Here is a 69,212-nt window from a genome sequence, read left to right as displayed (position 1 = left end):
GGACTGTGGGGACGGCACGCAGTCCGATCTGCACGTCCAAATTGGTGCTTATGCCAATTTCCATGGGGCGAATGCTGGGTCATTAGTGGAGGAGAGAGTATCACCCACAAAGGCACCTAGAAGGATCTTAGACGGGGAGGTGGAGTAGCTGCCATCTTTGACTCGGGGCTGTTAATGGGTCCTAAACCTAGATTAAATTACAATTCATTTGTTCTTCGTCTCTCACATCCAACCTGGAAAACACTGCAGCCGATTCTGTTTGTTGTAGTGTAGCGGGCGCCAGGTCCGTAGACTGAATTTATATCTGAATCTGTGAGTTCTTATCAAGTTTAGTCCTTAAGACTGGTAAGGTTATTATTGTAGGTGATTTTAATATTCATGTGGATGGTAACACTAGTTTATTTGAGAGGTTTCAGTCAGGATTTAGAAAGCACCGCAGCACAGAGACGGCACTCGTGACCGTTACTGATGACCTTGGAGTTGCATGAGATAGAGGACTTGTCTCTGTTCTTGTCCTGTTAGACCTTAGTGCTGCATTTGACACCATTGATCGTGACATTTTACGACAGAGACTAGAATGAGACTACCAGTTGATTGGTATTAGAGGTACAGCATTAAGCGGGTTTAATTTGATTTACCTTATATATGTTTCCCTTTGGGAATTTTATTAGAAAACATTCAATACATTTTAGTGCTGTAATATTAACGCGTTATTAACGGCGTTAACGCAAATCAAATTTAACGCATTTTCATTTTTCTTATTTTTTCTCGCGAGTACCACGTCGGATGTAGCTCAACCGGAAAGCAAAGCGATACAGCAAAATGAATGATAAGAGCTAATGAATGGAAAGTTTACTTTCAAAGAGTTGTCAGTCGGTTCCCTTCACAAGACCCAAGTGCTATGAGCCGTTTGTCATGTGAGCTGAGCTAGCATCATCGTAGCTATCCAGTCTGAAACACCACTCAATGGACGAGCACACAGCTGATGCTAACTCTGCGCCGCCTCGTCATAGCCAGACACGAATGGATGACTTCAGAGGAGCTAACATTTACACACTGATGGGAGGAGCTAACATTCACACTCTGATGGGAGGAGCTAACATTTACACACTGATGGGAGGAGCTAACATTCACACTCTGATGGGAGGAGCTAACATTCACACTCTGATGGGAGGAGCTAACATTCACACTCTGATGGGAGGAGCTAACATTTACACACTGATAGGAGGAGCTAACATTCACACTGTGATGTGAGGAGCTAACATTTACACACTGATGGGAGGAGCTAACATTCACACTGATGGAAGGAGCTAACATTCACACTGTGATGGGAGGAGCTAACATTCACACACTGATGGGAGGAGCTAACATTCACACTCTGATGGGAGGAGCTAACATTTACACACTGATAGGAGGAGCTAACATTTACACGCTGATAGGAGGAGCTAACATTTACACACTGATAGGAGGAGCTAACATTTACACACTGATAGGAGGAGCTAACATTCACACTGTGATGTGAGGAGCTAACATTTACACACTGATGTGAGGAGCTAACATTCACACACTGATAGGAGGAGCTAACATTCACACACTGATGGGAGGAGCTAACATTTAAACTCTGATGGGAGGAACTTACATTCACACTGATGGGAGGAGCTAACATTCACACTGATGAGAGGAGCTAACATTCACACTGATGGGAGGAGCTAACATTCACACTGTGATGTGAGGAGCTAACATTTACACACTGATGTGAGGAGCTAACATTCACACACTGATAGGAGGAGCTAACATTCACACACTGATGGGAGGAGCTAACATTCACACACTGATGGGAGGAGCTAACATTTAAACTCTGATGGGAGGAACTTACATTCACACTGATGGGAGGAGCTAACATTCACACTGATGAGAGGAGCTAACATTCACACTGATGGGAGGAGCTAACATTCACACTCTGGTGGGAGGAGCTAACATTCACACTGATGGGAGGAGCTAAGGTTCCACCTCTATTTGGAGTCATTAGTCCATATAGTTTTAATGTTATGAGTATTTAAAAACTCTTCACCCTAATTGGTCGGTATTTTCTCAACGCAATTAAAAAGCTTTCAATGCAGTCTTGATGACTCACCTCCATTTATGATGTACATTGAGTTTGGTATGAATCGACCCAGGCGTGTAGGATACAGCTGCAATAATGTGTTTTTCACTAAGTTCAAAACGGCAGAACATTTTGGGAAGCAGTCTTTATGGATCCGAGAGGCTTTTTGTAGAGCAGGTAGAGCTAGACATGTGTGAATTATTTCAAGTCAATCAGACAATCTGAGCCAAGGGCGTCGTCCAACTTCTAGGGGGTGCTAGTACTTTTTTTACGGCTATATCAGATAGCTATTTTCAAAGTAGAAAAATAAAAGAATAACGGAAAAATAACGGATAAATAACGGAATATTAAGAATCAGAGCGTTTTCAATAAGGTCCTCTCGGCCTGAGTACGTCAGTCACTGGGGCGCTAACGACGATGTTCCTAGACCTATAGCAAGGCTTCCAAAAGATGCGTCTTGTTAAAAGCCGAAAGGCAATACACTCATACACGCTCACAGACACACACAGTCATGTGGACTTTCATCATCTGTCGTCTTCATGTTCTCTTAATGTGTTTGTTTTTTTTGTTTCAAATATCTTTCTTATTTTTTTTATCAGCTTGTACTAATTTCTGCATTTTAGAAAATATATTTTCAAAGCAGCAACCCGTTCAATCTGTATAGAAACTAACAGTTGTAGTTGTATTGGGTTTGCCATCAACAGCTGTTCCTTACAGGTACAGTTGTTGTAACATAACACAAAGGACACAACAATGCCAACATGGTTCATAACTTTATTTACATCCTGATCACTTTCACACAACATTTCCTATGAAGAAAGCATCATTACTCTACCCACAAAGCACCAGCTGGCAGTGATCCCACATACGTGTGCACGGCCACGGTGGACATTCATCGACCAGCGAGTCCACAGTAGCACCAACCCACCGACAGCGATGAATGTGAACTGGGAACCGGCTTTGTTGGAGGACTATGTCACTTGGAGTTTTCCCTGCAAAGGACCATGGATGAGGATGCAGCCACCCGGGTGAGATAACAGATGGTAAGTTGGTAAGCAGCCAGCAGATGGAGACTAGATCATTGTGTACGATGAACAGATGATAGAAGATGTAAAGTCTGGACAGTCTTTGGCTCTTGGACTCTACAGGGAGATTCATATGAGGGGCAGCAGGAAAGAAACCCTGTGGAGTCCAGACCTGCTGGTGCTGAGGATGAAGGAACGATGAGCTGATGAAGCTGATGGACCTGATGAAGACTGGGTGGAGATGGGGAGGAACTCTACCTGCTCTGAAGGAAGAGACACTCAGTGGAACTCAGTGGACATCATGTTTAACTCAGTGAACATGTTTAACTCAGTGAACATCATGTTTAACTCAGTGAACATGTTTAACTCAGTGAACATCATGTTTAACTCAGTGAACATCATGCTTAACTCAGTGAACATGTTTAACTCAGTGAACATCATGTTTAACTCAGTGAACATGTTTAACTCAGTGAACATGTTTAACTCAGTGGACATCATGTTTAACTCAGTGAACATGTTTAACTCAGTGGACATGTTTAACTCAGTGAACATCATGTTTAACTCAGTGAACATGTTTAACTCAGTGAACATCATGTTTAACTCAGTGAACATGTTTAACTCAGTGGACATCATGTTTAACTCAGTGAACATGTTTAACTCAGTGAACATCATGTTTAACTCAGTGAACATCATGTTTAACTCAGTGGACATCATGTTTAACTCAGTGAACATGTTTAACTCAGTGGACATCATGTTTAACTCAGTGAACATGTTTAACTCAGTGGACATGTTTAACTCAGTGAACATCATGTTTAACTCAGTGAACATGTTTAACTCAGTGAACATCATGTTTAACTCAGTGAACATCATGCTTAACTCAGTGAACATGTTTAACTCAGTGAACATGTTTAACTCAGTGAACATCATGTTTAACTCAGTGAACATGTTTAACTCAGTGAACATGTTTAACTCATTGAACATGTTTAACTCAGTGGACATCATGTTTAACTCAGTGAACATGTTTAACTCAGTGGACATCATGTTTAACTCAGTGAACATGTTTAACTCAGTGGACATCATGTTTAACTCAGTGGACATCATGTTTAACTCAATGAACATCATGTTTAACTCAGTGAACATCATGTTTAACTTAGTAAACATGTTTAACTCAGTGAACATGTTTAACTCGGTGAACATGTTTAACTCGGTGGACATCGTGTTTAACTCAGTGGACATCATGTTTAACTGAGTGAACATCATGTTTAACTCAGTGGACATCATGTTTAACTCAATGGACATCATGTTTAACTCAGTGGACATCATGTTTAACTCAGTGGACATGTTTAACTCAGTGAACATCATGTTTATCTCAGTGAACATGTTTAACTCAGTGAACATCATGTTTAACTCAGTGAACATCATGTTTAACTCAGTGAACATGTTTAACTCAGTGAACATGTTTAACTCAGTGAACATGTTTAACTCAGTGAACATCATGTTTAACTCAGTGAACATCATGTTTAACTCAGTGAACATCATGTTTAACTCAGTGGACATCATGTTTAACTCAGTGGACATGTTTAACTCAGTGGACATGTTTAACTCAGTGGACATGTTTAACTCAGTGGACATGTTTAACTCAGTGGACATCATGTTTAACTCAGTGAACATGTTTAACTCAGTGGACATGTTTAACTCAGTGGACATGTTTAACTCAGTGGACATCATGTTTAACTCAGTGGACATCATGTTTAACTGAGTGAACATCATGTTTAACTCAGTGGACATCATGTTTAACTCAATGGACATCATGTTTAACTGAGTGAACATCATGTTTAACTCAGTGGACATCATGTTTAACTCAGTGGACATCATGTTTAACTGAGTGAACATCATGTTTAACTCAGTGGACATCATGTTTAACTCAATGGACATCATGTTTAACTCAGTGGACATCATGTTTAACTCAGTGGACATCATGTTTAACTCAGTGGACATGTTTAACTCAGTGAACCTCATGTTTAACTCAGTGAACATCATGTTAAACTCAGTGAACATGTTTAACTCAGTGGACATGTTTAACTCAGTGAACATGTTTAACTCAGTGGACATGTTTAACTCAGTGAACATAATGTTTATCTCAGTGAACATGTTTATCTCAGTGAACATCATGTTTAACTCAGTGAACATCATGTTTAACTCAGTGAACATCATGTTTAACTCAGTGGACATCATGTTTAACTCAGTGGACATCATGTTTAACTCAGTGGACATCATGTTTAACTCAGTGGACATCATGTTTAACTCAGTGGACATCATGTTTAACTCAGTGGACATGTTTAACTCAGTGGACATGTTTAACTCAGTGGACATGTTTAACTCAGTGAACATCATGTTTAACTCAGTGAACATCATGTTTAACTCAGTGGACATGTTTAACTCAGTGAACATCATGTTTAACTCAGTGGACATGTTTAACTCAGTGGACATGTTTAACTCAGTGAACATCATGTTTAACTCAGTGGACATGTTTAACTCAGTGGACATGTTTAACTCAGTGAACATGTTTAACTCAGTGGACATGTTTAACTCAGTGGACATGTTTAACTCAGTGGACATGTTTAACTCGGTGGACATGTTTAACTCAGTGAACATCATGTTTAACTCAGTGAACATCATGTTTAACTCAGTGGACATGTTTAACTCAGTGAACATCATGTTTAACTCAGTGAACATCATGTTTAACTCAGTGAACATCATGTTTAACTCAGTGGACATGTTTAACTCAGTGGACATGTTTAACTCAGTGAACATCATGTTTAACTCAGTGAACATCATGTTTAACTCAGTGAACATGTTTAACTCAGTGGACATGAGGGACAACAGGAATACTGTGTAGTGTTATGCTTTGTGATTACATGCTTTACCTAATTATAGTGACGTTGAGAAGTAGTGCTGTGATGAAAATGTATTAATGATGGGAATTGTGATACATGGTAATATTAAAACTCTGAATGTATTTGACATCTTTTCAATATCATAGTACTTGCTTTAGAGAGTAAACATTTTGAATCGCCATCATATCGCAGAACATGCATACAATAAATAATAAATAAACTAACCTGCTGTGCATTTTCAGTTACACCTGTGTATGGCAAGTCAAAATATCCTCCTTTCTGATATGTAAATGCTGAAAAGATGATGTTCTGCACGTTTCATGGTGTCATAGCTCAGACTCGTGTGAGTTCAAGTTAAAGGGTACACTCAACACTCGATGGTTTCATGAGTCACAAACTCACCGACAGCGTTGAATGTTCCCCGAGACTGGAAAGACTGGAAAGACTCTGCCTGACAGCGAGCTCACAAAGAGCCTGCAGCTGTCTTCATGACTGGAATGAACACCTACTGTACTCCAGCAATGCAGACTGGACCTTTACTGCTGACGGTCTGATGCTGGTTTCAGGTCCTCCTCGAGCACATCTACTTCTTGTGAAGCATGACATCACGTGTTGGAGTGAGATGACATGTCGCCAGCAGGGCTCCACATGTAGTTACAGCTGGAACAGTTCCAAAGAAATGACAGAAAGTCACTGCAGGAAGAAATCTATCAAACAAACAGAACGAACTTGTTTCAATTTCTGCCCATCACACTTCAATAAAAAAGTACATGAACGCTATGGCCATTAATAACATAACACAGAGAGACTGACTTCATTAATATGTTCTAATTGGCAAATTCAAGCATTTTTATAAAATATAGGATATAATTAAATGAATTACCTTATGTGATACCTGTTATTCCTCCAATTGTTTGTGTGAAAATCATTTATTGAATCTGAAACAAATGGAGGAAATATCAGTTATTTTAAAAAGAATTGCTCACTAAGGAACGGCGCTAGTTCCAAACATGTGCCTCACAGCCACAGCTGGAATCAATGATGTTGTCCAAACATCACAAAACCTGGCAGATATTTTTGATTAAGCTGTTGAAACATGTCCCCAAATGCCATGAAATATGACTGGCAGGACTTTCAGTGTGCAAGTATTAGAACGCTGAGGGAAAAGAGAAGGAGGGCGAAGAGTCAGACGGGTGGGAGGGGGAGGGGCTGTCTGGTTAGAGGAGTGTTGATCGATCCCAGGCTTGGTATTTTCCAGACAGGCTGAATGGTAAAGGTCAAAGGTCAGCCACTCTTGTTTCCTATGAAAGAGAAGCTGTATGTGTGTGTGTGTGTGTGTGTGTGTGTGCGTGCGTGCGTGCGTCAAACCATATGTATGATGATAAATATATACTCCATAACTTACAGCCATATAGGTGAATCTCTTGTTTGAGGAGACAGTGTGTGAGTATGTGTGTGTGTGTGTGTGTGTGTGTGTGTGTTCATAAAAAGCTATCATGTGGATGGAGCTCCAAACAGACAGCCAAACAGTGACACACAAACTGTGGATAAATGTGTCAGATTTCATCCACGCAGCAGCAGCAGCTGGAACTATTTCTAGCTTCTCCTCAGGTGCCCTTGAGCAAGACACTCAGCAAACTGCCTGCAAAAATGTGTGTTAGTTCAGATCTTCCTTGTTCTCAGCTGACGGGTCGTAGCGAGTCGTAGCCGGTCCTAGCCGGTTGTAACGGGTAACGCAGTAAAGCTGACCTCCATATGGAGACTTGATCATTGTTCTTTAGGGGCTGAAGGAGCTTCATGCGACCACAAGAGGGCGTGGCTTTGCTCCGGTGCTGGTTCTCCTGCAGCCTGGAGATGTTCCTCATACCACCCCACCGCTCTCCTCCTCCACACGCACCTCTCTCTCTCTCTCACACACACACACACACACACACACACACACACAGACACACACACACACACACACACACACACACACACACACATGCATCTCTCACACACACACACACACACACACACACACACACACACACACACACACACACACACACACACACACACACACACACTCACACATGCATCTCACACACACACACATGCATCTCTCTCACACACAGACAGTTTTTTTTAAATTAACTATGTTTTTGTTTTCAGCCCCTTTATTTTTATTGTGTTGTCATTTGTATGTGTGTGTCATGCTGCATTGTGTTGTGTTATTGTGTCTCTTGTGGACCGTGCTGCTGCCTCAACATCATCATTGTAAATGAGAATTGGTTCTCAACTGATTTTACATGGTTAATAAAGTCAAATAACACGTAAAAAACATGCATCTCTCTCACACACACACACACACACACACACACACACACACACACACACACACACACACACACACACGGGGTTGTACAGTGGCTCTCAAACAGTGGGGCGCGACCCTCTAGTGGGGCGCGGAGGTATCACAGGTGGGATCAGTGTGCTGCTGTGAAGCTCTGGGGCTTCAACATGAAACTATGGAGACCAGGATGAACGCTAGCTGCTGGTTTCAGGACCAACTCTCTCCAACACGAGAACCTTACACAGTACACAAGTAGAAAATACACAGACATGAAACCAGTCATTAATAAATACATGGAGGTAAGCCTGTACTCTCATGGAAACGATTACGTTAGCACGTTACGATGTCAACATGTTACGATGTTAGCAGGTTACGATGTCAACATGTTACGATGTTAGCAGGTTACGATGTCAGCAGGTTACGACGTTAGCAGGTTACGACGTTAGCAGGTTACGATGTCAGCAGGTTACGACGTTAGCAGGTTACGACGTTAGCAGGTTACGATGTCAGCAGGTTACGATGTCAGCAGGTTATGACGTCAACATGTTACGATGTCAGCAGGTTACGATGTCAGCAGGTTACGATGTTAGCAGGTTACGATGTCAGCAGGTTACGATGTCAACATGTTACGATGTCAACATGTTACGATGTCAGCAGGTTACGTGTCAGCAGGTTACGATGTCAGCAGGTTACGATGTCAGCAGGTTACGACGTCAACATGTTACGATGTCAGCAGGTTACGATGTCAGCAGGTTACGATGTTAGCAGGTTACGATGTCAGCAGGTTACGATGTCAGCAGGTTACGATGTCAGCAGGTTACGATGTCAGCAGGTTACGACATCAACATGTTACGATGTCAGCAGGTTACGATGTCAGCAGGTTACGATGTCAACATGTTACGATGTCAGCAGGTTACGATGTCAGCAGGTTACGATGTTAGCAGGTTACGATGTCAGCAGGTTACGATGTCAGCAGGTTACGACATCAACATGTTACGATGTCAGCAGGTTACGATGTCAGCAGGTTACGATGTCAACATGTTACGATGTCAGCAGGTTACGATGTCAGCAGGTTACGATGTCAGCAGGTTACGATGTCAACATGTTACGATGTCAGCAGGTTACGATGTCAGCAGGTTACGATGTCAGCAGGTTACGATGTCAGCAGGTTACGATGTCAACATGTTACGATGTCAGCAGGTTACGATGTCACCATGTTACGATGTCAGCAGGTTACGATGTCAACATGTTACGATGTCAGCAGGTTACGATGTCAACATGTTACGATGTCAGCAGGTTACGATGTCAACATGTTACGATGTCAGCAGGTTACGATGTCAGCAGGTTACGATGTCAGCAGGTTACGATGTCAACATGTTACGTGTTAGCAGGTTACGATGTCAGCAGGTTACGATGTCAGCAGGTTACGACGTTAGCAGATTACGACGTTAGCAGGTTACAATGTCAGCAGGTTACGATGTCAGCAGGTTACGATGTCAGCAGGTTACGATGTCAACATGTTACGACGTTAGAAGGTTACGATGTCAACATGTTACGATGTTAGCAGGTTACGATGTTAGCAGGTTACGATGTCAACATGTTACGATGTCAACATGTTACGACGTTAGCAGGTTACGATGTCAGCGGGTTACGATGTCAACATGTTACGATGTTAGCAGGTTACGATGTTAGCAGGTTACGATGTTAGCAGGTTACGATGTCAACATGTTACGATGTCAGCAGGTTACGATGTCAACATGTTACGATGTCAACATGTTACGACGTTAGCAGGTTACGATGTCAGCGGGTTACGACGTCAACATGTTACGATGTTAGCAGGTTACGATGTTAGCAGGTTACGATGTCAACATGTTACGATGTCAGCAGGTTACGATGTCAGCAGGTTACGATGTCAGCAGGTTACGACGTTAGCAGATTACGACGTTAGCAGGTTACAATGTCAGCAGGTTACGATGTCAGCAGGTTACGATGTCAGCAGGTTACGATGTCAGCAGGTTACGATGTCAGCAGGTTACGACGTCAACATGTTACGATGTCAGCAGGTTACGATGTCAGCAGGTTACGATGTCAACATGTTACGATGTCAGCAGGTTACGATGTCAGCAGGTTACGATGTCAGCAGGTTACGATGTCAACATGTTACGATGTCAGCAGGTTACGATGTCAGCAGGTTACGATGTCAGCAGGTTACGATGTCAGCAGGTTACGATGTCAACATGTTACGATGTCAGCAGGTTACGATGTCAACATGTTACGATGTCAGCAGGTTACGATGTCAACATGTTACGATGTCAGCAGGTTACGATGTCAACATGTTACGATGTCAGCAGGTTACGATGTCAACATGTTACGATGTCAGCAGGTTACGATGTCAGCAGGTTACGATGTCAGCAGGTTACGATGTCAACATGTTACGTGTTAGCAGGTTACGATGTCAGCAGGTTACGATGTCAGCAGGTTACGACGTTAGCAGATTACGACGTTAGCAGGTTACAATGTCAGCAGGTTACGATGTCAGCAGGTTACGATGTCAGCAGGTTACGATGTCAACATGTTACGACGTTAGAAGGTTACGATGTCAACATGTTACGATGTTAGCAGGTTACGATGTTAGCAGGTTACGATGTCAACATGTTACGATGTCAACATGTTACGACGTTAGCAGGTTACGATGTCAGCGGGTTACGATGTCAACATGTTACGATGTTAGCAGGTTACGATGTTAGCAGGTTACGATGTTAGCAGGTTACGATGTCAACATGTTACGATGTCAGCAGGTTACGATGTCAGCAGGTTACGATGTCAGCAGGTTACGACGTTAGCAGATTACGACGTTAGCAGGTTACAATGTCAGCAGGTTACGATGTCAGCAGGTTACGATGTCAGCAGGTTACGATGTCAACATGTTACGACGTTAGAAGGTTACGATGTCAACATGTTACGATGTTAGCAGGTTACGATGTTAGCAGGTTACGATGTCAACATGTTACGATGTCAACATGTTACGACGTTAGCAGGTTACGATGTCAGCGGGTTACGATGTCAACATGTTACGATGTTAGCAGGTTACGATGTTAGCAGGTTACGATGTTAGCAAGTTACGATGTCAACATGTTACGATGTCAGCAGGTTACGATGTCAGCAGGTTACGATGTCAGAAGGTTACGATGTCAGAAGGTTACGATGTCAGAAGGTTACGATGTCAGCAGGTTACGACGTTAGCAGATTACGACGTTAGCAGGTTACGACGTTAGCAGATTACGACGTTAGCAGGTTACGTGTCAGCAGGTTACGTGTCAGCAGGTTACGATCTCAGCAGGTTACGATGTCAGCAGGTTACGTGTCAGCAGGTTACGATGTCAGCAGGTTACGTGTCAGCAGGTTACGTGTCAGCAGGTTACGATGTCAACATGTTACGATGTTAGCAGGTTACGATGTCAGCAGGTTACGATGTCAGCAGGTTACGTGTCAGCAGGTTACGATGTCAACATGTTACGTGTTAGCAGGTTACGATGTCAGCAGGTTACGATGTCAGCAGGTTACGATGTCAGCAGGTTACGTGTCAGCGGGTTACGATGTCAGCGGGTTACGATGTCAGCGGGTTACGTGTCAGCAGGTTACGTGTCAGCAGGTTACGATGTCAGCAGGTTACGATGTCAACATGTTACGATGTCAGCAGGTTACGATGTCAGCAGGTTACGACGTCAGCAGGTTACGACGTCAGCAGGTTACGACGTCAGCAGGTTACGACGTCAGCAGGTTACGACGTCAGCAGGTTACGATGTCAACATGTTACGACGTCAGCAGGTTACGACGTCAGCAGGTTACGATGTCAGCAGGTTACGATGTCAACATGTTACGATGTCAGCAGGTTACGACGTCAGCAGGTTACGACGTTAGCAGGTTACGATGTCAACATGTTACGACGTCAGCAGGTTACGACGTCAGCAGGTTACGACGTCAGCAGGTTACGACGTCAGCAGGTTACGATGTCAACATGTTACGTGTTAGCAGGTTACGATGTCAGCAGGTTACGATGTCAGCAGGTTACGATGTCAGCAGGTTACGATGTTAGCAGGTTACGATGTCAGCAGGTTACGATGTTAGCAGGTTACGATGTCAGCAGGTTACGATGTCAGCAGGTTACGATGTCAGCAGGTTACGATGTCAGCAGGTTACGATGTCAGCAGGTTACGATGTCAGAAGGTTATGACGTTAGCAGGTTACGATGTCAGCAGGTTACGATGTCAGCAGGTTACGATGTCAGAAGGTTATGACGTCAGCAGGTTACGACGTCAGCAGGTTACGATGTCAGCAGGTTACGATGTCAGCAGGTTACGATGTCAGCAGGTTACGATGTCAGCAGGTTACGATGTCAGCAGGTTACGATGTCAGCAGGTTACGATGTCAACATGTATGTTATTAGTTTTTGTCTGATGGAGCAATCTGGTTTACTTGAAAGGGATTAACATTTTCCATATTCTATTTATTGAAAAAGCGGCTGGAGGAGTCACAAGTTGAACCGTTTTGTTACAATGTTGTTGGGTGGTTCTTCCTCCACAGGGAGCATGACTGAAGAGGTTTGAGAACCACTGAGTTATGGCAAGAGGGTATCTCTTGAATTTACACTACTCCCTGTGTGTGTGTGTGTGTGTGATTGAGAAGACGTGGTGGTGTATACAATGGGGGAGGGTAAAGGGAGACAGACAGGGTGGGTGCTGGGTAAGTGAGAGAGCGCCTCCCATCCTCCCAGTTGCCCCCCTCCCTCACTTGGGACTTGAACCCGTGACCCCCGGTGAATGAGTTCAAGGGAGGCACCGCCATTACTGCAAAACTGTTGGTGTGAGTGTGTGTGTGAGTGTTTTAAAGAGTTCACTGGTGTGTGTAGAAAGTAGATTTCCATTGTGTTATAGTTATGAGTTTCAATATTCAGTTAATTATTTTGTTTAATACATATAGTTTGCGTGTGTAGAAAATAGTAGACAACAGCTTTGCTCAACATTATTAATGCAGATACGAGTGATGTGTGTGAAGACGGAATTAGATGTATGCAGTGCCTATAAAACACTGTTAATGATTATACATATTAATTTCCACACACACACACACGCGCGCACACTCTGCTGCTGGGTGTGTGACCAGCGTCTGGTACCTGGTCCAGACGGGATCAATACTTTAATCTAATCGTCATTCACTTCCACCAGGACAGCCACACACACACACACACACACACACACACACACACACACACACACACACACACACACACACACACACACACACACACACACACACACACACACACACACACACACACACACCCCTCTTCATATGCATACACACAAATATACTACTGAAATACAAATGCACTCTTGTATAAAGTGAATAATGAGCATCCGGTTCTGTGAGTGCCCCGGCTCTCTGCTCTGTCCTATGAATCCTGGTCCCGGCTTTCTGCTCTGTCCTCTACATCCTGGTCCCGGCTCTCTGCTCTGTCCTCTATATCCTGGTCCCGGCTTTCTGCTCTGTCCTCTACATCCTGGTCCCGGCTCTCTGCTCTGTCCTCCTCTACATCCTGGTCCCGGCTCTCTGCTCTGTCCTCTTCTACATCCTGGTCCCGGCTCTCTGCTCTGTCCTCCTCTACATCCTGGTCCCGGCTCTCTGCTCTGTCCTCTACATCCTGGTCCCGGCTTTCTGCTCTGTCCTCTACATCCTGGTCCCGGCTTTCTGCTCTGTCCTCTACATCCTGGTCCCGGCTCTCTGCTCTGTCCTCTACATCCTGGTCCCGGCTCTCTGCTCTGTCCTCTACATCCTGGTCCCGGCTCTCTGCTCTGTCCTCCTCTACATCCTGGTCCCGGCTCTCTGCTCTGTCCTCCTCTACATCCTGGTCCCGGCTCTCTGCTCTGTCCTCCTCTACATCCTGGTCCCGGCTCTCTGCTCTGTCCTCTACATCCTGGTCCCGGCTCTCTGCTCTGTCCTCTACATCCTGGTCCCGGCTCTCTGCTCTGTCCTCCTCTACATCCTGGTCCCGGCTCTCTGCTCTGTCCTCCTCTACATCCTGGTCCCGGCTCTCTGCTCTGTCCTCCTCTACATCCTGGTCCCGGCTCTGTCCCCGCCGCTCTGGGCGTTCCTGCTTGGCGTTGCATCATGCATCAGTGTCAGCAAACATCCGCTGACACATTGTCACATTGCATTCATGTCTGCCGGCTCGCAGCCTCTCCCACAGGGCGACAATGGAGAGGAGCTGCTTCGCTGTGGGATCAGAGCCTGTACAGCAGCCTGCAAGTGAAGGAGATAAGGAACCAAGGGACTTACCTCACATCCTCTTCTGCAGAAGCATTGCTGTCTTCATCCCTCTTTCTCCGCATCCCTCTGTCTTCTAACCGTAGTCTTGACCCCTCCCAAGCCTCCACAACTCACTCTGTTTCATCCTCTGCTCACATCTTTCACTCATCTTGTCTTCCCTAAATAACTACTCTTCCTCACTTCCTCCTTCTCCTTGTTTCCTCTCCTCTTTCTTATCTGTCGTTAGTCACACTCTTTACCTTTCTTTCTTCCTCTGGTGGCTCGCCGGTGCTGCTGTAAACTGCAGACTGTCTGGGGAGCGAGAGAGAGAGAGAGAGAGAGAGAGAGAGAGAGAGAGAGAGAGAGAGAGAGAGAAAGAGAGAGAGAGAGAGAGCGCGAGAGAGAGAGAGAGAGAGTGTGTGAGTGGGGCAATGGGAAGTGAAAACCAGGACACACACAGCCTCTGTCAGTTTGAATGAACATTGTGCACAGTCGACTTGTCTCTCCTCCCCCTCTCTCTCTCTCCCTCTCTCCCTCCCTCCGTCTACCAGACACCCCTCCTCCACTCCTCTAGCTTCGCCTCCTTCACTATCTCCTCCTCCTGCTCCCTTCAAACATGTTCACACTCCAAGACTGACTAACATTATAGGGCTGCACTCAGTGACACCCCCAAACACACACTCTCTCACTCACACACACAGACACACACACTCTCTCACTCACACACACAGACACACACTCTCGAGACCCAGACAGTTAACCCGTTGGCTGCAGCTGCACATCCTGTCTGTTTGTTTTCATCTCCTCAGTAGAAGCTGCTCCCGTCAGCACTGAATAAATTATCTAAAAATAGTTTACATTGATAAAATCATCATTTATTGTCACTATTGGGTCGTTGCACAACAAAACCCAATAGCAGCCCATTTGCTAGGCTACGTAAGGAAAACACCACAAAACCCCAAACCGTAGAGTGTGTTCCTGTTGTGCGTTTCTCTGTATTTGTCTCAGGATGAATATCGACCGCAGCAGCCAAACAATTCAGATGATATGAGGTCTTCTCATCAAACATGAAACTTCAGAGCAGCTCCGCGTCGCGCCCTTTGTTCCCCACAGGTACACCAGCTGTGGACTTTACTGTTGGCGCTGTTAGCACCGTTAGCAGTGTTAGCTGGGAGCTGCTAACAGGCCATCCACATGCTTAATCTTCATGCATTTTCTAAACCTCTACATGAGAAACCACGTGCAGGTAAAATGTTTCATCTCTTCATGTTTTGTGAGCTTTCCATCTGTGAAAGTGCTTCACTTCAGATGCGCGTGTGAAATGTGTTTTGCGTTTGCTAACTTCATTTATTTTGTGTGAGGGTAATGTTGCTTTACTCTGAAGGAAAAGCTGAATCATGTAGAAACAGTTTGGGATCATTTTAGCAGCACGTTGCTTCCTGTTCAACAGTTTCAGCTTCTCTTCCATCAGGAACATGAAGCTGGTGGAAGCTCCTGTAAATAATCTCTAGCGCACCAATCCTTCACTTCCATGATAGTCAGGAGCTTTTGCTTGTGTGGTTTGTATCCATCAACACAGCAACTCCATGACATCGTTCATTTACCCTCCTCCATCTTTTGCAACTTATCCCCCAGTCCGTCCATCATCCTCCCTCCTTCTTTAGTTACATATTGATTGGTCGCTGTGTGTGTGTGTGTGTGTGTTCAATGAGGTCAACATGGTGGCCAGACAGACATCCCCACCCCCTTCTTTTTTTTGCCTGCCTCCTCCATAACTTCCTGCTCTCCCTTCTAAGCTTCAGCAAGTGAAGTCAAGTTAAAGGAAGCGCTGAAGAGCGCTTCAGCGCTGAAGAACGCTGAAGAACTGAAGAACGCTGAAGAACGGTGAAGAACGCTGAAGAGCGCTGAAGAGCGCTGAAGAACGCTGAAGAACGCTGAAGCGCTGAAGAACGCTGAAGAGCGCTGAAGAACACTGAAGAACGCTAAAGAACACTGAAGAACACTGAAGAACGCTGAAGAACGCTGAAGAGCGCTGAAGAACGCTGAAGAGCGCTGAAGAACGCTGAAGCGCTGAAGAATGCTGAAGCGCTGAAGAACGCTGAAGCGCTGAAGAACACTGAAGAACGCTGAAGAACGCTAAAGAACACTGAAAAACGCTGAAGCACTGAAAAACGCTGAAGCACTGAAGAACGCTGAAGAGCGCTGAAGAACGCTGAAGAGCGCTGAAGAACGCTGAAGCACTGAAAAACGCTGAAGAACGCTGAAGCGCTGAAGAACGCTGAAGAGCGCTGAAGAACGCTGAAGAACGCATCCTGCATGGGCTCACCTAGAAGCTGCGTTGATAGCAGCTGACAGAAGAGGGAGCACAGCCTCACGTCGGCGCGACGTGTTCCAGAGAGAAGCGTACGGTGGGTTCCCCTCAGTTGGTTCCAGTTGAACCATCAACTCTCCAAACCATCAGATGGAAACAATCCTATCAATGAGAAGCATGTGAAGATGTTGCAGACGGTCAGGTGATCGCTGGCCTCTCCGGCGTTGTGTTTTTCAAACACTACCTGACCGTGACGCCCTCTCTGACCCCGAGGGCCGACGGGCTGTCTGAGTGGAGGAGGGGCAGGATGGATGGAGAGCAGGGTCGATAGAGGTCATGAGGCAGAGAGGGAGATGCACACAGAGACAGAGCGAAAGGAGGCGACACAAGAGGGCGGCGACAGAGACAAAGCACTGTTTCAGCTTCTTGTACATTCATCTCCTTTTGCTCATGGTCAATATTACAAAGATAAAACATGAACAGCTGATACAACAGTTACAGCAAACAGCCACCACGAGAGAAACACATTACATCATGTTGACATTTCAAGACATTAATGACATAAATAATGATGTTTATGTTTTACAACAACACATAGCCCAGCTGAAGTCATAATGCCTCTTTGCTGCCTTAACAGCTCTAAAGTGGGGTAATATGGTACTATGATCTCTCTAGTGGGGTAATATGGTACTATGATCTCTCTAGTGGGGTAACATGGTACTATGATCTCTCTAGTGGGGTAACATAGTACTATGATCTCTCTAGTGGGGTAATATGGTACTATGATCTCTCTAGTGGGGTAATATAGTACTATGATCTCTCTAGTGGGGTAGCATGGTACTATGATCTCTCTAGTGGGGTAATATGGTACTATGATCTCTCTAGTGGGGTAATATGGTACTATGATCTCTCTAGTGGGGTAATATGGTACTATGATCTCTCTAGTGGGGTAATATAGTACTATGATCTCTCTAGTGGGGTAGCATGGTACTATGATCTCTCTAGTGGGGTAATATGGTACTATGATCTCTCTAGTGGGGTAGCATGGTACTATGATCTCTCTAGTGGGGTAATATGGTACTATGAACTGTTTGTTGTTGCCTGATAAAGCACTGTTTCTTCTGGTACCTGTTCATGAATAGAAATCAGATGTATACTATCTATCTATCTATCTATCTATCTATCTATCTATCTATATATATATATATATATATATATATATATATATATATATATATATATATATATATATATATGTTAACTTGCTGTTGCTCCAGAGTGCTGTTATATTGTTTTAAAATAAAAGCTGCAATACACTAGTTTTTACTTCATTATTGAATTTGACATATAATGAGATTTCATTTTGCACAGCCATAGTATTTATTCTTTTTTTATTCTATACAGAATAGTTCAAAGTACTAAGATCCAACTTGAAGGACGTTACGTCGAATAGCTTAGTGACGTTATTGTCATGACAACAAAGTCAAAGTTCAAAGTAAATCACACGTCTCAATATTAGAGCCTGAAACATTCATCCATGTGTTTCACCAAGTCGTGAGAAAGTGGCATCAACATGACTTAATAACAGTTTCATATTATTTTCATTATTTCAGCTCTTGACTTCCTGGAGTCAATGTTCATTATTAAAGTTGGATAATAGAAATGCAATGCAACAATAACTCAGGCGAGCGTTAATGCGTCCGCAGCCTGATGAGTTTCCTCTCAGCTTTAGTCACTGAACAGCGCCGCCTGGTGGCCATTACTGACATCAAATCATCAACTTAACATTACAATTACATACTAATCTGACAAATCTAAATATCTGTTTATGATAGACAGCAATACAATATAATGCTAGAAGTACAAGTGTTTAAACCTGTGTTCATCACACATCTTCCCTCTGAGTGAAGGGAGCTCATCTGGTCAGGACGGACTCTGCTGCTCCAGCAGGCAGAAAGGTACCAGTACTGGCTCCACACAGCAGCCCTTCACTCTCCTGTTCAACACGTCCATGGAAAGCATTGCACTGTCATTAAAAACAATATGAAAACAATAACCAGAGGTCTAACTGAGGCCCTTTGTCAGGTTTAACAAGTCAGAGAGAAGTCCCCTTGAAACTGTATATAATAATACAGAAATGGGTAGCCCTTTATAAGTACACACTACTTATCATCAGTAAAGCATGAATAAACAATGACGTCATCATTTATAAAGCATTGTTCCAACATGAAGACTCATTAGTAACTTTATGCAATTCATAAATGGTTCATTCTTGATTAATAAGCTTTGGTTTTCATAATTTATAAATGGATTCCCCATTTGTAAATTTAAGTTAAAGATTAATTCAATTAGTAACTACTTGTTGAATAATAATAATAATAACATTAATAATAATAGTAATAATAAGGGCTGGGATGCGTTAACGCATCAATCTAATAACGCAACAATTATTTGGTCATGCGTTAACTGCATTATTTCATTTTGCAGTGGGCGGGGCTTATACTGGTTCAGACCTGTTCACAGGAGGTCAGTCTCTCAGGATCCCCTCACTGACGCCGGCCCGCTGCCTCCGCCTCATGCAACAGACTTCAGCGCACTTGTTCAAGCCAACACAGACTGAGGAAGACAAACTTTACAGGGTTTACAACAACAGGCATCGGGCATTGAGATCCAGCTAAAGTTTGCTTCTTAAAATCTGTGAAGCGAAAGGCTGAAGGTATAAATATGTAACAAAGCAGGATGAGATCTGGACATAATTGACACATTTATTGACATATGATTCATGGCATATATAATCAACCTCTTTGTGATCCAGAAACAGGTGAAGAAATACAACCATAGCTTTCACTGGGCTGTGCTGGCAGCTCCGCTTACAGTTCATAGCTGAACAAAGGGAACATGAGAACTGATGTGTTGCATCCAGCATGTTGGGCCCTGCAGGGAGGAAGGCCACACAGCATTCATGCTGGAGTCGGCTTCTCCTCCAGCGCTTGTATTTGTCCCTCTTCACCACCACTCTCTTCCTTTCTGTCCACTAGATGCGTTTCCTTCTCCTCTTCCCCCCCTTCCAGTGCTAACCAGGACTCTTTGTGTAACCTCTCGCTCCGGTCCACCTCCTGAACGGTGGGGGGCAGCGTCACCTGCATGTGTGGTGGCAGGTGCTTGAACTCATCCTCGTTCACATCGTAGTCCTTCATCTTTGAGTCCAGCACCCACCAGCGGCCGGCAAAGCCCACGTCTAGTATCCGTTGAGGCAGCTCCCTCCAGGGTGTTGACAGATTGGAGCACTGTGCTTCGTACAGTGTGGTGTCCGAGTCGTAGTCGGAGTGGTAAACCAGAGAGAGAACACCCAGACTGGTATGCTGGAGCCGTCCCTCGTTATGCAGCTTCACCAGACTCTGTACGTGGCCATTAGAGGTCCCGTTGCGGATCCACGGGGACAGCAGGCCCAGCATGTTGGAGCACTCCAGCAGGGCGGCTTCAAAGGACGCGTGGTCAGGTTTAGTGTAGAAACCAGCCCAGGCCCCGCCCAGCAGAGAGGCGTACACCGAGGCTTTGACCGGCCGCTCCCATGAGCCCACCACGATCTCCCGACACGCCTCTTTGTAGTCAGAAACCAGGCCGCGCCCCCACAGCACTGCACGGGAAGGAAAGGTCAGAAGTCACGCCCAGTGTCCAAGACACACAGCACCACAACACATATTCATAACAATATTAGGGCTGCAACAATGAATCGATAAAAAGTCACAGAGATGTTTGAGTATTGAACAAAACAGTTGAGCGCAGCAGACAGAAGGTTAGGGTGCAGCCCGTTGTTTCCTCTCTATGTCGCTGTATAGTCGCGTTGCGTGTACAATAACTCAACAGCTAGGCTAACCGTTGTTGTTAGCTTGCTAGCTAGTCCTTCATTCTCCGTGTTTGCGCTGTTGGGTTAGATAACGTCTTCATTTTAAAATACCGCTTCAAGAGAAGCAACAAGTAAACATCTCCTCTGAGGTCAGAACACAGACCTGCGTTCAACAGTCTGATATAATGAGGCTTCATGCAGAGGAAGTGCTGCTGGGATTTGTAGTTCCATATCTAATGAACAACCTTTGTTTAGGTAAAGTGCAGTCTGAGTTTTGGGCTGATTGCATGATGTGCATTGGAGTTACAACAGGTTTCTATCATGGGGTCCACGTCACGTTGCGGCCGTTTAGTGAAAACGTTAACAAAGCACAAGCCATACTCTCACGGGTCTTTAGATCATCCCTGAACAGAAATGAAGTCGATCGGATAGAAATTGTAGGAAGATACATTTAGAAGAAAGGCAAAAAAGGCAAAAAATGAGAAAAATGCGCTAAAAATCCCAAATTGCCCGAATTACTGTAGCGCCCGCTAATGTTTGAATCGCACGACTGATTTATTGCATGTTAAAGGATGCAATGTGTACATACAAAAAAAGTTTAGAGTCATTAGTCCCTATAGTTTTAATGTTATGAGTATTTAAAAATAGGACACGCCCCTAAGTAGTTAAATGGTCTGATTTTCCTCAACGCAATGAGATATTCAAAATCCTTTGAGGCAGTCTTGAAGATACAGCTCCATTCATGAATTACAGAGAGTTTGGTATGAATCGGACCAAGCGTTCAAGGATCAAGGGGCAAAAACATGCTTTTCACAAAATTTAAAATGGCGTAAAATTATGGGTCTGAGAGGCTTCTTGTAGAGCAGGTGGAGCTGGACATGTGTGAATTTTCTCAAGTCAATCGGACAATCTGGGCGTTGCTGGTCCAACTTCTAGGGGGCGCGAGAGAGACATTTTTGGGTACTTGTTTTTTTTCGTCTATATCAGATGGCCATTTTCACCAGACCGGACAAGCCGTCCAAATTTAGTGAGTTTTGGAGTATGACAAGTCCCCAAAACAGCGCCAAAAAAGGAAAAAACCTTGGCGTAATAATAATAATTAGAAACCTAACAGTTAACTAGCGTCACTAGTGTAACGGTAACATGTCAGTAACTGGGTTAACTAGCGTCACTAGTGGCCTTAAAGATGACAGTAACTAGGTTAACTAACATCACTAGTGGCCTTAAAGATGAAAGTAACTGGGTTAACTAGCGTCACTAGTGTCCTGTAACATCACAGTAACTAGGTTAACTAGCATCACTAGTGTCCTGTAACATCACAGTAACTAGGTTAACTAGCATCACTAGTGTCCTGTAACATGACAGTAACTAGGTTAACGTCACTAGTGTCCTGTAAGATGACAGTAACTAGGTTGATAAGTGTCACTAGTGTCCTGTAACATCACAGTAACTAGGTTAACTAACATCACTAGTGTCCTGTAACATGACAGTAACTAGGTTAACGTCACTAGTGTCCTGTAAGATGACAGTAACTAGGTTGATAAGTGTCACTAGTGTCCTGTAAGATGACAGTAACTAGGTTAACTTGTATCACGATAACATGACAGTAACTAGGTTAACGTCACTAGTGTCCTGTAACATGACAGTAACTAGGTTGATAAGTGTCACTAGTGTCCTGTAAGATGGCAGTAACTAGGTTAACTTGTATCACGATAACATGACAGTAACTAGGTTAACGTCACTAGTGTCCTGTAACATGACAGTAACTACGTTGATAAGTGTCACTAGTGTCCTGTAAGATGGCAGTAACTAGGTTAACGTCACTAGTGTCCTGTAAGATGGCAGTAACTAGGTTAACGTCACTAGTGTCCTGTAAGATGACAGTAACTAGGTTAACGTCACTAGTGTCCTGTAACATGACAGTAACTACGTTGATAAGTGTCACTAGTGTCCTGTAAGATGGCAGTAACTAGGTTAACGTCACTAGTGTCCTGTAAGATGGCAGTAACTAGGTTAACGTCACTAGTGTCCTGTAAGATGGCAGTAACTAGGTTAACGTCACTAGTGTCCTGTAAGATGGCAGTAACTGGGTTAACGTCACTAGTGTCCTGTAACATGACAGTAACTAGGTTAACGTCACTAGTGTCCTGTAAGATGGCAGTAACTGGGTTAACGTCACTAGTGTCCTGTAAGATGACAGTAAATAGGTTAACTAGTGTTACGGTAACATGGCGGTAACCTTCGCTCACTCGGGTCTCACCTGCTTTGCTGTTCTTCAGCCTCTCCCACCTGCTTGTTGTGACCGGGGCCGCTGCTGTTTCTGCCGCAGCGCAGAACATCCTCCTGACTACACGCAGAGACGCCATTTAACCAGTTTATTCACTCGTCACCTTCACGCCGGACAAACATGCTGTCAAGACGACAGCGCTCAAGCAGTCAAGATGGCGCCCAAACGTGAATCGTTTTTAATCTTCCGACAGAAAGCCCGACTTCGCAAAGGTTCCGCTTGCTGTCACTTAAACTCATATTAGTTTTGTGTTATTATTAATAAACATGCATACAAAATATTTATAAATATGTATTTGGTAAATCAAACAGCCATCCGATATGTTGCATAACTTTGCATTACACCGTAGTTCACGTGACAGCTTTGTTGACGTGATGACGTGGACCGGAAGCGCTCAGAGGGTGGACAGCCTGAGAGCAGGTACTTGATGAGAGCCGTCAGTCGTGTGTGGCTTCTGTCTGTCTGCATTAACCTTTATGCACTACTAGGTTTATGCTTTCAAAAAAAGGAGGAATACGAAAGTGTGAATTGAGCCTAATGCTAACTCGTGAGGCTAGCCGCTAGCTTCCATCACCGGAGACATCCGGCTGCGCACAGGTGAGCCTGTTCCTGGATCTATGGCAGCATTATAACGGAGAGAGGACGTGTTCCCGTAACATCTGTTGGTGTGTGAGCTGGCTGCTTGAGCAGGGCAGCCCTGCTGCGTGCATGTGTCTCACCCAGTGCTCATCTTCTTTAGGTCTTCAGGTCTTGTCCGATCCCTGAAGCCATGGCGAGTCCTCATGATCTTCACTTCCAAGGTAATGACGTCATGTCCACGCTGCTCTGGCCTCATAAACTCCATGTCACATGTCTCAAGCCTAACGGCGGCTCTCAATCTATAGGAATGCTTTTTAGGCAAATTGAAATGAATGCAAATAAATCTCATATCAGAATGTAGTGTTTACCAGATGCACAAGGATTGTGGACAATGTCACAGGGACTGAGAGGATGCTGCTGTTGCCATGACGAACACATCTGAGGAGAAATATCTGGAGTTCGCTGTCGAAACAGCAGCAAGATGCAGAGTGACCTTGCAGACCGATGAACAGTAAAGCGCTGTTTGTCCCGACTAATCTTCTGTAAAGCATTATCAGTACAGACATGATGAATCAGTCTGCTCTTACTGTTGGGACTTGAGACTTGAAATGATGTGCTTCTGAAGGTAGAGGAAAAGAACTGAAGGGTGTGTATGGCATTGTAATCTCAACATTAATGCATATTATAATCCATAACATTATTGCATGGATTATGCCATAATCCATAAAAGTTGCATAAATACCACCATCATAATTAAGATGATATTCATGCATGCAGGTTTATGATGTGAGATTCAGTACATAGTTGCAGGGTGTAAGAGCAGGTTGGCCTCCATGTCAATGTTCCCTCCTGACGCCTCAAAGCTTCAACAGCTGCAACCTTTAATAATGTGGACAAGGTCTGAAGATCAATCTTCAAACCTGCGCTGCTTTTCTTGTTGTTGCTGCTTGTCTCTGTGAGACACTGATGACACCTTGTGATGTCACACGTGATGTGTGTGTGTGCCTTCATAACAGACTGGTGTGTTGTGGTGATGTGATGGCTGCTGAAGAACTCCTTTTGAATGCAAGAAATTACCAAATTCACGTGATCCTGTTTTCAAAACTCCTTTTTTTGCTTCTTGCTCATATCAATGCAGAGTACGGTCATGTAGGATGGGATGGTCCTCTATTTCTCCCACAGCGGGGAGTTTGCATTAGAAAACAAGTGCTACAAATAGTAGTGGTTGTTCCATAGACAGCAGAATGAATGTAACTGTTGTGAACAGTGTTAGTGTCGCTCACTCAGCTGGTTGTGAGCCTGACGTCCTGCAGGAGAGCGTGTGGTGCTAACTGCAGTGTTTCCTCATGCACGGCTGCAGAGTTTGAGGAAGCAGCAGAGCTTCTGTCTGCAGACCCGGGGGCCTCCACGCTCAGCATGTCGGCCTCAAACCCCATCAACACCGCCGGAGCAGCACCAGGAGAGGACGTGAAACTGGACCTCTCAGAGGACGAGGAGGGCCAGGAGGAGAGTTCAGAGGTGCGTAAGGAATCTGTTCCAGACGTCACGTGACGCATGTTGGTCTGGATGCTGACGCTGTGTGTGCTGCTTGCAGCTGTTAGGAGGACAGAAAGCAGCTGGTGGCTTCTGGACCTTTGAGTACTATCAGTCTTTCTTTGATGTGGACACGGTGCAGGTATGAACCCTCCCTCTCCACACCACACTTTGTACATCCCTGAGTTCCTGATGGGAAACACATTTACAAGTTTCAACATGACGAGGACTCGTAGTTTGTTCCTCTGCTGGACGTCATGGTCTGCAGGTGCTGGACAGAGTGAAGGGCTCCGTGATGCCACTACCTGGGAGGAACTTCATCAAACACCACCTGAGGAGCAACCCGGATCTGTACGGTAAGCCGACGCTGATGTGTTGTAAGCCGTGTGTGTAGACGTGTGTTGTGGAGTTGTCGAGGATGCAGTTGAGTTGTATACTGCAGACAATCTGCTCCTTCAAACAGAAGTCCATGTTCAGTCTTTGTGCTGCAGACGTGAGGATGAGCGCTGCGGTCTGTCAGGATCATGTCTCCTGTGAGGGACGAGCTGAATGCAGCAGAAGATGCTCCATCACTCTGATCACAAAGCAAATGAAACATCTCACGCTGTCACACAGCTGATCATGTTCATCACGCCTTCTGGAAGGAAAGGACCCACAGTGATCTGTCCTGTTACTGATCCTCTAAGCTGTTCAGTTGACATCAAACTTCTGCTCTACATTGATGGAAGCTACACCTTATAGCTTGTTCCTGGAATGTAAACCACCGCACCTCAGGGGGCTGACTCACTGTGTGTGTGTGTGTGTGTGTGTGTGTGTGTGTGTGTGTGTGTGTGTGTGTGTGTGTGTGTGTGTGTGTGCGTGCGTGTGCGTGTGCGCGTATGCGTGTGTGTGTGTGTGTAGGACCCTTCTGGATCTGTGTCACGTTGGTGTTCTCAGTCGTCATCAGTGGGAACTTGTCCTCCTTCCTCAGTGAGATGGGGAACCCGTCTTACCACTACCGGCCTCAGTTCCACCGAGGTCAGTCCTCCTCTTCATCAGTTGTGTGGTGTGTGTATATATATGTATATATATGTATATGTATATATATATATATTTATATATATGTATGTGTATATATATATAATATAATATATATATTATATATAATGTATGTATATATATATATATATATATATATATATATATGTTTTGTATATATATATATATATATATATATGTTTTGTATATATATATATTTATATATATATATATATATATATATATATATTATATATATACATACATACATACAAACACACACACACACACACACACACACACACACACACACACACAATAAAGTGGTGTATCTGAGTCTGCTCTCTTGGCCCCGCCCCCTCAGTAACCATAGCAGCTGTGGTGATCTTCCTGTACGCCTGGCTGGTGCCGGTGGCTCTGTGGGGTTTCCTGAGCTGGCGGCAGGGGTCTGAGCGGCAGGTGGGCGGCTACACCTTCCTGGAGACGGTGTGTGTGTACGGATACTCGCTCTTCATCTACATCCCCACCTCGGTGAGTCTGCCCTCGCTCCACCATTGGCTTTCATCTTCAGTGTAAAGATGACACAGGGGTAGAGAAATGTTTTTAAACTCCCCCAACGACGAATCTCTGCCTGGTGAACGGCACGATCCATCCTGTAAAGATGGATCACTGCAGAGGAATGTTTGATCCACAAAGCATCTCTTCACTGCCACCTGATTGGAAGAATATAAACACTATTTATAACATCAACGCGCCTTCTTCCTTCCTAATCTTCTTCTGGAGGAAAACACCCTTTAAGTGCTCAGAGCAGTTTTACATGTGAACGCTTTATACTGCCGGGAGAAGAGCTCCTCCTGGCGACCTGGTTCCTGTGCTGTGATTGACAGCTCATGCGGCCCAGAGGAGCTCAACCTCCTCCACCATCGGACAGTTTGACGTTGCGAACTGCAGCTTCTCCAAGAACTCTAGTCTCGCCCGACATCGTAGACTCGCTCTTGGATCCCGGCGGTCGAGTTGGCCTCTTGTGATTGCTTGTGATTGCATCCAGTAGAGATGGAAACTGTAACAAAGGAATACGTCTGTTTGATATGTGGCTGGTTTATAAGTGAACCTCATAATGTATTGCAAAGCCTCCACCGAACTGGTAGCTAACCGGTTAGCTACCAGTTCGGTATCGGGTAAAGACTTGTGAAAGCTGTTTCCTGCACCTGGAGGTCAGTTCATGTGGTTCACACCAAGAGAAGCTGCTGGAGTGCTTTGGCTGCACCAGAGGGTTCACATCCGCCCAGAGGAACACGTCTGCTTGGAATGAACCAAACGTCTTGTCTCACAGCAGTGAGGCATCGCTGACGGCGCGTACCTGTCCCTTGCAGGTTCTGTGGATCATTCCATTCGAGTGGCTGCACTGGACTCTGATCCTGGTGGCCATGGTGGTCTCTGGCTCGGTTCTGGTCCTCACCTTCTGGCCGGTGGTCCGCGATGACACCAAGGTGATGTCGGTGGCTACAGTGGTGACCATACTGGTTTTGCACACGCTGCTGGCGGTCGGCTGTAAGGTGAGTGCGCCACATGGACGCGGCCTCTCGGGTGTGCACAACTAGCCTTGAGGGAGTAGCACATGTTGTGTCTTTTGTCTTTCAGATGTACTTCTTCCACACAGAAGTCCATGTACCAACAGCGGCCCCCACATCCCCCCCGCTGCACGTGACCGTGGCCACCAGGGCCCACTGACCAACAGGAAGCAGCTCATATATAATGTCCCGGCAGGCGGGCTCAGGCGCCGTGCTGCCTGCCACCGGCTGACCTGTTCCATGGGGAACGGATGGATGGGTGTGTGATTGTTTGTCTAATTTATCCTGAGGTGGCTCTACTGGCACTGAAGTAGCACTTGTTCACTGGAATAATTGTACATTTTTACAGTGATGTCTGAGGATGTGGTGCAAGTTTAGAAGAAGACATTACAAATGATTCATTGGTATAAGGGAAAAAGTGTAAAAACCTCTAAACCAAATACAATCATGAAACCTTGCAGCGAGCTTTCATGCAGGTTCTTTGCTGTCTCCGCTGTGCCGCCATTGCTTTAGTGTTGTGATCTCCTAGTGGAACAGTTCAACATGCATTGCATGGAAAAGGCCAATTGCCATGAAGGTTGTTTCTCCCCAAATACCTGCAAAACAAATCAAATCCTCAGGAGCTTCAGCTGTGCTTTGCAATTCAATTCACTTTATTCATATAATCCAACATCACACGTGTAGAATCTGTACAGCATCTTCTGCCCTTGAACCCTGCAGCACAGAGGTGCTTCTAAAGAAAACACCTGCAACAGGAAACAAGGAAAGCATCCATGTGAACCTGAGCAGAGCGTAAGAGAAGGAGTTCATACAGAAGGAGAGAGGGTCTTTGCCTTCTTATTGGCCGGACACGTGAATGCTCAGGGACTGTCGGGGAGTCCTTACAACTCTTTTTTTATTTTATTTCCCTTTTTATTACGCTTTTCAACAACATAACGTTTTTTCAGCCTTTCTTTGTCTGACAAGACAAGAACTGACAACATCAGATAGTAAATAATAATAATAATGAATAGATTGCACACGTCTGCCAACAGGCCCCTGAACAAGTTAATGGAGCCCTCCTGCCTCAGAATCTGATATATATATATATATATATATATATATATATAAATATATATATATTTATATATATATATATATATTTATATTTATATATATATATATATAAATATATATATATTTATATATATATATATATATATATATTTATATATATATATATATATTTATATTTATATATATATATATATATTTAAATATATTTATATATATATATTTATATATATTTATATATAAATATAAATATATATATATATATATATATATATATATATATATATATATATTTATATATATATATATATATATATTTATATATATATATATATATATATTTATATATATATATATTTATATATATATATATATATATATATATATATATATATATATTATATATATATATATATATATATATTTATATATATATATATATATATATATATATATATTTATATATATATATTTATATATATTTATATATCTTTATTTATATATATATATATATATATTTATATATCTATATTTATATATATATATATATATATATCTATATTTATATATATATATTTATATATATTTATATATCTTTATTTATATATATATATATATATATTTATATATCTATATTTATATATCTATTTATATATATTTATATATATATATATTTATTTATATATATATCTATATATATATTTATTTATATATATATATATCTATATATTTATTTATATATATATATATATATATATATATATATATATATATATATATATATTTATTTATATATTTATTTATATATATTTATTTATATATTTTTATATATATATATAAGGTGTAGCTTTCATCTAAACCTTTTTCTCGGGAACAATATAGAGGAGAAGTTTGATGTCAACTGCACATCTTGAGGATCAGTAAGCATGCAGTTCATACAAACACATTCAATGGACTTTCCTTTAAGGTAAATAACTATGTTGCCTCTAAGGTTGGATAGACTATTGTTATTAAAGGTAAAAAAGAAACTGTTGCTCACATTATTAGGACGTGGATAATAATGAAACCTTTTGTTCAATGACAAATTGCATAATTACACTCGTTCTCTAATAACTAATGACAGCTTCCTGTCATTCCACCATGCCTCATAAGCAGACTAGTCACTGAGAACTGGAGCAATGTGAACACTTTAATGCCTTACGATAACTTTATTAATACCTTTATTATTCACACACGGTGCGTACGAAGCAGCACATGCATTTAAAGCTCCACATACGACACGCTGGGCCATGCAGTACACTCTTGTAGCAGTAGTGTTGTTATTTGTGTGTTGTTTCGTAGTAAAAGCTGGAGCGCTGAAGCAGACGATGCTCTCGCGGCCTCCAGCGGCTCGCTGCTTTGTTTTGTTCCGCTCGAGCGGAAGTGTCGATCTCTGTTCCGGACACGTGGTGCAGAGTGGGCGGGGCCAGGACGCTGGTGTAAACACATCCCCCAGTCTGATAAATCGCAGTGGAGCGAGATTAACCCGAGCATCCTCCGTCGCTCCGTGAACGCCCCTCGTCCGTCCTCTGTAATATGCGGTAAAACGCGGACGGGCGACGCCATGGACTTCTACATCAACCTGAAGGTGAATTTCAGGGGAAATTCCAAAAATTTCCTCCTGTCGGGATCCGAGACCAAGAGCTGGGAGTCGATGGAGGCCATGGTAAGAGCGGCGGCATCTCCGGGCCGCGCGCACACACTCGTACACGTCGCGGTTGATGACACTGCTGTGCTACATGGTGCCGCGCTACATCAGGGTGCCGCGCTACATCAGGGTGCCGCTACATCAGGGTGCCGCGCTACATCAGGGTGCCGCTACATCAGGGTGCCGCTACATCAGGGTGCCGCGCTACATCAGGGTGCCGCTACATCAGGGTGCCGCTACATCAGGGTGCCGCGCTACATCAGGGTGAGGCGCTACATCAGGGTGCCGCTACATCAGGGTGCCGCGCTACATCAGGGTGAGGCGCTACATCAGGGTGCCGCTACATCAGGGTGCCGCGCTACATCAGGGTGCCGCTACATCAGGGTGCCGCGCTACATCAGGGTGCCGCTACATCAGGGTGCCGCGCTACATCAGGGTGCCGCTACATCAGGGTGCCGCTACATCAGGGTGCCGCGCTACATCAGGGTGCCGCTACATCAGGGTGAGGCGCTACATCAGGGTGCCGCTACATCAGGGTGCCGCTACATCAGGGTGCCGTGCTACATCAGGGTGCCGCTACATCAGGGTTCCGCGCTACAGGGAATAGCCCAGAAGCTCCATATGTGCGCGAGCCTCCTGTAGCCGCGTCCTGTCAGCCGACAGAGACCAGGGAGACGCGCGCTGCGGTCCTCAGGGTGATGACGGGGTTGGTTGCCATGGCCGTGAACGCGCATCATCCGCCGTGAGAGGGTTTCCTCTGGCCTGGGAGCGCTGGGGTTGCTGGTTAAAAGCTTTATTACACATTGAAAATCAGGGAACCGGGTTATCGGACACATTAAGATAATAGATGTAGGCAGTCCTAATCCCAGAATGCATTGCGCTATTCATTTAAAACGGGGTTTTATTAGAGGCCTTTATTATAATTTGTTCCTGACCTTTTCTAGTTTATATGTGACATGCAATGTAATATGTGCTGCCATGTTCAGCCTCCTCACGACAATGTTCATGTCAAAAGCCTTCGTTCATCAGCGCCATGCAGAGGAGAGTAACCAGGGCAAAGAAAGAATACGTTACGACACAGACTAGTGCATGTTTGTCTGTGTCAATGCACTTGTAATTTTACCAAAGTAAGGACTGAATCATTATCAGCAATGAACAATTACTGGTTATGAATATGCAGTTAAAGGTTCATAAATAATCATATCACAAGCAGAACGAGCTCAAAGAGATACCAAAGTAAAGAGAGGAGGAACAGAAGAGGACAAAGAGACCACGGTGCCTCTCTATGGGATGGTTTTGTGATGAGCTATTTGACTGTAGCAGCTCGTCCAGGTTAAGCTCATAACTGCTTCACAGCTGATCGTTTAAGTCAATGAACAATGTTTCATATCAGACACTTATGTCTTTTGCATGTAGAATAGCTATTTATGGTCATTGAATGCATGTCGTGGAGAAGGAAGCTCCGTATTAAACTGGCAAAGGACTCAGTGATGCACGTGTTGACTCCAGCACTGAGAGGAGATGCTAGCAGCGAGATGCTATGCTAGCAGTGCTCATTTATTAGTACTTGCTAATGTAAGCCAACAGGGCAAAGAAGGTTGCCTCGTTTCCTGTGTTCCTGCAGGTGAATGTAGCATCCTCTCCTGCTTACTAAAGGCTCACCTGAAGGAGTTGAATCCCGTTTGTTTGTGTCTTTAATCTTGCTTCCTAGCTTCCTAGCTCGCTCCCCTCTTGTATTGATTTGGCCATATGTGTCACTTTCATCTTGAATAGTGTAAGTTTTTGCAAGGAAGTACCAGGAGATGCATTGAGTGACTCAATGTGTTTCCATGACCTCTATCACCCCCCAAAGCCGGAAGAGGACTTTGTGTTTGACTTCCTCTGAATCAACTGAGAGCTAATGGTGTCGCACCACCGAGTCAGAATGAGCCTCGAGCCTCTAAAGTATGGAGAAAGAAGTAGAGCTATGGGCTCCGTGGTCTGGGAGATGCATTTGTCTGAGTGCTGCTGAGTCACAGACGTCAGACTTCACTTCGCACTGAGCGTGCTCTGTTTTCCATCCCACGACATGCTGAATCAGCGTTACTTTTTTTATGCTGAAGATTTACACACATACAGCCCAATTAAAAAGACTTATGTTTCCATTTTTTGCAACGGCACTTTATGAGTCTGATCCTTTTGTGTAACGCATCCTCCCCGCCCTCATCAGATCTCTGTGTTGTGTAGGTGAAGCGCTCCTTCGGCCTGTGCAGTCTGCAGCTGACTTACTTCGATGAGGAGAACGAGGAGGTGAGCTCTTCTCTTTGTTTCCACTCACAGTAAAGTTGGGCCACCTCAACAGCGGTCACTGTAGGTTCATCGTCACACTGAACAAGGCAGCAGCTCTGGAGAGACTGTCTCAAAGGGCTACGATGCAACTATCAAACTATTTATCATGATGCAGTATTCCATACTTGATTCATTTTGTCTCACTGGCTACGTGCTCTGACATAACAAGCTCCCCTGATTCAAACATAAGTAATGTTGACTTCTCTTCAAACAAATCCCCCTGTTATAGGCAATGAACAGCACGAAGGCTTTCTGGATGGTGGTGAAACCATATGAACATTGACAAAGTGCTCGCACAGCGTGTTATTGCATATTCTGCATTATGATCTCACTGGCTGGTTTCAAGCCTTCTTCAATACAGCTTATGATTAAGTCAATGCTGGTCCATTGCCAGGAACTGAGATATGTACTTGGTATGCTTAGATTATGGCGGGCGACCTTGTTGTCTGGGAGGCTTGAACTCGTTCACAGTATGCTTTTGGGTCAGCTTCGATACGCTTGATGACATCATGAGGAAGCTCTGCCAGAGCGGCAGAAGGTACCGTCCAGCTGAAGTAGCACCATGCTGTGATAGCATGGTGCTACTTCAGCTGAACCAAACCCCAGCATTAACATTCACAGATTGACACAAAGACTCTTCCTTTTCTTCTTCCAGGTGTCCATTAACAGCCAAGGTAAGCAAACTGAACCAATCATATCGAGAGTTGATCAGAAGTTGCACATTAATATCATGGTGATGAATATTTCTGCTTTTATTCCAGCGGACTATGAGGAGGCATTGAAGGTACGTCGATCTGAAGTTCAATTGTTATTCAGGTTGGAGTTCTTATGGGAAACAAAGAAGTACTGTGCATAACATTTTAGCCATAGAAAAATAATCAGCATTAAAGTGTTTGTTGTGTTCATTTTACGAGTAAGAAGGAAACACGACAACTGTTACGGACAATTCAACCTTCATTAATCCTTCTTACTGGTCTTAAGGGTCTCCTGATGAACCCCAAACCATCCACCCCTGTGTTTGATATATTAAAATGACACTTTGAATAGTAACATAAGTAACACTCACAACGCCTTGATTCATTTATTGCATGAGGTTAAATCTGATCGTACATGACTGAAGTTTAACTTCAGCAATGCTTCAAGAAGCTACTTTTCATCGTCATCACAAGAAATCAAAGCTTAGTTTGAAAGCTTAGAAAATGATCCAAAATGAATTTAAAAAATGTCCACAGGTGACACTAATGCACTTCCTTATTTCCCAGAGTGCAGCGCGGCAGGGGAACCGCCTCCACATGAACGTGTACGAGACTCGAGGCCAGCCGGCGAGGGTCTCCACCACCAAGGCCAGCGGGACGGAGCCCAAGAGGGGCTTCAGACCCCCGCAGCACTGCCCCACCCTGGCCCAGGTGGTCAGCCGCAAAGTCCAGGCGGCGGTTCCAGAGCAGGGCATGGTGAGACGCACACGCTCCCTCTGACCACACCTCTGCCCTTCAGTAGTCACCGGAGGTGTGGACGCCCTCAGATGACTTAACATTAGGGCTGTGAAATGATTACAGTTTTTAATCAGATTGATCACAGGTTTCTGTGGATTCATTATGATTAATCACAGATTACCCATATTCTCGGTATATTTTTGTAAAAACATAAAGATTTATGATAAAAGACTGATATATACATTGTTATTTATACATTGGGCTGCTGTTGTGAACAATGCAGCTGCAGGCCGTGAGGTGAACCCGTTATGGTTTCATCTCGCTCCACAGTCCAGCATCTACACGATCTTTAGCTCATAAAAAAGAACGAGTCGTGCTGAACTACCAATAAAGAGTTCATCGCTTAAATTCCAGTAGATTATTGAGGCGGTGATGTTTCATGCAGAAGTAGTTTCTTCAGAGGTAACAGGATGTTGGTCTGCAGTGGAGGTGACGAGGTGTCAGTGGTGCAGACTGCTGATGGAGAAGTATCGTACCAAAGGCTCAACATGGTTGTGTTTGGAGGATAATTATCCTGCATCTGGCAACCCTGAGATCAGTCCACCAATGACAGCTCTCTCTACGTCAGAGCTAGAAGATGAATGTAAGATTCACAACGTGTCAGAGCGTAATAACTAGTGAGTGACAGACTCAGAGAAACACAAATATGACAGGAGGTAAAGTCCCGGACGTGTTGAATCCCTGCTGGACGCATTGTCATGTCTGGAAAAGAGGACATGTCAGGAGGAAGAGGACGTCTGCTCACCAGGTAACGCTCATGACTCACACAAGTCCAGTGATCCGTAGCAGACGAGTTTACGTTTTGTTCTTTAGCTTCATACAGCGCGTGGACTTGTGTCATGATTGTGTGTCTTTGTGGTGCTTTGATGCTCGGGTCCTCCGTTGCCACCAGCAACACTTTGGTGAACCTTCATCCTCAACAGTATGAGCTCAGCTGTGCTGCTCAGCTGGTCTCAGGCAGACTTCGTGAGGGGTCTGTGTTGTTCAGTGAGGCTGGTTTGACGCATTGCTCTTGAACGCCCCTCGCCGACCAACATGCTGCGCGTTGAGATGTTGAGGCTGGTTGTGCTGGTGAAACGACAACGTCTTCCAGAGTGAACAGCTGACGTCTACGTCTGACTGCATGAGAGCAGAAACAGTTCAATAGGTGGATTAGAAGCTCATTCTGCACATGCGTTAAAAAAATGAACGCATTAATCCTGTAATTTAATCATAATGCATTAACGTGTTATTTTCACACAGCTCTACTTAACATGAGTTACTAGTCCGTCATTATGCACTCAGTTTATTATGGAAGGTGCTGTCACTCTGTTATGTTCATTCTGGTCACATGACATCTATTGTCCTCGTGGTCACATGACATCTATTGTCCTTGTGGTCACATGACATCTATTGTCCTTGTGGTCACATGACATCTATTGTCCTTGTGGTCACATTAATGGTTGTTAGCTCGCTAGCTCGTCGTTCATTCCTTGTGTTTGAGCTGTTTGGTGAGAATACGTCTTATTGAAACATGTTTCTTGGTTTTGAAATACAGGGCTTCAAGAGAAGCGACGTGTAAATATCTGCTCTGACGCATCGCCCAAGCGTTACCGGTTAACAGCGTCTTGTAACCATCTACCCGGGAGTACAGGCAATTCTCCATGTGTTTATGAATGACTTAGTTTTATGTCTGTGTACTTTGTAATGTGTGAAGCCAACAGCTCATTGTTGGTTCAAGACACCAGCACTATGGCTGGTTTCACTGGAGCAGGAGAGCTGCTCCGGGTTCAGAGAGATGCTCTGGTTCAGAGACATGCTCCGGGTTCAGAGAGCTGCTCTGGTTCAGAGACATGCTCCGGGTTCAGAGAGCTGCTCTGGTTCAGAGAGATGCTCCAGGTTCAGAGAGCTGCTCTGGTTCAGAGAGATGCTCCGGGTTCAGAGAGCTTCTCCGGGTTCAGAGAGCTGCTCCGGGTTCAGAGAGCTGCTCTGGTTCAGCGAGCTGCTCTGGGTCAGAGAGATGCTCTGGTTCAGAGAGATGCTCTGGTTCAGAGAGCTGCTCCGGGTTCAGAGAGCTGCTCTGGTTCAGAGAGATGCTCTGGTTCAGAGACATGCTCCGGGTCAGAGAGCTGCTCTGGGTTCAGAGAGCTGCTCTGGTTCAGAGAGCTGCTCTGGGTCAGAGAGCTGCTCTGGTTCAGAGAGCTGCTCTGGTTCAGAGAGATGCTCTGGTTCAGAGACATGCTCCGGGTTCAGAGAGCTGCTCTGGTTCAGAGAGCTGCTCCGGGTTCAGAGAGCTGCTCCGGGTTCAGAGAGATGCTCCGGGTTCAGAGAGCTGCTCCGGGTTCAGAGAGCTGCTCCGGGTTCAGAGAGCTGCTCTGGTTCAGCGAGCTGCTCTGGTTCAGAGAGATGCTCTGGGTCAGAGAGATGCTCTGGTTCAGAGAGATGCTCTGGTTCAGAGAGCTGCTCTGGGTTCAGAGAGCTGCTCTGGTTCAGAGAGCTGCTCTGGGTCAGAGAGCTGCTCTGGGTTCAGAGAGCTGCTCTGGTTCAGAGAGATGCTCTGGGTCAGAGAGATGCTCTGGTTCAGAGAGCTGCTCTGGGTCAGAGAGCTGCTCTGGGTTCAGAGAGCTGCTCTGGTTCAGAGAGATGCTCTGGGTCAGAGAGATGCTCTGGTTCAGAGAGCTGCTCTGGTTCAGAGAGATGCTCTGGGTCAGAGAGCTGCTCTGGTTCAGAGAGATGCTCTGGTTCAGAGAGATGCTCTGGGTCAGAGAGCTGCTCTGGGTTCAGAGAGCTGCTCTGGGTTCAGAGAGCTGCAGCATGTAACGAGTCTGCAGCATAGGTTAGGCTCATATTTCGTCACATTAACATTCTCCACGTCGCAGCAACAACACCAGCTTCCTGTCTGTTGGTGTCGACACTGAAGACGACACACATGCGGATGAAATGACATGAAAGCTGCACGGTCCTTCTCGTTGACACCGATGTATTAAAGATGTAAATAAGCATGTAGCATCTCATTCATATCATATCTGGTGTTAAGCAGGTGATCTTGAAAGACATGAAGGGGACCAAAGAAGAAGACAAGACCCCTCCAGCCTGGTTCACCTCCTACATGGAGAAGGTAAAACGTCTTTCTGATGACCTCTGAACCCGTCAACACTCCTCCAGCCCTTCCACTAACCCGCCTCTCCTCCCTCCAGTTTAAGGACCAAGTGGTCCGAGAAGCGGTGGAGAAGATCTGCCGGGAGTTCTCTGGACAGTGCTGCATTCACAAGCCCCTGGGGGCCGGAGGAGCGGCAGGAGGAGGCGGCAGAGGAGACGCCGGAGGAGGAGCAGAGGCCCAGCAGGTCCCCGAGGTTTCCTCCTCCACTCTGCCCGGCGCTCCGTCCTCCTCCACGCCCCCCTGCTCCTCCTGCCGGGGCCAGACCACGGGGGGAGGCTACCAGTGCAGGTACGGGCTGGAAGAGATCCAGTCCACATGTCTGTCTTCTTCCATGTGTTCATCTTAACGTGCGTCGTGCTGGGAGGAGAATCAGCTTCTCAGACGCCATTAGCCTCTGGTTTTACTGGTTTTAGAGGGTAGGAGGAGGCTCGGTGCATAAAGCTGTGTCAAAGGAAATACAGGTCTCTCAACCAGCTGTCCAGTAATTCTCTCTCTCTCTCTCTCTCTCTGTCTCTCTCTCTCTCTCTCTCTCTCTCTCTCTCTCTGTCTCTGTCTCTGTCTCTCTCTCTCTCTCTCTCTCTCTCTCTCTCTCTCTCTCTCTCTCTCTCTGTCTCAGTGTGTGCACTTCCTGTACCCTGTGTGAGCCCTGCAGCTTCTCTCATGACCCCAGTCACAACCTGGTGCGAGCCAGGACCCCCCTGTCCATCCCAGAGCACGGGTCTCCAGCCCCAGACCACAGCAGGTATGACCCGTTTCATGCTTTTAATACGAGAGATTAGAGGTTGTTTTAATGGGTGTTTGGTTAGATGCCTGAAATAGCGCCTGTGGTTCACACACGCTTAAGAGATTTTAACATGTTCTTTACAATTAAAAAATATGCGAGTAAATACACCTCATGAATTTTGAAGCTTTTCCAGGTTTAACAAAAGGCAAAAGTCTCCGTGAGAGACCAAAACACGGCGCTATGCCAACGAGTCCACATGTGGATTCTACCGCTAATGAGACCATGAGGTCATTAGTCTACCATGAGGTCATTAGTCTATCATGAGGTCATTAGTCTACCATGAGGTCATTAGTCTACCATGAGGTCATTAGTCTACCATGAGGTCATTAGTCTATCATGAGGTCATTAGTCTACCATGAGGTCATTAGTCTATCATGAGGTCATTAGTCTACCATGAGGTCATTAGTCTACCATGAGGTCATTAGTCTACCATGAGGTCATTAGTCTATCATGAGGTCATTAGTCTACCATGAGGTCATTAGTCTACCATGAGGTCATTAGTCTATCATGAGGTCATTAGTCTACCATGAGGTCATTAGTCTACCATGAGGTCATTAGTCTATCATGAGGTCATTAGTCTACCATGAGGTCATTAGTCTACCATGAGGTCATTAGTCTATCATGAGGTCATTAGTCTACCATGAGGTCATTAGTCTATCATGAGGTCATTAGTCTATCATGAGGTCATTAGTCTACCCTGAGGTCATTAGTCTACCCTGAGGTCATTAGTCTACCATGAGGTCATTAGTCTATCATTAGTCTATCATGAGGTCATTAGTCTACCATGAGGTCATTAGTCTACCATGAGGTCATTAGTCTATCATGAGGTCATTAGTCTACCATGAGGTCATTAGTCTACCATGAGGTCATTAGTCTACCATGAGGTCATGAGGTCATTAGTCTATCATGAGGTCATTAGTCTACCATGAGGTCATTAGTCTACCATGAGGTCATGAGGTCATTAGTCTATCATGAGGTCATTAGTCTACCATGAGGTCATTAGTCTACCATGAGGTCATGAGGTCATTAGTCTATCATGAGGTCATTAGTCTATCATGAGGTCATTAGTCTACCATGAGGTCATTAGTCTACCATGAGGTCATTAGTCTATCATGAGGTCATTAGTCTATCATGAGGTCATTAGTCTACCATGAGGTCATTAGTCTACCATGAGGTCATGAGGTCATTAGTCTACCATGAGGTCATTAGTCTATCATGAGGTCATTAGTCTATCATGAGGTCATTAGTCTACCATGAGGTCATTAGTCTATCATGAGGTCATTAGTCTACCAAGAGGTCATTAGTCTATCATTAGTCTACCATGAGGTCATTATTCTACCATGAGGTCATTAGTCTACCATGAGGTCATTAGTCTACCATGAGGTCATGAGGTCATTAGTCTATCATGAGGTCATTAGTCTATCATGAGGTCATTAGTCTACCATGAGGTCATTAGTCTATCATGAGGTCATTAGTCTACCATGAGGTCATTAGTCTATCATGAGGTCATTAGTCTATCATGAGGTCATTAGTCTACCATGAGGTCATGAGGTCATTAGTCTACCATGAGGTCATTAGTCTATCATGAGGTCATTAGTCTATCATGAGGTCATTAGTCTACCATGAGGTCATTAGTCTACCATGAGGTCATTAGTCTATCACGAGGTCATTAGTCTATCACGAAGTCATTAGTCTACCATGAGGTCATTAGTCTACCATGAGGTCATTAGTCTGTCATGAGGTCATTAGTCTACCATGAGGTCATTAGTCTATCATGAGGTCATTAGTCTACCATGAGGTCATGAGGTCATTAGTCTACCATGAGGTCATTAGTCTACCATGAGGTCATGAGGTCATTAGTCTATCATGAGGTCATTAGTCTACCATGAGGTCATTAGTCTATCATGAGGTCATTAGTCTACCATGAGGTCATGAGGTCATTAGTCTACCATGAGGTCATTAGTCTACCATGAGGTCATTAGTCTGTCGCCTCACATCAGCGCTTCACTCCTGCTGATTGTATCCAGCCTTCAGAAATCATAAATGTAATCATTTGTAAAGACTATCTTGCTGAACATACTGTGTAAGTATCATAAAATTGTGTTTACTACAGAGCTCATTTTCTGCAATAATCCAAAATCCAATGGAAAAACCGAGGAACCGGTGCGATGCTAACTTCTGGGTTGGCCAACAAAAAAATCGTCGTCCCTGCAGCTCATTGGACAAAACTCTGCACATAGAAAGGAGGGAACCAAATGTTACGTGGCCTACGAGAGACAGGAAGCAATCCACAAATGTGTCGTTTCATGTGAACCAACGGATTCACAAATGTATAGATATCACTTTACATGTAAACCTATATCACTTCTGAAACATGTAAGAAAGTCAAATCTGTGTTGACAGAGTAATTCATGCTAACTGTATTTTTGTAGATATGACGTAACACAAATAAAACAAATACGTGTTTGTGTATAGCGATGTATTTCTGGATCGTGGAACACATTTTTGGATTGTCTTCTGTGGGTTACGACGGAGAGTCCAATAAACACGATGACCTGGACACACTAAATGAAGAGATGCCGTCAGACTAGAGTTGTAAGCAGCGGAGGGAAGTCATGTGACATGTTGTGTTTACCATGTTGACTGTCTGAGGCCCTTTTTGACGGACTGGTGTCACCCGGGAAGTCACTGAGAAGTTTGCTGTCATCTAATGCTGTAATGTACTTTGTTCATATTCTTTTTATTCTTTATTGCCATCAGTCCAATTGCGTGCGCTAGAAGAGTGAAAGGATCCTTTAATGGAACACACAGAACCTGCAGAAGAACGTAGAACGCCAGCGTTCTGCAGTGAGTCAGAAGAAGTGAACTTCAGAGCAGCAGGGCTCAGGGGGTCCTGCTGGTGTGGGACCCGATGCTGAGGAAAGGGATTCAAATACTGATGTTTTGTGCCTGAACGTGTAACTTAGAGATTCCAAATGTTGTTCACCACATTAGCCGACAGGCTTTTGCCCAAACTCCAGCTGGCAGCCTGAAGCGGTAGTTTGGCTGTTTTGAAGCGTGAGCTGCTTCCCCCAACGCACACAAGCAAAGCACACAGGTTTTAGAGATCTAAAAGAAGTCAATATCAACACATTAGAATAAGTTGGCTGGTTTACCTGCCAGGAGACTGAACTGAAAGTGTTGTATCATCCAGACTCCATGGGGAACAGCAGCAGCGTTGTTCCATCTGACCAGCTCTGACACTCACTACGGATGAGTCCAAACACCTCAAAACACATCTCTGGATGTCCTTCAATGGATGGTGAACTGTGAGCCTCCATTTATGTGTAGCAGCGGTTTAATTTTGGTCCTTGAACTTAACGGAAGAGAAAGAAATGTTGGTGCAGTTTGTCTTGGAGGAGCCGGTTGGATCCGGTCCTCACGGTCACAGTGTCACAGAACCCGCTGCTTCACGGCAGCTTCATGTCACGTATATATGTAAAATGACAAGCGTAATAAAGTTGAAGTCGGGAGCCGCTGGATGTGTTGGGGTGGTGTTGATGTGGCACGCTGGCTCCATCCCTCAGGTTCTACCGGCGAGGCGACCGCAGCTTCAGGAAGGCGGAGAAGCAGCGGCTGAAAGCTGAGAAGCGTCTGCTGAAGGCCGAGGTCAAGGAGATCCGAAAGCAGCTGAGAATGGAGAGGCGGGGCATACAGTGGAGCTCCTCCCACAGAGATGGAAGCTCCTCCCCCGTCCTGCTGCAGCCTCGTGCCACCCAGCACAACAGCCCTGAGTAGGTCACTGAACACAACTAAGCCAGATCGTTAGAATACAACAACTTTCTCAGAGCCGCTCAAGACATTTGATATCATTTAAATGATATAAATACATTAAATCAAAGTCATTGTATTGACTCAGATGTAAGTTAGTGGGCCAGCCAGCAGTGGAAACCATGTTTGAACAAATAGCTACAAGTAATGATTCATATTAAATTGTTTGCTTCAATGTTTTGATAAAAATCATGCACAAAGTTTAAATAACTAGCTCCATGGACTATGAATACATGGTTGAACTACAGGCGGTGTGAAGGTGTGTAGATTATACCAGGAGCACATTTCTAATCTTCTGGGACGTTAAAGACCTGATCGAAGCTGACAGAGCTCCAGATGGGAGCAGGACTAAAGGACTTTGTTTCCTGGCCAGACGTCCGAAGCGTCCCTGTCCCCTGGTGGTTCCTGCCATGACAGCGGCCTTTCTGGACGAGAACCTTCCTGATGGGACCCGCCTGCGTCCCGCAACCAAGTTCATCAAGTACTGGAAGATGAGGAACACTGGAACCATCAGCTGGAGCGCCGACACCAAGGTACTCTTCCACAATGTGTGAAGCACGCTCCATGGAAGTGTCGGGTGGATGAGCAGAAGCAGTGGTTCATCATCTGGGAGAAGGAATGGGCTTCATTGATATCCTATCTAAGTCTGCCAGCTTTTGAATGAATAGAAATACATATTTTGACTTCACTGGAGCTAATCAAAAGGTCTGAGTGGCATCAAGAATGATCTTCTGGAGGCAGAGGACGGGCTCCAGTGATGTCACTCCCCTTCAGCATGAAGTGTCTTGGCATGTATTTAAAAGCTGGTTGTGATGGTTATGTACCAACATTCGAGGTTAACTTGGCTTCCCCCTCGACCATCACTATGAGCGTGACGGGTTGTGAGTAGAATGTTGTGTTGTGTTGCCATACATTGTGCACAGACATTTCTGTTGTTTAAACACATGTTGTCATGCTAGCATGATGGTAAAGATGGCAAGCATCAGACCTGCTGGCATTATGCCATCACCTTGAGCTCAACGCCGTCCTTGTCGTCGCGCTGCAGTGCAGAGCTGCTGAGCTGTACTCAGGGTTTGCAGCCGTCGAGCTGCTAAACAGTCTTTTGCAATTGTCCCTCATGAGGGCTTGTGCCACCTAAAGGGTGGGAAAGCAGCACCAATGAAAATTAAGTGACACCTTTTCACACGTAGTCATTTGACCCTCTGTGCAGAAAGGTCTTGCGGTACAGTGATACAGTGTAGTGACAGAAGGTAGCATGGATGAATGAGCGTGTGTTTTGCTTCCTGCAGCTGAAGTTCATGTGGGGAAACCTGGCGGTGGGTTCTGGGGACCGGTGGAGGGAAGTGTCTGTTCCCTTCCTCCAGCCAGGACAGGTCAGTCTCCACATACACACATACTCCACAACAGTCCTCTTCCTGGTTGTCTCTTGGCAGCATTGAGCCCGTGGCGGTGCTCAGCACCAGCTCATCACTCGCTGTGTGTGTGTGGCAGGTTGGCATCGTGAGCGTGGCGCTGTGTGCTCCGGCCGTAGAGGGCTCCTACACCTCCCACTGGCGCCTGGCGCACGCCGGAGAGCAGTTCGGCCCCCGGGTCTGGTGCAGCATCGTGGTGGACGCTCTGGCCCCGGCGCCCATGATGGCTGACGGGATACTGGTGTCGCCGTGCGTCACGCCGCAGGTACAACCACCGTGTGGATGCATGAAGGGCCTCTCAAGACGTAATGCCTGGATATGAATAAGTATGTGAACAAATGAAGACGGCTCCAGAGCGCCAGGCTGCGGCCCCCTCGCCAGGACCCCGCGTGTCATCACCAGGGTTGAGGCTGAGCACCCGTTATCTGCAGTGCACTGTTGTATCACGCTCATGGGTAAAGGTATGATGTGCAGGAATGTCCTCAACACACTGACGTGATCATGCGTGGTGTCCCGCCCTCTGCCTGGATCGTCCCTCCTCTTCCTTTCTTGCTGTATTCGGGACGTTTGTGGGCGCGAGCAACCAAAAGAGTCCATTGAGGCTGCCGAGAGACACCAGCGTGTTCCCCTCCTGTAGCAACGCAGGGGTCGTGTCCTTGGTGAGACCTCAGCCAATGGGAACGACCTAAATTCAAACCACGTCTCACTCGGGGAGAGTTTCAGGATTTGGTGATATGTTGACTTTGTCCCTGTGTTTAGGCTTTAGAAGCAGACCTCTGTGTCCAGGTCGGGTAAACCTGTCCACACATCATTCAAACTCTGCAGGTGGGCCCAGGCCTGGGACTCTGCAGCTAAACCCTTCTATAGATTATCAGACAGAACACTGATGTATAAATACACACAAGCTGTACTGTGTCCAATAGCAAACTGTAGATGTGACTTGTCAGCAGGGTAAGAACCCAGCGGCGAAGGATGGAAAAGCCTGTGCAGCCCGGGAGCCGCCACCCATGTCCGTGGACCAGGAGGAGTACTACATCCCGTCTGTGGACCTGCTCACGGCTCAGGTGACTCACCTGCAGGCCTTCAGGCTGCATGTCATGTATTGTTTTGGAGGTTTTGGAAATTGCATAATTACACTTCATCAACCTCATAATCATATTTAACACACAAGGAGAAGTACTCGGATCCTTCACTTTGAATACAAGTGGCAATCCACACAGTGTAGAAAAATGAAGTGATTGGCCTGCATTTCAAGTTTAAATATAATGAAAGTACATGTGTAATCAGCAAAAGCTACTTAAAGTGCCACAAGTAAAAGTAGTCATGGTGCAGATTGGCCTGTCTGAGGATGATATCTCTATACTGCATCACTGGATTGTAATTGGTGCTACATCCGTGTGGAAGCATCACATTTTGACCCCTAGGCCGGGCCTCCTGACTCCTAAAACACAGCTCCTGTATGGCCCATACTGCAGCCCAAAGGCATTGTATTAGCTGTCTCTTCGTCTCTCAGGATCTTCTGTCTTTCGAGCTGTTGGACATCAACATCGTTCAAGAGTTGGAGAGCGTCCCAAACAACACCCCTGCTGGTAAGAAGACTTCTTGTAGTTTCCAGTTGCTGCTGGTTGCTTCATACGGGAGATGGTGTCCAGAAGGGATGCTTTGCGTATGAAGGACGCAGACGTCTGATGTTGGAGTAAAAGTGTAATCACAAATGCCAGAGCAGTTTGACTGTAAGGTGACTGTGGAGAGCTGACTGACCTTCTCCTGCTGCAGACATGACGCCCTGCATGTCCCCTCTGCCTCAAGACGGCCACCTGCAGGACAAGGCCAGTCCTTCTTTGGCTCTCATCCAGGAGGAAACCGAAGCCATTAAGAGCATCATGGGTACATTATTGTTCTATTTGAAGGTGGAGATGGAGTTTTGTTGATAAGTTGATGAATGAAAAACAATCTAAAATGGAGCAGCTGAGTGACAGCATGAGGCCTCTTTTATCAAAGTGTTTCTGTAGGAGCTGTCATTATAGCTCCTCCACCAGGGTGAATGTTAGTCCTGATGGACAGGTGGTACCTTCATGTAGCTCCTCCACCAGGGTGAATGTTAGTCCTGATGGACAGGTGGTACCTTCATGTAGCTCCTCCATCAGTGTGAATGTTAGTCCTGATGGACAGGTGGTACCTTCATGTAGCTCCTCCATCAGTGTGTGAATGTTAGTCCTGATGGACAGGTGGTACCTTCATGTAGCTCCTCCATCAGTGTGAATGTTGGTCCTGATGGACAGGTGGTACCTTCATGTAGCTCCTCCATCAGTGTGAATGTTGGTCCTGATGGACAGGTGGTGCCTTCATGTAGCTCCTCCATCAGTGTGAATGTTAGTCCTGATGGACAGGTGGTACCTTCATGTAGCTCCTCCATCAGTGTGAATGTTAGTCCTGATGGACAGGTGGTACCTTCATGTAGCTCCTCCATCAGTGTGAATGTTAGTCCTGATGGACAGGTGGTACCTTCATGTAGCTCCTCCATCAGTGTGAATGTTAGTCCTGATGGACAGGTGGTGCCTTCATGTAGCTCCTCCATCAGTGTGAATGTTAGTCCTGATGGACAGGTGGTGCCTTCATGTAGCTCCTCCATCAGTGTGAATGTTAGTCCTGATGGACAGGTGGTACCTTCATGTAGCTCCTCCATCAGTGTGAATGTTAGTCCTGATGGACAGGTGGTACCTTCATGTAGCTCCTCCATCAGTGTGAATGTTAGTCCTGATGGACAGGTGGTACCTTCATGTAGCTCCTCCATCAGTGTGAATGTTAGTCCTGATGGACAGGTGGTGCCTTCATGTAGCTCCTCCATCAGTGTGAATGTTAGTCCTGATGGACAGGTGGTACCTTCATGTAGCTCCTCCATCAGTGTGAATGTTAGTCCTGATGGACAGGTGGTACCTTCATGTAGCTCCTCCATCAGTGTGAATGTTAGTCCTGATGGACAGGTGGTACCTTCATGTAGCTCCTCCATCAGTGTGAATGTTAGTCCTGATGGACAGGTGGTACCTTCATGTAGCTCCTCCATCAGTGTGAATGTTAGTCCTGATGGACAGGTGGTACCTTCATGTAGCTCCTCCATCAGTGTGAATGTTAGTCCTGATGGACAGGTGGTACCTTCATGTAGCTCCTCCATCAGTGTGTGAATGGGTGAATCATCATTCATGTAGTGTTAAAGAGCTTTGAGTGGTTTCCTTGGTTTCCCTATGACAGTTGAAATGCACAGCATCTTTATTGACAATAATCAATAATGAGGACGTGGTTGACGGTAGAGTTGTTGGTCCTTATGGTCAGCGGTGGTTCTAGATGTATGCACAAGAGGAACCTGCCACTGATCCGTCTCTCAGACATCACATGTGTCCACCTGTCACTCGTCCGCAGATGTCCCTCATGGGGCGGGGCCTGGAGCAGAGGGAGGCGGAGTCCCGGCTCAGGAGGAAGGGGAGGATGACATCAGCGGGACTCAGTTTGTTTGCGAGACTGTGATTCGCTCAATGACCCTGGAGGAGGCCCCTGACCACGCCCCTCTGAGAGGGTCCCGCCCAGCGCCAGGTAAACGTCAGGCAGCAGGGTGACGGGTCTGAAGTCCATTACTGGGTTTTTACTTTATTGATAGAAGTTAGTGTCGAAAAGTTAAAGTGAACAAATTTATCCAGAGTTGTAAGAATTTTTCCAATTTGCTTCCAAACGTGGATCATTTTGGAACGTAAACATTGCCACTTTTGCTTTTGTTTCCTCGATACTCCTCCATATGGAAGCCCATTTCCGCACACAAAAAAAAGTCATAATTATTTTGTTGTTTTTTTTTGTGACAAAACACATACACCCACTTTGGGGCGAGATCCTGAACTTGAAAGCATAGTTTGTCTGTTTTGCGTTGCGGTTGTGTGAGCATATCCTCTGGTAGGGCAGCATGAACAGAAAGGACATGTTCACTGCAGCCATGTGTCATGTCTGCTCTCACTGAGAAGGAGTCCTTTGGTTCACTAGCTTGACTGGTGAAGTCAAAACAACAAAGTCACCTCTGGCATAAACAACCCTTTCTTTTGGTTTTGTTTTTTAAAAGAAAAAGAAAAAAAAGTTGGGAAAATGTTTTATTTTGAAAAATGATTGGATACATCATCTGTGCGTCTGAGCCCCTGGACACACGTTACCCCAAAAACGAAACGTAAAAATCTGCTTCAACTCTGCCGGTATTCTGGTCTCAAATCAAGACAGAATATTCTGAGATTACCAAAAAAAAGCACGAAAACTCTGCTTCCATTTCTGACATCCTGTCTTTGTGAAGCGGGATTTAAGTTAGGCAGTAGACTGGACATAAAGGTCTAAGTTAAGCAGTAGACTGGACATAAAGGTCTAAGTTAAGCAGTAGACTGGACATAAAGGTCTAAGTTAAGCAGTAGACTGGACATAAAGGTCTAAGTTAAGCAGTAGACTGGACATAAAGGTCTAAGTTAAGCAGTAGACTGGACATAAAGGTCTAAGTTAAACAGTAGACTGGACATAAAGGTCTAAGTTAAGCAGTAGACTGGACATAAAGGTCTAAGTTAAGCAGTAGACTGGACATAAAGGTCTAAGTTAAGCAGTAGACTGGACATAAAGGTCTAAGTTAAGCAGTAGACTGGACATAAAGGTCTAAGTTAAGCAGTAGACTGGACATAAAGGTTTAAGTCAAGACAAGATGCATGAACATCACTGGTTTGTTGGCACAGATCAGATTCTCCTATCATTCTTACCTTTCACAATAAAAGCCCAAGACACACAGCATTTCCAGATGAGTGTTTTTGTCGCGCTACAAATCAATGTTGAGACACACGGAGTGTTGCTGTGTGTCTATATTTGGTTATTGTGCTCAGCTCCAGCATCAGACTGTGACTGTACAGTATTTAACAGTGGACTTCCTGTTTGCCCCCAGTGGTGCGTCCAGCTGCTCAGGGCGGCTCTTCCTCCTTCTCCTCCTCCTCCTGTGTGAAAAGTAAAGCAGTGAAATCCGAAGAGAGCCCCAACAGCAGCCCCGCTTCCTCTAAAAGCCCCCCGAGACCCTCGGCGGCGCTGATGGCTTCCCTCCCGCCGCCACTGAAAGCCTCGCTGCTGGCTCCACCGTATGTGGCCTCCACGCTGGGACCCGGACCCAGCTCGGTCCCGACCCCGCTCATTGCTCCGCCCAGGTCCCCACCGCGGGAGCACAGCAGCCCAGGTACAGCAGAACACCTGCCGGGTGAGCTGAGGCCCTGTGACACCAGGTCACACCTGCAGGTCCTGACTGGACACCTGGTGTGCAGACGCCGGCGTCTTGAGGGCGTGTCCAAAGAGCACGGGGCTCATGTTGAGACTTTCAGTCAACCACAGTGATAAACCTATGGGTGGCATCACGATGACCACGTCCACTTTCTAGGTTTTCTAGCCATGAAAACGTTGTTTATAAAAAGCTTAACGCCAAATATGGACTGCCCTACAATTATTCTATTTATTGTCGATGACATTTACATTGTGTTGGCTGTCTGTTCTCGCTGGGGGAAGGTTGCTTGCTCCTGGCCACTAAATACTAGACTGGACCACTCATTCAGAGCGCTTGGATCTGGAAGTCACCGTTAGTTTAGGTTACATTTGCCGTCTTTGGTGTTGAATAGCTTAGCGTAGCTTAGGAAGCGATTTACACTCCACCATACGCCACACTTACTGAGGTTTATCAGCTCTAAACCGGGTCTAGACGTGTGCGCTCCTAGCGTTAGCGTGTGGCTGTGAAACTCAGCAGTTTGGTTTGTCTCAGCAGGTGAAGGTGAGGAACCCCACATGGAGAACCCCCGTGTAGAGAAGGAGGAGAAGAAGAGGAAGAAGGGAGGGGAGAAGAGAGAAGGGACGAGGAGTCGCTCCTCCTCCACCTCCTCGGAGGATTACATCATCATCCTCCCTGACTGCTTTGACACCAGTCGGCCGCTGGGGGAGTCCATGTACAGGTGCGTCTGGAACATGCATACGTGTGCTCAGGGAGCTGGGGCCACGTATGAAGAGCCACCAGCATGAGAAGATCTTCATTTGGTTCAGAGCCACAGGCTGTCCGGTCCGAATGTAGAACACATGATTAAAATGACCATAAAGCCGCTGGCCAAAGTCTGTCCCTGCTGTTTTTTTCCCAAACTAGATTTGAATTTGCCCGTGTTTCTGACCGCTAGTACCTGTGAATCGGGCATGTGGCTCAACTACTATACGTCATGGAAGGTGCTTTGCTCCCAAACAGCTGAGTGTCTATTGTGAAGTATTTGTATGAGCGGTTCTCAAGAGCGCTGCCAGCAGCAGCAGCACGCCCTGAACGCATTGCACTCAATTTAAGATGTATGTGGCCACTGGAGGACGCGTGATGTCACCTTCCCTTTCATTCCCCATTGCAGCTCAGCTTTGTCCCAGCCTGGGGACGTCCCTGCCAAGACCCCCACAGACACAGAAACCCCATGTCCAGACCAACCGGGCAGCTCCACCCTCGAAGGGGAGCTCGGTGCGGCGGCTCCAGGGACGGCCATGTCGGGCGCCAGCAGCGCCAACGACATGCTTTGTACCTCTCAGACGCTGGACGACGAGCCTTTGACACCTGAAGTGGTGGCACCGCCTCAAGTCATCCTCACTCTCAGGTCAGTCTGAAGGCCGGGGCACAAACCCAGCAGCACTCGTTCACAAGCGCAGGCCTCAACAGGGCTGTGAATGGATGAGGCGGGGACACTTCATCTGGACATGAGTACCTCCGTCGTGTTTACCGGGTGTCCAAAAAGCATTACAATCATATAACCTTATGGTGGTCAATATACCACATTATTCTCCCTTTTAACCCTCTGAGGTCCGCGTCGGCGTGGATTATGATGTGTCCAGCTCCGCCTTTCACCGTGATTTGTCAATTCAGGTGTGCGTGTACATTTTGTGTGACACTAACCAATGAACACTCAGGAAATCCCTAAGGACCTCCCCACATACGCTGCAAAAAGACACCGGCTTTCAGTATGGACAAGACAGTCCTACTAACCCACCGCACACTAAAAAAACACTTTCATTTTCAGTAAGAGAGACGTCAGCTCAGCTGTTCAGTTTTACTCTGCGCTACACAACACTCCACCATGCGCTGGTAGAGAGTACTCAGTAACTGAAGCTTGGTCTGTGGTATGAAGTCATCATCAGTCCATCTCAGTCCCTCTCATGTAGATAAGAGTAGTGACGCAACACTTCCACTCCAACACAATAATACAACATGCGGCATTAGACATTTATCTACACGTGTCTGCCATTGTACTCTTACGTTTCACTGCTTTTGTGAACTTAGGCCTTTAGTAAACCAACTTCCATCACCACAACAGTTCGTCCACATGAGGAAAGTTTTCACAAGAGATATGAGGAACTTCAAATATCAACAGTCACCGGTTTACACATCCAGCAGACACAAAGCCTCGTTAGCATTTATTTGGAGTCGTGTTAGTCGTGTCTACCTAATGAATGGAGGAGCAATATTCACTCCACTCTTCGCTCTGGTTTGGTCTCAACGAAGTTGTGAGAAAGAAGGTGTGGGTCTCCAGGCTGCGTGTTGTGTTTTGTGAGTTCAGTGAGTTCATCAGAGCTACTTCACTGGAAACAGAAGCTTAATGAGACCTGTGAGACCAAATCAAGACAGGACAGTTTCACTCCGTGAACCTAAACAATGAGATGGAAAACACTAGAAGGCTCTGTAGAGTTGCTGATGAATGTCTTTGTTTCATATTACAAGCTTGGTGTGTTAATATAACTAATATGCATTGCAGCTTTGCTGTTGTAGATACTTGTATGAATGTTTTGCTCTTGATGTTGTGCAGTCCAGGGAGCGGTGAAACAGAGGTGGAGCCTAACACTTCTGGGGAAGAAGCAGAGGGCTGTGAACTGTACCAAACCGAGGATGGTAAGCACGGCACTATACTTTTCCTTTAAGTTTTGCTTCATATGTGACGTGTGATTGGACCACTACCATAGCAGCTAAAGCATAGCATTGGGGCGGCTGTGGCTCATGGGTTGAGTGATCGTCCTGCGAGGTTCACGGTTCGATCCCTGGTCTGCTCATAGTTTGCTTGTCAAAGTGTGCTTGAGTGAGACACTTCCCGGGCGCTCCTTAGCAGCACACTGCTCCTAAAGATGGGTTAAATGCAGAGACCAAATTTCATGTTTGTATGAAACAAATACGACAAACATAATAAAGTTGAAGTTTACAGCAGCGATTGTCTGCACATGGCCTGCGGCTGGAAGCTAACGGTGTGTACAGTGCTAACAACAGTGCTGACAGAGCTCGACACAGCTTCAAATCACCTGAAGGGGACACAATTTTGAGATCAAAATCTTCCTGAAACTAAATGAATCTGTTCACTTTACATTTTTCTCCATTTATCCAAAGGGCATTAGAAAGGTATCCGCCAAACTAACAACACCACAACGCACCCCGAGCTTAGTACAGGGAGACACAACTCACAAAGATGATGACATCAGGACACAAATGTCATGTTTATTTTGATGTGCCTGCATAATTGCAATGTAAAACACTTATCGAAAAAAATGTATGTACAAAAAACGCAAACTTTGGTTTGTAACTTAGTTTAGATTTTCAAATGTAAAACAACTCCAAAAGGCTTGAGCAATGCTTTGAACTCTGTGAGGCTTTACACGGCACAGTAGCTTTAAGCATCTTCTTGTTTATTATCACACAGACATTTTTCATAGATGTTGAGGGACCATGTGTTTTTTGTTGTTGTACCACAGTCTCTGGTCCTGAACAAACTCAGACAGATGATGCTGAAGTTACTGAAGACACAGAGGAGGACAACTCTGAGGACCCCAGGTCTCACACTCATACCCTCGCACACATTACAACTCAGCAGTTTGACTAAAGAAATCATAATGCACTGCTCGCTGCATCAATGATCCTAGCTTACTAAATCATAATGCACTGCTCGCTGCATTAGCGTTCCTAGCTTACTGAATCATAATGCACTGCTAGCTGCATCAGTGTTCCTAGCTTACTGAATCATAATGCACTGCTAGCTGCATCAACGTTCCAAGCTTACTGAATCATAATGCACTGCTAGCTGCATCAATGTTCCTAGCTTACTAAATCATAATGCACTGCTAGCTGCATCAACGTTCCCAGCTTACTAAATCATAATGCACTGCTAGCTGCATCAATGTTCCTAGCTTACTAAATCATAATGCACTGCTGGCTGCATCAATGTTCCTAGCTTACTAAATCATAATGCACTGCTAGCTGCATCAATGTTCCTAGCTTACTAAATCATAATGCACTGCTAGCTGCATCAATGTTCCTAGCTTACTGAATCATAATGCACTGCTAGCTGCATCAACGTTCCCAGCTTACTAAATCATAATGCACTGCTGGCTGCATCAATGTTCCTAGCTTACTAAATCATAATGCACTGCTAGCTGCATCAATGTTCCTAGCTTACTAAATCATAATGCACTGCTAGCTGCATCAATGTTCCTAGCTTACTAAATCATAATGCACTGCTAGCTGCATCAACGTTCCTAGCTTACTAAATCATAATGCACTGCTGGCTGCATCAACGTTCCTAGCTTACTGAATCATAGTGCACTGCTAGCTGCATCAGTGTTCCTAGCTTACTAAATCATAATGCACTGCTAGCTGCAGCAACGTTCCTAGCTTACTGAATCATAATGCACTGCTGGCTGCATCAACGTTCCTAGCTTACTGAATCATAATGCACTGCTAGCTGCATCAATGTTCCTAGCTTACTAAATCATAATGCACTGCTAGCTGCATCAATGTTCCTAGCTTACTAAATCATAATGCACTGCTAGCTGCATCAATGTTCCTAGCTTACTAAATCATAATGCACTGCTAGCTGCATCAATGTTCCTAGCTTTCTAAATCATAATGCACTGCTAGCTGCATCAACGTTCCTAGCTTACTAAATCATAATGCACTGCTAGCTGCATCAACGTTCCTAGCTTACTGAATCATAATGCACTGCTAGCTGCATCAATGTTCCTAGCTTACTAAATCATAATGCACTGCTAGCTGCATCAATGTTCCTAGCTTTCTAAATCATAATGCACTGCTAGCTGCATCAACGTTCCTAGCTTACTAAATCATAATGCACTGCTAGCTGCAGCAACGTTCCTAGCTTACTGAATCATAATGCACTGCTGGCTGCATCAACGTTCCTAGCTTACTGAATCATAATGCACTGCTAGCTGCATCAATGTTCCTAGCTTACTAAATCATAATGCACTGCTAGCTGCATCAATGTTCCTAGCTTACTAAATCATAATGCACTGCTAGCTGCATCAATGTTCCTAGCTTACTGAATCATAATGCACTGCTAGCTGCATCAACGTTCCTAGCTTACTGAATCATAATGCACTGCTAGCTGCATCAACGTTCCTAGCTTACTGAATCATAATGGTGGTTAAATGGTGAACTATGAGCTGGTGAGCCACTAACGCGCTAGCTAGCCAGAACATGCTAGCGCTAGCCGGTCACAAAAGCACCAGTTTCTTTCTGGTTTGTTTTTCCACCCACTAGCATTTTGTTTACTTCTTTATATTTGATAAGGGATAAATAAAGCACATTAAATACAACTGTAAATGCTCAAGAGTTAACCAAGAGGCTATTTTTCATCTGTAGTCCCGAGAGGTTACAAAACAAACCTAAAAACAGAAATAAGATTAAATATACAAGGTTATTGCTGCCTTACAATGTGTGCACAAACAATGAATAAAGTACAAATGTAAAATACAGAGTATCATCATTCAGGAGACTTAAGTACTAACAAGAAACACAACACATTCAACACACAAAGCAAATAAAATGAGGGATAACTAGTTAAAATAGAATATGGACTAAAGACAAGATTATGCTGCATTATTGGACACTAAACACATCCAAGAACATGTATGAAACATACATGAACAACAACAAAGACATGCAGGTAGAAGATGGTCCACCTAGTCAAGACACACTGACACACACCGACATCAGACACACAACTGACAACAGACACACAGCGGATGACAGACACACAACTGACACACAGCTGACAACAGACACACAGCGGATGACAGACACACAGCTGACGACAGACACACAACTGACAGCAGACACACAGCAGACATACAGTAGACACACAGCAGATAACTGACACACAGCAGACACAAGAGACACAACTGACACCAGACACCACATACAACAGACACACCACATACAACAGACACACAGCAGACAACAGACACACAGCTGACAACAGACACACAGCAGGCTTATGTGACAGCCGACACACAACTGACAGCAGACAACAGACACACAGCAGACAACAGGCACACAGCAGGCAGACTTGACAACCGACACACAACCGGCACACATCTGACAACAGACATATAACCGACAACAGACACACAGCTGACAACAGACACACAGCAGGCACACTTGACAACATACACAACAAGAAAATCAAAGTGAAAAGACAGTTTGCAGATTCAAACCAGACAAAGTTGACAACAGACAGACACTGACAACTGACACAAAGGTAACGACATACACACAACTGACAACATACACACAGCTGTCAACAGACAGACACTGACAACATACACACATGTGATAACAGACAAAGCTAACAACAGACACACACTGACGCCAGACAGACACACATCAGATAACAGACACAAAGTTGACAACGGACACACCACTGACAACAGACAGAAAGGAGACAACAGACACACATTGGACAACTGACAGAAAAGACAGTTTGCAGATTCAAACCAGACAAAGTTGACAACAGACAGACACTGACAACTGACACAAAGGTAACGACATACACACAACTGACAACATACACACAGCTGTCAACAGACAGACACTGACAACATACACACATGTGATAACAGACAAAGCTAACAACAGACACACACTGACGCCAGACAGACACAGACAGACACACATCAGATAACAGACACAACGTTGACAACGGACACACCACTGACAACAGACAGAAAGGAGACAACAGACACACATTGGACAACTGACACACCGCTGACAACAGACACACACTGACGACAGATAGACAGGTGAAATACAATAATTATTAGAAAAGTTTTGTCTTAGCCAAAAAGCCGCTAACTGTTTGTCAGCGTTAAGCTAGCAAGCTTGTTAGTTATTAACGTTATTAACGTTATTAACGCCCACCAATTAGCCTCCCCATGACTTGTGTAGAAGTGCTGAGTGGCAGCTGCAGCCCAGCCTTCACATGGCGTCACGTTTAGAAGGTAACCTCTACTGTCGCTCCTCAGGCACCCGGGCCTCACCAGCGGCCTGGTGAAAGGAGCGCTGTCAGTAGCTGCGTCTGCCTACAAAGCTCTGTTCACTGGACAAGGCCCCACTCAGGTCAGCATGCGCTTCATATCTCATGTCATCCCTCATGTTGTTAGCACACGGTGCTCTTAAAGTACTAAAACTAGGGGGTCCTACAGTATTTGATAGCTTCTAGTACTAACGCTGAGCCGATACGATTCCTACTTTTGTGAATTATGGCATAGTTAGTTTAGGTCTACACTGCTGCGTTCACAACCAAAGCGTTGCACTTTACTCGCTGGACTTTGTGCTTAATTGGCGTCATTAGCTCATTCGCGACTATGTACTTTCCTGAAGCCAATAAAAGAGGAAGAGCTGCTGAACTCAGATCAAATAGAATACAGGTCGGTCTTACAGCCAGTAGTTGGCACTACACAAGATACTCACTGAATATGTAAGTGGTAAGTGCATCTCTTTGTTTTAAACCTTTGATATTGTTGGTGTGTGAAAACTACCATCTCGATTCTGGCGGTACAATACGTAACATAATACATGATTCAGTATTAACAGGGTGATATTGCGATTTCTTAAATCTAAATTTCAAGTAAAATAAAGTATTTTTTCCCATCCAATCAGAACCGTAGGATCTGCATTTATCACAGTCTCTGTCAGATCCATCATAGCACTACTTTGTTTGCAATCTGAGCCACAGTCTGCCACAAATCTTGAAAAGAGCTATTGAAGTGAATTAATTTAACACCCATAGTGGTTTGGAGAGTCCCCATACTATCACAACACACATTGACAGCCCCATGCACACTGCTTCAACATGTGGAGAGTCCAGACGCCAGGCCAATGCTTACCTGGGTCAGTTCATGTGTTTGTGGTTCCATGCAGCCTCCAGTGGACGCATCCACCCAGGACACCATGATGGCCGTGCTGGTGGAGATGGGTTTCGGGGACCGGCCGCTAAACCAGCGGTTGCTGAAGAAATACAACTACAACCTGCTGGACGTGGTCAACGAGCTGGTTCAGATGACTGACAATGACTGGTACTCTACACGCTACTGACGAGGAACACAGGGGAAGAGGGCGAGAGATGTGTGAAGAAGAGAGAAGACGACAGGAGATGAAACGAGATTCCCCAAGAGAAAGACTGAGAGAAAGAAACTCATTTTTTTTGCCTTCTACCTTCTTCCCCCATGTCTCCTCTGATTGGTCCCGTTGGATTGAGATGAATCCTCTGTCAGGACGCTTCAGGAGACATTCCAGTGAACTCTCTGGGATGTCCTGGAGCCTCAAACACCCGTCTGTAGTATTACTGTAGTGGCAGGGCAGCTGCTTTGCATCAAAATGTAAGAACGATGAGGACGGAGGCAAGTTCCTCAAGTCCCACAGGAGCTATGTGTAGCATTTAGCATATGCCAAAAGGGCACTGCTCTATTTCTTTAAGCCACCAGTAACAACAAGTATGTATTTGAATGTGACACAGCATGCTAACGAAAAGCTGTAGCTTCAACAACTAAACACTTCCACGCTCACAGTTACTCTAAGACGGAGCTCAGTGGCTAGCAGAGGTACACAGTCCCACATCAACATAATCACTGTTCAATGCTACACATAGCACAGTCCGGCTTCACCCTTTCACCTGGACGCTGATGAAGATAATATCAAGTATTGAGATCTGCAGCGTGAACCCTGGTGGAGAGCCACGTGTTCTCATGGTCGAGGCACAGATAAGAAAGCACATTGAAGTTGCAGCAAACAGCCCAGAGCCCTGATCTACTTCCTGTTGACTGTGTCAGTGTGGGCATGGTGGATCCCTCCTGTTGATGGCCACGACACATTCTATAAGATGGAGCGAAGCCAAGAGAGCTACACGCCGCTTCCTGGTACGACCGCAACATGGAACAGATAGTGAACTCCTGGAGTGACGCATGTTCCGTCCTGTTCACATTGGGCAACATTCTGGATCCCAAATGCAGATGTTCCAGAGTTGGCCAACAATGACAGAGGGCGGTAACACCTTGCATTGGTCTGGAGAGGTAGTCTCGGTTCTGATCCTGGGTCCGGGTCTTGAAGTTGGCAGAACCAATCGGGTTGAGTCAGGTCTGCACTCAGCGGTGCAGGTCCCAGGTTCAGGTCGGTTTTAAAGAGGGAACCATCTTTTAAATGTCTACTGTTGTGTTCGGCAAGTTGTTATTATTGCAAATCAATGCACTTTTCCAACTGATTTCCCAGAGAAGTCTTTGGAAAGTCCTCTTACTTGTGACATGACTCAGGATCGTGGTACAGGTCCATCACCCTAACCAGGAGCGCTGGAGGCTTGTGCTGGACCCACATGGCTCAAGCTCATGTTGTGCACAGCAGGTCTATTGAGCTCACATAGGTTCAAACACAAGACAGCATTAGTATTATTTATATTCTTGTTTTATGACATACCACTGGAGCATAGACAGGGTTAGCAAACACCTTCAGTACTGAGTGCATAACCTACTGAAGAGTAGTTGATGACTACTAAGAGCAAAGACACACGTGAGGTGTTTGCAGCGGTCACATGACCCGCGGCCCACATGGACGCTCATTGTCTGGACCTGTTCCTTCTTGTTGTAAGCTGGTTCTCACGATACGCATCCTGTTCCCTGATGATCTATTAAACTCTTTGTTTTGACCTTTTAAATGTTAAACATGAAGAAATTCCTTACATTTTGTTCACTTTATTCCTCTTCTTTTACACTAAAGATACACCGAAACTACATTAAAGACACACTGAAAATACACCGAAAATACACTGAAGACACACCGAAAATACACCGAAAATACATTAAATACACTGCAGACACACTGCAGACACACTGCAGACACACTGCAGACACACTGCAGGACGTGTGCCGCTGGTGAGGACATGAAGAGTGTGTACAGTGTGTAGGCTCCTTCACGCTGTGCAACATGTGAACATGTCTTTCTTTCCCTTCACAAACATATGAATATATACAGAAGCTCCGAATGGAAGCAATGACTGTCATTAGTTTAAGTTGAGATTGTTTACGGTGCTTTTGCTTTGAATGCTGGGTGATTATGTTGTGTTTTTAGGCTTATTGTGTGGTGGTTGAGTTTGCTCCGCTGTACGTGTGTGTTAATGTTTTTGTTTGTAAAAAAAATGGACTTGAAGGGTTCGGAGTCGACACAACAGCACCAGGAATCTTATGAATACATAAATAAATGCTCCAGAAACACCTTCGGGACAGATGAGGAGATTCAGAATGTAACTTGTTTCTTTGCAGCGCTGCAAAGTCAAATAAAAAACACCGTATCAGGTACAAGGGATAGTTTGACATTTTGGAAAATATGCTCATTTGCTGTCCTGCCAGGAGGAAGATGGGAACAATGAATGATGATAAATGACTCAAGTTTAAATGTGTCGAGTATTGAAAATGTAACAGTGAAACATATGAAGGGGTTAGTTAATTAGTTTTGGAGGTCCCTTTCAATAAATATCCTGATTTATCCTGAGATATATATATATATATATATATATATATATATATATATATATATATATATATATATATATATATATATATATATATATATATATATATATATATATTCACACACAGTTCCGAGGGGACAACTTGTGTACATTTTGATCATATTCACTAAACTGAACCCCGGTCCCTTTAAAGACATGGAGTGTTCCCTGCAGGTCATAGAGAGGCTCAGTCACGCCCCTTCCCCAATATCAGAATAAATATGTATGGTAGTCGATGGCAAGGGAGCAATAATCATTTGAATTGTGCCACACATATGATCTTTGTCTATTTAAAAGACAGCTGTTGGTGCGACTGCAAACACACGTGTCTTTCGCCAGAGACGTCACGCGTGTGTCCTTCTCATGAAGTACTTTAACATACTTCAACAGTTTTATGACAAAATGAGACTTTCTCAGAGTGCTTAAGTGCAGAGGTCCTATGTGTCATTCATGGCATTATTCAAACAGAATCATATGATTTGACTCTCACCGTTGACAGACATATTTTCCCAGAAAGCAAAGGGGCGGTACTTCTCTTGATAAGTGAAACCCGGCTTCAGGTTTCTGACCCTCATCCTGCGTGGTGGACCTGGCTGTGTTGAGCAGTCCAGGGCAAAGACTTACACAGACTGCAGCTGTTTGTCCTTTTGCTTTAAATGTACATGTCATGTGTTCCACGAGGGACGTTCAGGTGAAAGCGTTTCATATTGGGATATGAATACAAGTGAAGTAATATAGGAGCGAGAGAAAAGCTGGATAGTTTGAGCTTTTTATCTGTGTTGCACTTTATGACCCTGGTTACGATGTATAAATCAATCTGTCTCCAATTAAAGTCATTACACCAACGAGCGCTTTCTGTTCTTTCAGTCACAGCAAGATGGACAAACACAAGTTCAAAGCAGGACACGGCTCTCAAAGAACTTTTGTTCTGGGACTAAACGATAGGCAACTAAATCTGAGTTGATAGTAACAGAATGGAAAGGTAACGTGAGAACGATGAGGTGTTCTTTGTGCCATATTTATGACGCAGCGATACCTCACAGATTAACCTCAACCAGATCTGACTGAAGATGCATCAGTCCACTGCAGCTCTGTAGTGGACTAGTAAAGTTCCCCCGTCTCTTCAGGTGTGGAAGCTGTTCCCAGCAGGTGTAATGGGGCTACTGGGGGGGCGTGGCCATGGCCTAGTGGGAGTGGCTAAGACAATGACAAACGGCCTACAATTAAAAAGAAAGGTCAAAGAAAACCTCTGAGGAGACGCTGTCCCACCTGCTAGTGCAGCGGACCCCAACCGCCGGCCCGCAGCCCGGTGCTGGTCCGTGGGTCTCTTGGTACCGGCCGCACAGAAAGAATGGATGAGAAATAATGTAGGTCGGAAAGATGTTTTATTTTGAAAAATGACCGGATACATCCGGCTGTGTCCAAGCCTCTTGGCGCAGGTCAAGAGGTCAGATACGTTTCCCCAAAAATGACACTTAAGTCTGTTTAAACTCTGCCGGTGTTCTGGATTAAAACTATGGCAGATTATCCTGAGATCAACAAGAAGCTCTAAAACCTGCTTCCACTTCCACATCCTGTCTTTGTGAAGCGGGTTTAAGTTAAGGAGTAGACTCGACTGAAGGTTTAAGTCACAGAGTAGACTGGACTAAAGGTTTAAGTCACAGAGTAGACTGGACTAAAGGTTTAAGTCACAGAGTAGACTAGACTAAAGGTTTAAGTCACAGAGTAGACTGGACTAAAGGTTTAAGTCACAGAGTAGACTGGACTAAAGGTTTAAGTCACAGAGTAGACTAGACTAAAGGTTTAAGTCACAGAGTAGACTGGACTAAAGGTTTAAGTCACAGAGTAGACTGGACTAAAGGTTTAAGTCACAGAGTAGACTAGACTAAAGGTTTAAGTCACAGAGTAGACTGGACTAAAGGTTTAAGTCACAGAGTAGACTGGACTAAAGGTTTAAGTCACAGAGTAGACTAGACAAAAGGTTTAAGTCACAGAGTAGACTGGACTAAAGGTTTAAGTCACAGAGTAGACTGGACTAAAGGTTTAAGTCACAGAGTAGACTGGACTAAAGGTTTAAGTCACAGAGTAGACTGGACTAAAGGTTTAAGTCACAGAGTAGACTGGACTAAAGGTTTAAGTCACAGAGTAGACTAGACTAAAGGTTTAAGTCACAGAGTAGACTGAACTAAAGGTTTAAGTCACAGAGTAGACTGGACTTAAGGTTTAAGTTACAGAGTAGACTGGACTAAAGGTTTAAGTCACAGAGTAGACTAGACTAAAGGTTTAAGTCACAGAGTAGACTGGACTAAAGGTTTAAGTCACAGAGTAGACTAGACTAAAGGTTTAAGTCACAGAGTAGACTGGACTAAAGGTTTAAGTCACAGAGTAGACTAGACTAAAGGTTTAAGTTAAGGAGTAGACTAGACTAAAGGTTTAAGTCACAGAGTAGACTGGACTAAAGGTTTAAGTCACAAAGTAGACTGGACTAAAGGTTTAAGTCACAGAGTAGACTGGACTAAAGGTTTAAGTCACAAAGTAGACTGGACTAAAGGTTTAAGTTACAGAGTAGACTGGACTAAAGGTTTAAGTTACAGACTAGACTAAAGGTTTAAGTCACAAAGTAGACTGGACTAAAGGTTTAAGTTACAGAGTAGACTAGACTAAAGGTTTAAGTCACAAAGTAGACTAGACTAAAGGTTTAAGTCACAAAGTAGACTGGACTAAAGGTTTAAGTTACAGACTAGACTTGACTAAAGGTTTAAGTCACAGAGTAGACTAGACTAAAGGTTTAAGTCACAAAGTAGACTGGACTAAAGGTTTAAGTCACAGAGTAGACTAGACTAAAGGTTTAAGTCACAAAGTAGACTGGACTAAAGGTTTAAGTCATAGAGTAGACTAGACTAAAGGTTTAAGTCACAAAGTAGACTAGACTAAAGGTTTAAGTCACAAAGTAGACTAGACTAAAGGTCCTCTTCATCTTCTTCCTCCTCTTCACCACTGCTGGTTGTACTGTAAAGACTGAGATGAACAGACATTATTCCTCTGGAGAAACTTTCAGGAGTATTCTGTTTTTAAAGAAACACTGAGTGCCTCTAGAAGCTGGAGCGGCGTTAAGACGTGTAGGGGCTCACTGAGTATCTGTTGGGGATCTTGGCGCTGTGGAGGCCCGGTGTGTTCAGCTGGTCCTCGCAGTGGGAACGCTGGTTCCCAGCTGAGAACAAGACGGGAAAGACTTAATGCATTCGACTGTACCTCCTGTAATAACACACACACAGCTGGCAGTTCTCAAACCAGAAAGTTGAGCTTGTGTTTGGTTGATGCTCATCCGTCCAGTGATACCTGTTGGCTCTCCAGTCGTGTTGGGTCCGGCTGCCGAGAGGCTGCTCTCACTGCGCTGCAGCGACTGTGAAGCAGGAGAAGCTTATTAGAAGATGTTTCATAAGACAACATCTTCTCTCTTTCAACCTCATCATGCCCAACATGAGAAAAGGCAACGAGAGCGTCACTTTTAAAGTGATTTTTCTAATTGAAGTTTAGATCATTGAAAGCAGCCATCAACACCCAAAGTAACGTCATTTTGGCATAACTATCATTGTTTATACCCGAGACAGTCAATATTTACAAGCATGTTGTCACACCATGTCCATGCCCGAGGTGAAACATGTCTAACCCATCATGTCTAACCCAACATGTCTAACCCATCATGTCTAACCCATCATGTCTAACTTAACATGTCTAACCCATCATGTCTAACCCAACATGTCTAACTTAACATGTCTAACCCATCATGTCTAACCCATCATGTCTAACCCATCATGTCTAACCCAACATGTCTAACCCAACATGTCTAACCCAACATGTCTAACCCAACATGTCTAACCCATCATGTCTAACCCATCATGTCTAACTTAACATGTCTAACCCATCATGTCTAACCCATCATGTCTAACCCATCATGTCTAACCCAACATGTCTAACCCAACATGTCTAACCCAACATGTCTAACCCATCATGTCTAACTTAACATGTCTAACCCATCATGTCTAACCCATCATGTCTAACCCATCATGTCTAACCCAACATGTCTAACCCAACATGTCTAACCCAACATGTCTAACCCAACATGTCTAACCCAACATGTCTAACCCAACATGTCTAACCCATCATGTCTAACCCATCATGTCTAACCCATCATGTCTAACCCAACATGTCTAACCCATCATGTCTAACCCAACATGTCTAACCCAACATGTCTAACCCATCATGTCTAACCCATCATGTCTAACCCATCATGTCTAACCCATCATGTCTAACCCAACATGTCTAACCCAACATGTCTAACCCATCATGTATAACCCATCATGTCTAACCCAACATGTCTAACCCATCATGTCTAACCCATCATGTCTAACCCATCATGTCTAACCCATCATGTCTAACCCAACATGTCTAACCCAACATGTCTAACCCAACATGTCTAACCCATCATGTCTAACCCATCATGTCTAACCCAACATGTCTAACCCAACATGTCTAACCCAACATGTCTAACCCAACATGTCTAACCCAACATGTCTAACCCATCATGTCTAACCCAACATGTCTAACCCAACATGTCTAACCCAACATGTCTAACCCATCATGTCTAACCCAACATGTCTAACCCAACATGTCTAACCCAACATGTCTAACCCATCATGTCTAACCCATCATGTCTAACCCAACATGTCTAACCCAACATGTCTAACCCATTATGTCTAACCCAACATGTCTAACCCAACATGTCTAACCCATCATGTCTAACCCAACATGTCTAACCCAACATGTCTAACCCAACATGTCTAACCCATCATGTCTAACCCATCATGTCTAACCCAACATGTCTAACCCAACATGTCTAACCCATTATGTCTAACCCATCATGTCTAACCCATTATGTCTAACCCAACATGTCTAACCCATTATGTCTAACCCATCATGTCTAACCCAACATGTCTAACCCATCATGTCTAACCCATCATGTCTAACCCATCATGTCTAACCCAACATGTCTAACCCATCATGTCTAACCCAATTGCAGCAGCAGCGTCTGTGATTTCTTCTCATGGAACAAAATAGATTTGCAAAAGGGAACTGTTTGTGTAATCTTGGGGAGAGTATTTCATGAAAACAGAGAGGCCTTTCGTCTTCCTTCCAGGAGCCCAGGAGTCACATGGGATGATCTTGTAATCAAACACATTGATGAACCAGGCCTGAGAAGAGGAAACAGAAAACACTCTCCTGTGAACCAGCAACTGGATCCAAGCTGTCAGATCCAGGAAACGGGTCTGACCTCATGCCGGGTGTCACATGACCCCTCTCAGTTTCCTGCTGGCCTTCAATAATACAGGAGAGCAGACTCACTGCTGGATTGGCCACAGCAGGAGGGCAATCAGTGATCAATTACTATATATATATATATATATATATATATATATATATATATATATATATATATATACACACTGTATATATATATATATATATATATATATATATATATATATATATATATATACACACTGTATATATGGGAAAGTCTTTCAGGAGAAAGTCCTTGTGAGTCGTGTCCACAGGATGTTACATCCTGATTGAATAGCTTATATTCTATAATGCTATATTATATAACAATGATGTGATCAGCTGTAATGACCTGTTTATGTTTCACATTCATAAATCTTGATCCCATCTTTATTTCTTCCTCACTCCGCTGTCTCACCACAAAGGCCCCTAAAACCGGACTGCGACTGGTTGGAGTGCTTGTGAGTTACACACTGCTGGGATGTATGTTCATGTAACGTCATCGATTAGAAACAGAGATTGTTTTTGAGGCTACAGAATGATATACAGACCTCAATAATATTCATAAATAATGGCGGCAGCCTTTAAGGTCTATCACCTGAGTAGATGTCTTCTCAGTGACATCCCACCACAGCAGCCAGAGTGTTGCAGTGCACCATGGGACTTGCCTGCTGGTCTCTGGCCTGCTGGTCCCGGGCCGTCCGGCGGTCCAGCGCTCCTTGACGCCGCCGGGCCTCCCAGTGCATAGCCGACATCCTGAGGCGAGTCCAGCCCCTGAGGAGGCCTCCAGTCGACACTTCATTATGTGAAGAACACAGAAGTGTTTGTGACGACGGCTCGTGAAGGACAAAGCCGGTTCAGGTGTTGGATGTGAGTTTCCCTCCTGAAGAAAGGTTTTCTATGGTTTGCTGGTTTTCCTACAAGGACCAGCGTCACAGGGGATCACTTTGCATGCAACACAACTAGTCGAGGACCAGGACGTGATCCTGGTTCTGGTTCAAATGAGTCTGGAAGTGACATAACTGTACTGAGGTGTTGTACAGCTGCCCCCCCCACCCCACCATGTGAATGCACACACGGCAACACGGCTCTATCCATTATTTAAATCTTGTTTTTTTTCTCCCATGTTTTAAAAAAAAGATATTTAAATGTTGATTTTCATGACTTGTCAGGAAACGTAGTGAAGAAGCTCATTGAGAGGCTGATCTTTGTCTTAGTGTTAAACTGCATTGAAGTTACCTGATAACTTCAAGTCAACCTCTGATGAGCTGCTTCACGCTCTGAGGATGCTTCAATGCATGAGATCGTTCTTATGGATGTCTGAATACAGATCCCCAAAATACAACACACACAGAAGAAACTCACTTCCTGCTGATCGCACAGCTGCAGCCGTAAAGGGAAGAAGAGCTTTAGTGTCTGAGTCAACCCAGTAGTTCAGTAAAGTGTTGCCTAGACTGGACATAAGCCTCACTATCTAGTGTGTTAACACACATAAGCCTCACTATCTAGTGTGTTTAACACACATAAGCCTCACTATCTAGTGTGTTAACACACATAAGCCTCACTATCTAGTGTGTTTAACACACATAAGCCTCACTATCTAGTGTGTTTAACACACATAAGCCTCACTATCTAGTGTGTTTAACACACATAAGCCTCACTATCTAGTGTGTTAACACACATAAGCCTCACTATCTAGTGTGTTTAACACACATAAGCCTCACTATCTAGTGTGTTAACACACATAAGCCTCACTATCTAGTGTGTTTAACACACATAAGCCTCACTATCTAGTGTGTTTAACACACATAAGCCTCACTATCTAGTGTGTTTAACACACATAAGCCTCACTATCTAGTGTGTTTAACACACATAAGCCTCACTATCTAGTGTGTTTAACACACATAAGCCTCACTATCTAGTGTGTTTAACACACATAAGCCTCACTATCTAGTGTGTTAACACACATAAGCCTCACTATCTAGTGTGTTAACACACATAAGCCTCACTATCCAGTGTGTGTCAGTGTGTTGCTGCAGGCAGCAGCCGTGTTGGTGGTGTGGGTCCACAGAGTGAGCAGGTGTGAGTGTACTCACCTGACGGCTGCAGCTCCTCACTGAGGCCGAGGTGTCGTCTCGCTCTCCCTCCTACCTCTGACCTTGTTAAGTTTCCAGGCAACATAATGCTCCCTGTGCAGCGTGAGGGAGAGGGGCAGGGCGGTGGCCATTGTTCCATCACCTCCTGCTCCTCCTCCTCCTCCCCCTCTTCTTCTTCCTCCTCCTCCTCCTCCCCGCTGCCGTGACTGTGATGCTCTACCAAGGAGAAGACAACATGGAGACGTGTTCACTCTTCATCTTGTCAGGACCATGACCTCATCACTGAGTTATCTCCAGGAAAGCAGCTTTCTTCTCTCAAGGTCATGCAACACAGTGTGTGAAGGTCATCCTGTGGACAACAACTTGACGAGATGTAAAAAGTCATCCAGAAAATGATAGATGTTATGAAAATATAACTGGTGTATTACATCATTATGGAATACTTATTTAAATACCTAAATATTAAACAATATATACGATTCAACTTTATTAAAGCTTAAGAAATGATCAAAGAGCAAAACATTTCATTAAAAAGATAATAGGGCTTCACAGACTGCTCCTCAGCAACATGCAGCATAAAGTGGAGATATGTAATCATAAATAATGTAACCCCTCGGGCCGCCTGAAGAGGGCGCCGCTCCCCTGTGATGAAGAAGGACTGCAGGCGTCTCATCTTGTGCAGGAGAGCAGAGCAGCTGCTCAGGGCTTCTGAAGGAGTCTCCTTCAGGAACACTTCAGGCGTCAGTGAGGAGGAAGGCTCGTCTGGAGACTCCTCCTGACTCCACCGCAAGCGTCACGTGTTGGGTTATTTCAATGTTCATGCAAGTCGTCCCAGGAACTATTTGTAATATTGAAAGTTTCTGCAAACCAGGATTAGTGGATCAGGTTCAGCATCAGAGCGAGGGACATACAGAGAGCCAGTGGTGACCTCTGGAGTGACCTCGAGTGAAGGTCGCGCTGCATAATGAAGGGTATACAATATGAGTATATTCAGAAAGTGCACATGGTCCACAGGTCACGTGTCACATACAACACAGGCCGTTGACGTGATGTCAGATGACACTGAACCAGGATGACCTGTTTCCAGTCAGCCATTAAAGCTCCTAATGTCTACATGTGAGGTGAAGAATAATATGACATGTTTCTCATCTTCATTCTTTATTTCTGCTTGTTATCAGCTGCTGTTGATGCAGTTTCACCCTGAGGGCTGTGTTCATAGAGTCTCAGAAGTCTTGGCATCAACATAACTTAACCTACATTAAATGTGTGTGCTTGGGTTAAACAGAGAATTCAGAGCTACACTGCAAACGCAAAGCACCAAATTCAACAACAGCAATTTAATTTGTGCTTCCAAATGAAGCATATTTAAATGATTAGCCTGAAAAAAGTCAGAATGTAGCAATCATAAGATTATTTTCATAGATGAACGCTGTAAAGCAACTTAAAACCCCACAAAAAGTAGGCCAACGACAGACTTTGTACGTGTTCCCCAGATCGCTCCGCGGATCCCTCCGTCCCTCTCGCGGCCGTGACGTCAGCGGAGGAGGCCCCGCCCCCCGCCGCTGCCCCTCCAGAGCCAGGCGTCGTCAAACCAGCGCGACCGCCGCACGGAGCGGCTTTCAGACGGGACAGCGCTCACGAAGCCGCTGTAGCGCAACAATGTGGACCACTTTGAAGTATTGGAAGAGCTGACAGGTGAGGTAGCGAACATTCTTACCCTGAGATCCACAAAAACCAAACTACTTGCGTTGACTTCTGTGACAGCAGCGAGTCCTTCCGCCGCGGAGCGATACTAACGTCATACTTTATTTAATCTGAACTTCGCATCGAAGTTGTTACGTCGTTTGGTTCTAAAAGCTATCAAACTTTTTTTAACACGTTTTCTCCCTAAACTGTATCTCGTTTTTGATCCGGTGCTTTTTTTTGGAGAGAAGGGAGGGGAGGTCTATTTTGATCCCTGTTTTTCCAGTTCTGTGCAACAAAAGCTTTTAATTAAAATGTGTATATACCATACTATGCTGTTTTACACCAAAGTATAGAAACTACTGCCACACTAGATGTCAGCCGTTATTCTGTGTGCATATTTGAACTCAGTTCAGGAGCTTTCCATGTGTCAGTGGATTAAACAGCTGACTCTGTTCCCCTCCCCCTCTGGACCTGTTCATCCTGCACCAGCCTTTGAAGTGAGTGTGACCTGTGCTCCGGTCAAACCGGCTCCTCCTCGTCCCCAGAGGGCCAGGTCGAGGAGCTGCGAAGGAGAGCGTTGTCTTGTGAGCCTCCAGAGGAGGTCTCCGGGGTCGGGCCATGGGGAACCAGCTCACAGACATGGCGCCCGGCCTGCAGGCCGTCCACGTGGTGGTGATCG

General features: G+C 44.9%; 4 protein-coding genes across 13 annotated transcripts in view; 3 read left to right on the top strand and 1 right to left on the bottom strand.

Annotated features, from left to right (window-relative positions):
* Positions 1-19,729: 19,729 nt before the first annotated feature.
* Positions 19,730-23,292, bottom strand: timm29 (translocase of inner mitochondrial membrane 29). Its single transcript, XM_068596141.1, has 2 exons — positions 23,086-23,292; positions 19,730-20,615 (listed from the first exon to the last, which is right to left on the bottom strand). The coding sequence occupies exons 1-2, from the start codon at positions 23,189-23,191 to the stop codon at positions 19,939-19,941; spliced, it is 783 nt and encodes a 260-aa protein (XP_068452242.1). The 5' UTR covers positions 23,192-23,292; the 3' UTR covers positions 19,730-19,938.
* Positions 23,293-23,504: 212 nt separating this feature from the next.
* On the top strand, positions 23,505-28,269 carry yipf2 (Yip1 domain family, member 2). Its single transcript, XM_068596140.1, has 9 exons — positions 23,505-23,709; positions 23,852-23,912; positions 25,052-25,209; positions 25,286-25,366; positions 25,493-25,580; positions 26,125-26,241; positions 26,606-26,772; positions 27,615-27,797; positions 27,883-28,269. Exons 2-9 carry the CDS (start codon positions 23,882-23,884, stop codon positions 27,970-27,972), a joined length of 915 nt encoding a protein of 304 aa, XP_068452241.1. The 5' UTR covers positions 23,505-23,709; positions 23,852-23,881; the 3' UTR covers positions 27,973-28,269.
* A 2,064-nt stretch (positions 28,270-30,333) lies between these two features.
* Positions 30,334-59,443, top strand: nbr1b (NBR1 autophagy cargo receptor b). Of its 10 annotated transcripts, none has more exons than XM_068596113.1 (23): positions 30,334-30,570; positions 32,779-32,841; positions 33,536-33,554; positions 33,642-33,664; positions 34,143-34,331; positions 37,393-37,470; positions 37,550-37,800; positions 38,129-38,254; positions 41,863-42,069; positions 42,480-42,639; positions 43,396-43,479; positions 43,598-43,783; positions 44,469-44,582; positions 45,032-45,107; positions 45,295-45,405; positions 46,936-47,106; positions 48,470-48,751; positions 49,328-49,511; positions 49,944-50,180; positions 51,384-51,466; positions 52,315-52,393; positions 55,879-55,972; positions 56,777-59,443. In XM_068596113.1, the coding sequence occupies exons 1-23, from the start codon at positions 30,469-30,471 to the stop codon at positions 56,948-56,950; spliced, it is 3,093 nt and encodes a 1,030-aa protein (XP_068452214.1). In that variant the 5' UTR covers positions 30,334-30,468; the 3' UTR covers positions 56,951-59,443. The 10 variants fall into 10 exon arrangements, with proteins under 10 accessions (XP_068452214.1, XP_068452213.1, XP_068452208.1 ...); XM_068596112.1 differs by having other exon boundaries at positions 37,390-37,470; XM_068596107.1 differs by having other exon boundaries at positions 37,390-37,470; positions 44,466-44,582.
* An 8,973-nt stretch (positions 59,444-68,416) lies between these two features.
* Positions 68,417-69,212, top strand: part of LOC137799040 (ADP-ribosylation factor-like protein 4D) — a 2,788-nt gene continuing 1,992 nt past the window's right edge. Inside the window, exons 1-2 of the mRNA XM_068596123.1 lie at positions 68,417-68,542; positions 69,023-69,212. The exon at positions 69,023-69,212 is cut by the window's right edge and continues 356 nt beyond it. Coding sequence (XP_068452224.1) covers positions 69,152-69,212 — 61 coding nt within the window. The 5' untranslated portion in view covers positions 68,417-68,542; positions 69,023-69,151. The remainder of the gene's footprint in view (positions 68,543-69,022) is intronic.

Source organism: Clinocottus analis, unplaced genomic scaffold (genome assembly GCF_023055335.1).
Source record: "Clinocottus analis isolate CAN_PGR_092001 unplaced genomic scaffold, fCliAna1.0.p SCAF_34, whole genome shotgun sequence".
NCBI classification, from domain to species: domain Eukaryota; kingdom Metazoa; phylum Chordata; class Actinopteri; order Perciformes; family Cottidae; genus Clinocottus; species Clinocottus analis.
The sequence above is the reverse complement of the archived record's forward strand: the minus strand, read 5'-3'. Positions and strand labels throughout refer to the sequence as shown.

What these genes read in the sequence shown, in the direction of transcription:
- yipf2 (XM_068596140.1), top strand. Translation starts at nt 23,882, where the DNA reads ATGGCGAGTCCTCATGATCTTCACTTCCAAG. An exon ending in TCATGATCTTCACTTCCAAG is followed by an intron (nt 23,913 to 25,051) that starts GTAATGACGTCA and finishes GCACGGCTGCAG; the next exon opens with AGTTTGAGGAAGCAGCAGAG. An exon ending in CCGGCCTCAGTTCCACCGAG is followed by an intron (nt 26,242 to 26,605) that starts GTCAGTCCTCCT and finishes CCGCCCCCTCAG; the next exon opens with TAACCATAGCAGCTGTGGTG.
- nbr1b (XM_068596104.1), top strand. Translation starts at nt 30,469, where the DNA reads ATGGACTTCTACATCAACCTGAAGGTGAATTTCAGGGGAAATTCCAAA. An exon ending in ACCCAGCACAACAGCCCTGA is followed by an intron (nt 42,070 to 42,479) that starts GTAGGTCACTGA and finishes TTTCCTGGCCAG; the next exon opens with ACGTCCGAAGCGTCCCTGTC. An exon ending in AGGGTCCCGCCCAGCGCCAG is followed by an intron (nt 47,107 to 48,469) that starts GTAAACGTCAGG and finishes GTTTGCCCCCAG; the next exon opens with TGGTGCGTCCAGCTGCTCAG.
- timm29 (XM_068596141.1), bottom strand. Translation starts at nt 23,191, where the DNA reads ATGGCGTCTCTGCGTGTAGTCAGGAGGATGTTCTGCGCTGCGGCAGAA. An exon ending in GCTGAAGAACAGCAAAGCAG is followed by an intron (nt 20,616 to 23,085) that starts GTGAGACCCGAG and finishes CTTCCCGTGCAG; the next exon opens with TGCTGTGGGGGCGCGGCCTG.